The 71,337-nt window shown below is 46.8% G+C and overlaps 3 protein-coding genes across 5 annotated transcripts; 1 reads left to right on the forward strand and 2 right to left on the reverse strand.

Moving 5' to 3' along the window:
* Nucleotides 1-10,761: 10,761 nt before the first annotated feature.
* ighmbp2 (immunoglobulin mu DNA binding protein 2) lies at nucleotides 10,762-38,867 on the reverse strand. 2 transcript variants are annotated; one of them, XM_046342888.1, is made up of 19 exons: nucleotides 38,676-38,865; nucleotides 36,486-36,568; nucleotides 32,949-33,118; nucleotides 32,548-32,743; nucleotides 32,006-32,103; nucleotides 31,650-31,813; nucleotides 29,691-29,891; nucleotides 29,043-29,190; nucleotides 28,630-28,804; nucleotides 24,990-25,172; nucleotides 24,500-24,618; nucleotides 24,167-24,261; nucleotides 23,907-24,030; nucleotides 23,654-23,829; nucleotides 18,631-18,820; nucleotides 18,205-18,383; nucleotides 17,587-17,908; nucleotides 13,335-13,537; nucleotides 10,762-11,063 (listed from the first exon to the last, which is right to left on the reverse strand). In XM_046342888.1, exons 2-19 carry the CDS (start codon nucleotides 36,560-36,562, stop codon nucleotides 10,863-10,865), a joined length of 3,021 nt encoding a protein of 1,006 aa, XP_046198844.1. In that variant the 5' UTR covers nucleotides 36,563-36,568; nucleotides 38,676-38,865; the 3' UTR covers nucleotides 10,762-10,862. The 2 variants fall into 2 exon arrangements, with proteins under 2 accessions (XP_046198844.1, XP_046198855.1); XM_046342899.1 differs by lacking the exon at nucleotides 10,762-11,063 and adding an exon at nucleotides 12,427-13,249 and having other exon boundaries at nucleotides 13,313-13,537; nucleotides 38,676-38,867.
* Nucleotides 38,868-39,527: 660 nt separating this feature from the next.
* Nucleotides 39,528-50,923, forward strand: chid1 (chitinase domain containing 1). 2 transcript variants are annotated; one of them, XM_046342922.1, is made up of 13 exons: nucleotides 39,528-40,004; nucleotides 40,886-41,035; nucleotides 41,625-41,757; nucleotides 41,937-41,981; nucleotides 43,152-43,258; nucleotides 43,824-43,885; nucleotides 44,008-44,100; nucleotides 45,812-45,910; nucleotides 46,059-46,208; nucleotides 46,965-47,045; nucleotides 48,809-48,851; nucleotides 50,359-50,467; nucleotides 50,633-50,923. In XM_046342922.1, exons 1-12 carry the CDS (start codon nucleotides 39,876-39,878, stop codon nucleotides 50,455-50,457), a joined length of 1,191 nt encoding a protein of 396 aa, XP_046198878.1. In that variant the 5' UTR covers nucleotides 39,528-39,875; the 3' UTR covers nucleotides 50,458-50,467; nucleotides 50,633-50,923. The 2 variants fall into 2 exon arrangements, with proteins under 2 accessions (XP_046198878.1, XP_046198869.1); XM_046342913.1 differs by having other exon boundaries at nucleotides 50,359-50,923.
* Nucleotides 50,924-51,092: 169 nt separating this feature from the next.
* gatd1 (glutamine amidotransferase class 1 domain containing 1) lies at nucleotides 51,093-54,982 on the reverse strand. The gene is made up of 7 exons (XM_046342936.1): nucleotides 54,822-54,982; nucleotides 54,416-54,492; nucleotides 54,173-54,278; nucleotides 53,374-53,481; nucleotides 52,883-52,977; nucleotides 52,661-52,754; nucleotides 51,093-52,234 (listed from the first exon to the last, which is right to left on the reverse strand). Exons 1-7 carry the CDS (start codon nucleotides 54,868-54,870, stop codon nucleotides 52,119-52,121), a joined length of 645 nt encoding a protein of 214 aa, XP_046198892.1. The 5' UTR covers nucleotides 54,871-54,982; the 3' UTR covers nucleotides 51,093-52,118.
* Nucleotides 54,983-71,337: the final 16,355 nt, after the last annotated feature.

Below are 71,337 nucleotides of genomic sequence, written 5' to 3' on the forward strand. Positions count from 1 at the left end.
TCACTACCACTACTATAACCAGTCACTACCACTACTATAACCGGTCACTACCACTACTATAACCAGTCACTACCACTACTATAACCAGTCACTACCACTACTATAACCGGTCACTACCACTACTATAACCAGTCACTCCCACTACTATAACCAGTCACTCCCACTACTATAACCAGTCACTACCACTACTATAACCAGTCACTACCACTACTATAACCAGATACTACCACTACTATAACCAGATACTACCACTACTATAACCAGTCACTACCACTACTATAACCAGACACTACCACTACTATAACTATAACCAGTCACTACCACTACTATAACCAGTCACTACCACTACTATAACCAGTCACTCCCACTACTATAACCAGTCACTACCACTACCACTACTATAACCAGACACTATCATTACTATAACCAGTCACTACCATTACTGTAACCAGTCACTACCATTACTATAACCAGTCACTACCACTACTATAACCAGTCACTACCACTACTATAACCAGTCACTACCACTACTATAACCAGTCACTCCCACTACTATAACCAGTCACTACCATTACTATAACCAGACACTACCACTACTATAACCAGTCACTACCACTACTATAACCAGACACTACCACTACTATAACCAGTCACTACTATAACTATAACAAGTCACTACCATTACTATAACCAGTCACTACCACCTACTATAACCAGACACTACCACTACTATAACCAGTCACTACCACTACTATAACCAGTCACTACCACTACTATAACCAGTCACTACCACTACTATAACCAGTCACTACCACTACTATAACCAGTCACTACCACTACTATAACCAGACACTACCACTACTATAACCAGTCACTACCACTACTATAACAAGTCACTACCACTACTATAACCAGTCACTACCACTACTATAACCAGATACTACCACTACTATAACCAGTCACTACCACTACTATAACCAGTCACTACCACTACTATAACTATAACCAGTCACTACCATTACTATAACTATAACCAGTCACTACCACTACTATAACCAGTCACTACCACTACTATAACTATAACCAGTCACTACCATTACTATAACTATAACCAGTCACTACCACTACTATAACCAGTCACTACCACTACTATAACTATAACCAGTCACTACCTTTACTATAACTATAACCAGTCACTACCACTACTATAACAAGTCACTACCATTACTATAACAAGTCACTACCACTACTATAACCAGTCACTACTATAACTATAACCAGTCACTACCACTAGTATAACTATAACCAGTCACTACCACTACTATAACCAGTCACTACCACTACTATAACCAGACACTACCACTACTATAACCAGTCACTACCACTACTATAACCAGTCACTCCCACTACTATAACCAGTCACTACCACTACTATAACCAGTCACTACCACTACTATAACCAGACACTACCACTACTATAACCAGTCACTACCACTACTATAACCAGACACTACCACTACTATAACCAGACACTACCATTACTATAACCAGTCACTACCACTACTATAACCAGTCACTACCACTACTATAACCAGTCACTACCACTACTATAACAAGTCACTACCATTACTATAACAAGTCACTACCACTACTATAACCAGACACTACCACTACTATAACCAGTCACTACCACTACTATAACCAGTCACTACCACTACTATAAACAGTCACTACCACTACTATAACCAGTCACTACCACTACTATAACCAGTCACTACCACTACTATAACCAGTCACTACCACTACTATAAACAGTCACTACCACTACCACTACTATAAACAGTCACTACCATTACTACTAGAGACACTACCACCACTAAAAGTTCAACCAGGGGCGGCAGGGTAGCCTAGTGGTTAGAGCGTTGGACTAGTAACCGGAAGGTTGCAAGTTCAAACCCCCGAGATGACAAGGTACAAATCTGTCGTTCTGCCCCTGAACAGGCAGTTAACCCACTGTTCCCAGGCCGTCATTGAAAATAAGAATTTGTTCTTAACTGACTTGCCTGGTTAAATAAAAAAATAAAAAAAATATATATAAAAAAAACATACTTTAAAACAAGCTAGCAAGCACGCCACATTTTATTCAGGAAATGTACTTTTCTAGTTAAGTTTCTATTACTTTTTCTACCCAGCAACTATTTCTGGAAAACTAAAAATATATGTTTCTTTTGAGTCTATAACACTACAACAGTATTCAAAGCAAAACATTGTTGGGAATGAAACACAATTAGATCATGTATTATTGGGAAAACGATGTTGTCTGACCAATCACTTGCATGTAGAATAATAAGAAACTGTAAAGATATTTGCATTTATTTAGTTGTTGAAGCTCTGGTGTAAATCAGATTGGTTCTAATGGTGATTATTAGCAGTAACACAATGTGGATAGATGTTGCATGTTTACTTTGCCAAGTAGAACAAGTAATCAAACACTTTATTAATATACAAATTCGTTTTTTGATTATCGAAAGTCACACTTTATATAAACACAATGGCTTTTCTATTTTATTGATTGATAATATTCATATTTATATCATTGTTAATCACCATGTTTTTCTTACAGATTTCCAATCATTTTAAGTAGATTGTATGAACATACACACCAACAATATTGTGGAGTTTTTTCATTTGACAATCAATCCTAACTTATCTGGAATGCATTGTTTTAACTTAATTCACTTTGTTTAATGTGTAAGAAGTATATTTTACTGGAATGCCTTGTAACTTTCTAGATTTCATTGTTTTGCGTCATAACTTTGTTAAATGTGTAAGACATATATTTTACTGGAATGCCTTGTAACTTTCTAGAATTAATTGATTTGCGTCATAACTTTGTTAAATGTGTAAGACATATATATATTATGATGTAGCATTTTGTAATTTTATATTTAATCCATTTCGATATAATGATACATCTGGTCAAAATGTTTTGATTATAAAATGGAATATGAACTATTCTTAGAATGTATTTATTCTTGTCTTTTTAATAAACCACCAAATTTACATACATGAACATTGTAGATAATCGTTTGACTTTATCTAGTTGGTGTTAAAGTTAAGACAGACAAAATAAGGTATTATCTTTTCACACCTTCATGTAACATAATGTAGGCCTGTATGACGTGTAACATAATGTAGGCCTGTATGATGTGTAACATAATGTAGGCCTGTATGATGTGTAACATAATGTAGGCCTGTATGATGTGTAACATAATGTAGGCCTGTATGATGTGTAACATAATGTAGGCCTGTATGATGTGTAACATAATGTAGGCCTGTATGATGTGTAACATAATGTAGGCCTGTATGATGTGTAACATAATGTAGGCCTGTATGATGTGTAACATAATGTAGGCCTGTATGATGTGTAACATAATGTAGGCCTGTATGATGTGTAACATAATGTAGGCCTGTATGATGTGTAACATAATGTAGGCCTGTATGATGTGTAACATAATGTAGGCCTGTATGATGTGTAACATAATGTAGGCCTGTATGATGTGTAACATAATGTAGGCCTGTATGATGTGTAACATAATGTAGGCCTGTATGATGTGTAACATAATGTAGGCCTGTATGATGTGTAACATAATGTAGGCCTGTATGATGTGTAACATAATGTAGGCCTGTATGATGTGTAACATAATGTAGGCCTGTATGATGTGTAACATAATGTAGGCCTGTATGATGTGTAACATAATGTAGGCCTGTATGATGTGTAACATAATGTAGGCCTGTATGATGTGTAACATAATGTAGGCCTGTATGATGTGTAACATAATGTAGGCCTGTATGATGTGTAACATGATGTAGGCCTTATGATGTGTAACATAATGTAGGCCTGTATGATGTGTAACATAATGTAGGCCTGTATGAGTCATAATGTAGGCCTGTATGATGTGTAACATAATGTAGGCCTGTATGATGTGTAACATGTATGATGTGTAACATGTAGGCCTGTATGATGTGAACACATAATGTAGGCCTGTATGATGTGTAACATAATGTAGGCCTGTATGACCTTAACATAATGTAGGCCTGTATGATGTGTAACATGATGTAGGCCTGTATGATGTGTAAATAATGTAGGCCTGTATGATGTGTAACATAATGTAGGCCTGTATGATGTGTAACATAATGTAGGCCTGTATGATGTGTAACATAATGTAGGCCTGTATGATGTGTAACATGATGTAGGCCTGTATGATGTGTAACCCGTAATGTAGGCCTGTAGGATGTGTAACATGATGTAGGCCTGTATGATGTGTAACATGATGTAGGCCTGTATGATGTGTAACATAATGTAGGCCTGTATGATGTGTAACTAATGTAGGCCTGTATGATGTGTAACATAATGTAGGCCTGTAGGATGTGTAAAATAATGTAGGCCTGTATGATGTGTAACATAATGTAGGCCTGTATGATGTGTAACATAATGTAGGCCTGTATGATGTTCCATAATGTAGGCCTGTATGACGTGTAACATAATGTAGGCCTGTAGGATGTGTAACATAATGTAGGCCTGTATGATGTGTAACATAATGTAGGCCTGTATGATGTGTAACATAATGTAGGCCTGTATGACGTGTAACATAATGTAGGCCTGTATGATGTGTAACATAATGTAGGCCTGTATGATGTGTAACATAATGTAGGCCTGTATGATGTGTAACATAATGTAGGCCTGTATGACGTGTAACATAAGTATACCAAACAATAAGAACACCTTCCTAATATTGAGTCCATCCCACCCCACAGTTGTGTCAAGTTGGCTGGATGTCCTTTGGGTGTTGGACCATTCTTGATACAGATGGGAGCCTGTTGAGTGTGAAAAACCCAGCAGCATTGCAGTTGTTGACACACTCAATCCAGTGTACCTGGCACCTACTACCAGAACCCGTTCAAAGGCATCTTTTGATTTAACCAGGTTAACCTTCTTTAACCCGTTTCCTCCCTTTCATCTACACTGATTGAAGTGGATTTAACAAGTAACATCAATAAGGGATCCTACTGTATCTTCTGACAGTGACACAGCGCCCCCTGTGGACTGACGCTGAACTTTACTACAACCTTAAATTTAACCCGGTTTAAAATGAATGTTGAGGTGGTAGAACTAACTAAATGAAACATGCTCATGTCTGTTATTTCCATATAGGATATGTAAAGTAAAAAAAACTGCCCATTATTAAATTTGAGAAATTATTTCATTGATCTTTTATTGTTCTTATGTTGACTTGTTCTATTGTTGCTACGTTCACTTAGCTACTGACTTGTTCTATTGTTGCTACATTCACTTAGCTACTGACTTGTTCTATTGTTGCTACATTCACTTAGCTACTGACTTGTTCTATTGTTGCTACATTCACTTAGCTACTGACTTGTTCTATTGTTGCTACATTCACTTAGCTACTGACTTGTTCTATTGTTGCTACATTCACTTAGCTACTGACTTGTTCTATTGTTGCTACATTCACTTAGCTACTGACGTGTATCTATTGTTGCTACATTCACTTAGCTACTGACGTGTTCTATTGTTGCTACATTCACTTAGCTACTGACTTGTTCTATTGTTGCTACATTCACTTAGCTACTGACTTGTTCTATTGTTGCTACATTCACTTAGCTACTGACTTGTTCTATTGTTGCTACATTCACTTAGCTACTGACTTGTTCTATTGTTGCTACATTCACTTAGCTACTGACTTGTTCTGTTGTTGCTACATTCACTTAGCTACTGACTTGTTCTATTGTTGCTGCATTCACTTAGCTACTGACTTGTTCTATTGTTGCTACGTTCACTTAGCTACTGACTTGTTCTATTGTTGCTACATTCACTTAGCTACTGACTTGTTCTATTGTTGCTACATTCACTTAGCTACTGACTTGTTCTATTGTTAGCGACGCTCCCCATCTAACCTGACAGATCTTGAGAGGATCTGCAGAGAAGAATGTGAGAAACTCCCCAAATACAGGTGTGCCAAGTTTGTAGCGTCATACCAGAGAAGACTCAAGGCTGTAATCGCTGCCTAAGTACTGAGTAAAGGGTCTAAATACTTATGTAAATGTCAAATTTCAGTGTTTTATTTGTAATACATTTGAAAAAATGTCTAAAATCATGTTTTTGCTTTGTCATTATGGGGTATTCATTGTGTGTAGATTAATGAGGGAAAAAAACATTTAATATATTTAAGAATAAGGCGGTCACATAACAAAACGTGGAAAAAGTCAAGGGGTCTGAATACTTTCCGAATGCACTGTACATACATACAGTTGAAGTCGGAAGTTTACATACACTTAGGTTTGAGTCATTAAAACACATTTTTCAACCACTCCACAAATTTCTTGTTAACAAACTATAGTTTTGGCAAGTCGGTTAGGACACCTACTTTGTGCATGACAAATAATTTTTCCAACAATTGTTTACAGACAAGATTATTTCACTTATAATTCACTGTATCACAATTCCAGTGGGTCAGAAGTTCACATACACTAAGTTGACTGTGCCTTTAAACAGCTTGGAAAATTCCAGAAAATGATGTCATGGCTTTAGAAGCTTCTGATAGGCTAATTGACATCATTTGAGTCAATTGGAGGTGTACATGTGGATGTATTTCAAGGCTTACCTTCAAACTCAGTGCCTCTTTGCTTGACATCATGGGAAAATTAAAAGAAATCAGCAAAGACCTCAGGAAAAAAAATTGTAGACCTCCACAAGTCTGATTCATCCTTGGGAGAAATTTCCAAATGCCTGAAGGTACCACGTTCATCTGTTTGCTGCAGGAGGGACTGGTGCATTTCACAAAATAGATGACATCATGAGAATGGAAATTATGTGGATATATTGAAGCAACATCTGAAGACATCAGTCAGGAAGTTAAAGCTTGGTCGCAAATGGGTCTTCCAAATGGACAATGACCCCAAGCATACTTCCAAAGTTGGTTAAAAAAAATGATTAAAGGACAACAAAGTCAAGGTATTGGAGTGGCCATCACAAAGCCCTGACCTCAATCCTCTAGAAAATTTGTGAGCAGAACAGAAAAAGCGTGTGCGAGCAAGGAGGCCTACAAACCTGACTCAGTTACACCAGCTCTATCTGGAGGAAAGGGCCAGAATTCACCCAACTTATTGTGGGAAGCTTGTGGAAGGCTACCTGAAAAGTTTGACCCAAGTTAAACAATTTAAAGGCAATGCTACCAAATACTAATTGAGTGTATGTTAACTTAGAAATAAATCATTCTCTCTTATTATTCTGACATTTCACAGAATAAAAAAAGATTTAGATGCACTATTGTAAAGTGGCTGTTCCACTGGATGTCATAAGGTGAATGCACCAATTTGTAAGTCGCTCTGGATAAGAGCGTCTGCTAAATGACTTAAATGTAATGTAAATGTAATCCTAACTGACCTAAGACAGGGAATTGTTATGAGGATTAAATGTCAGGAATTGTGGAAAAACTGAGTTTAAATGTATTTGGCTAAGGTGTATGTAAACTTCCAACTTCAACTGTACCTATACCTACTGTAGGTCAAGGCCCTGTTGCATAAAACATATTTACTATCTTTACCTTTAGGAGTAGTTTTCCCTTACCGAAGGGAATTGTTTAAGGGTGTTGCATAGAGCCCCTCATATTTCCTCAGGTAAGGGCATAATTTAAAGACTTTATGGTAGTTTGAAGGCATGTGTAACAGTATTGCTTCCGTCCCCTCGCCCCGGGCCCTGCACACATCAACAACTGACACCCACGAAGCATCGTTACAACTACTTCAAGGTCTCAGAGCGAGTGACGTCACCGATCGAAACGCTATTAGCGCGCGCCACGCTAACTAGCTAGCCATTTCACATCGGTTACACATGTATGGCAGAAATAGTATCTGGTTACCATGGAGATGGCCTGATTCACTGACTAAATGTCTCAAATAATGTATTTATTTTGTGGTATAAAATGTTTACATGTACAATAAACCAAGGATAATCAAATTGCTTCAGAAGATAATAAACCATGTTTATTGTATATTCCTTTCTAGCAAGTCAAGCTAGCTTACAGAGAGTAGCCAGCTAGCTAGCTTACAGAGAGTAGCCAACTAGCTAGCTTTGTAGCCACGGATTGTGCACTTTCCATTGTTTCACTAAGAAGCTAACTAGCTGGTGGTTGTTTTTCTATTGAAACCAGGGCACCTCCACAAATGGTGTTTACATTGATATCCATACTGAATGAAGCGGTTAAGGGACATCATGGGCACCCATTACTTTTTCACTTCATTTATGAGGGAAATTCACATCAAAATGTTTTGTGCAACTGACTGGCCTTTCTAGGGAGTTTTTCCTAGCCACCGTGCTTCTACACCTGCATTGCTTGCTGTTTGGGGTTTTAGGCTGGGTTTCTGTACAGCACTTTGAGAGATCAGCTGATGTACGAAGGGCTATATAAATACATTTGATTTGATTTGACTTAAAGTGAAGGAAATTGTAAAGGAAACGATGAGGTGATGAATAATTTTGTGCAACCGGGCCCTGGTTTACTAAGTCAGTTGCACAAAATATTTTAAGGTGAATTTGTGCAGGCAAATGTTTTCCTCTGCCCTGGTTGCAAAAGGGAAAACATCAACCAGCTAGCTAGATATATAGCTAGCTAACAATAGCTACCTAGTGAAACAATGGAAGGAGCACAGTCCTATGAAGCTAGCTGGCTAGCTAAGCTACCTACTCTGTAAGTTAGCTTGATGTGCTAGAAAGTAATAGAAACCAATTGAGATTAAAAGTAGATCATTTAAAAAAGTATCTTATGAATTAATTTGTTTCTCCTGTCTTGAATGTAGAAGTTCAATTTTGTGATCGCCCAAAAACAAATGCTCTTTGATAAAATGTTCAGGTCATCTCCATGGTAACAAGAGGTTCTATCTGCTTTACATGACTTTAAACTAACATAAAACCCCTTAAGCCTTACCTAGGGGCTCTGTGCAACGCCATTGAACAATTCCCTTAGGTAAGGGGAAATGATTCCTACATTTTCCTCCTCTGTCTCTGCTGCTAAAAGGCTAAATTCCAAGCTCTTTGCCACCTCCTCCCTCCTGAATCCTCCGCCCCCCTCCCCCCTCCTCCCTCTCTGCAGGGAAACACTTCAGATGTTTTATGCAACCAGGCTCAGACTACGTTGCTGGCCTCCACTTTATTGTCCATTAATTTACAGCGAATGGAAATGTGTCTTTATGCTCACAACCCAATCCCCCGAGACACACCCTGATGGCCTGGAGGCAATGGGTCAATGCAGCGTCCCTGAACCGATATATTATTTCTGGGCAAGTTGAGTGATGATGAACAAGTACATTTAAATGGCACCGTGTGTTCTCTACTAGTATGTTGAGACCCCGACTGAATTCCATTTAAATGGCACCGTGTGTTCTCTACTAGTATGTTGAGACCCCGACTGAATTCCATTTAAATGGCACCGTGTGTTCTCTACTAGTATGTTGAGACCCCGACTGAATTCCATTTAAATGGCACCGTGTGTTCTCTACTAGTATGTTGAGACAAACCCCTCACGACTGAATTCCATTTAAATGGCACCGTGTGTTCTCTACTAGTATGTTGAGACCCCGACTGAATTCCATTTAAATGGCACCGTGTGTTCTCGACTAGTATGTTGAGACCCCGACTGAATTCCATTTAAATGGCACCGTGTGTTCTCGACTAGTATGTTGAGACCCCTACCTACTCTGACTGAATTCCATTTAAATGGCACCGTGTGTTCTCTACTAGTATGTTGAGACCCATGGTAACAAGACTGAATTCCATTTAAATGGCACCGTGTGTTCTCTACTAGTATGTTGAGACCCTACGACTGAATTCCATTTAAATGGCACCGTGTGTTCTCTACTAGTAGGTTGAGACCCCGACTGAATTCCATTTAAATGGCACCGTGTGTTCTCTACTAGTAGGTTGAGACCCCGACTGAATTCCATTTAAATGGCACCGTGTGTTCTCTACTAGTAGGTTGAGACCCCGACTGAATTCCATTTAAATGGCACCGTGTGTTCTCTACTAGTATGTTGAGACCCCGACTGAATTCCATTTAAATGGCACCGTGTGTTCTCGACTAGTAGGTTGAGACCCCGACTGAATTCCATTTAAATGGCACCGTGTGTTCTCTACTAGTAGGTTGAGACCCCGACTGAATTCCATTTTTTTTTTTTTTTACAATTTGGAAATTGAGTTGCCCATGCCTGAAGTACATGATCAGATAAAAAAATAAAAGGACACTTCAGTAGCACCTGACAAATGTCAACCATAATCAAATCACAACCATTGATAAAGTTCTAGAAAAATGTTATAATATTAAAGTAGCCTAGTGGTCACGACCCAGAGAGTTGTCGTACGAATCCCAGCTCAGATGGGAAAATCTGGTGCAGTGAGCTGGCAACTGGAGGGTTGCTGGCATCATCCTAGACACCGTCCCCTGCCGTTGTGCCAATGACCAAGGCACTATTTTTTTTTTTTAGGGACTGCGCCACTGCAGATGACTAATTGCCTCCAGTCCATCAGGGTGTGTCTTGGGGGATTGGGTTGTGAGCATAAAGACAATTCCATTCTCTGAGTTAATGGACAATAAAGTACTGGAAGTGATGTTCTGTATGTGTGAGTATAAGACGTATTTAGTTCTATACTATATTAAAACACAAAATATTGACAGACCGGTTGAAATTATTTCGCAGTAATCTGTTTAATAATGACATCTATTCAGTCCACAAAGGGTCATCCTCAGAGCTTACAGTCACTGACAAACTGGAATTAAAAGGGTCAAAGGTCAATTATTGTCACTCTCTTTGGGTTTGGTCTTCCGTTGCTTTTCCATGTCTTTGAGTTTGGAGTCCAGCTTCCTGTGTAGATAGGCCTTCTTGTTAGGATCTACAGACTTGTCCTTGTGTCCACTACCAGCATACAGAACCCCTTCTTTACTGATCCTCATCCTGGCATTGGCCCTGGCTTGATCTCCACACCCATGGACCTGGAGGAGTAACAACACAGTCACAGAGTCGGCGCAACACAGTCACAGAGTCGGCGCAACACAGTCACAGAGTCGGCGCAACACAGTCACAGAGTCGGCGCAACACAGTCAGAGTCGGCGCAACACAGTCACAGCAACACAGTCACAGAGTCGGCGCAACACAGTCGCAGAGTCGGCGCAACACAGTCGCGGCGCAACACAGTCGCAGAGTCGGCGCAACACAGTCACAGCAACACAGTCACAGAGTCGGCGCAACACAGTCACAGAGTCGGCGCAACACAGTCACAGCAACACAGTCACAGAGTCGGCGCAACACAGTCGCCGCAACACAGTCGCAGAGTCGGCGCAACACAGTCGCAGAGTCGGCAACACAGTCGCAGAGTCGGCGCAACACAGTCGCAGAGTCGCCGCAACACAGTCGCAGAGTCGCCGCAACACAGTCGCAGAGTCGCCGCAACACAGTCGCAGAGTCGCCGCAACACAGTCGCAGAGTCGCCGCAACACAGTCGCCGCAACACAGTCGCAGAGTCGCCGCAACAGTCGCAGAGTCGCCGCAACACAGTCGCAGAGTCGCCGCAACACAGTCGCAGAGTCGCCGCAACACAGTCGCAGAGTCGCCGCAACACAGTCGCAGAGTCGCCGCAACACAGTCGCAGAGTCGCCGCAACACAGTCGTAGCAACACAGTCGCAGAGTCGGCGCAACACAGTCGCAGAGTCGGCGCAACACAGTCGCAGAGTCGGCGCAACACAGTCGCAGAGTCGGCGCAACACAGTCGCAGAGTCGGCGCAACACAGTCGCAGAGTCGGCGCAACACAGTCGCAGAGTCGGCGCAACACAGTCACAGAGTCGGCGCAACACAGTCACAGAGTCGGCGCAACACAGTCAAAGAGTCGCCGCAACACAGTCAAAGAGTCTCCGCAACACAGTCAAAGTCGCCGCAACACAGTCAGAGTTGCCGCAACACAGTCAATGTCGCCGCAACACAGTCACAGAGTCGCCGCAACACAGTCACAGAGTCGCCGCAACAGTCAGAGTCGCCGCAACACAGTCAGAGTCGCCGCAACAGTCACAGAGTCGCCGCAACAGTCACAGAGTCGCCGCAACACAGTCACAGAGTCGCCGCAACACAGTCACAGAGTCGCTGCAACACAGTCACAGAGTCGCCGCAACACAGTCACAGAGTCGCCGCAACACAGTCACAGAGTCGCCGCAACACAGACGCCGCAACACAGTCGCCGCAACACAGTCACAGAGTCGCCGCAACACAGTCAGAGTCGCCGCAACAGTCACCGCAACAGTCACTGCAACACAGTCGCCGCAACACAGTCACAGAGTCGCCGCAACACAGTCAGAGTCGACGCAACACAGTCGCCGCAACACAGTCACAGAGTCGCCGCAACACAGTCACAGAGTCGCCGCAACACAGTCACAGAGTCGCCGCAACACAGAAACATCAAGAATAACCTTTTCCAAAAACGTGAAACTAAATTAAATCAGTCCACTAAATAGAAAATATACCTGAAAGTGACCACTGGTAGATAAGAGTTACAACAAATTAGGGATGTCAGACGGAAAACAAATGTAATTGAGTTAACTCGCAAATGCAGATTTAGTTTAGTGATCTGTCATTTAAAAGGGCCAGTGCGGTCCAAAACGTGTTTTATATATATATTTCCACGCTATAAAGTTGGAATAATATCGTGAAAGTTATGATAATGCACTTTTAGTGTAAGAGCCGTTTGAAGAGACTGCCTGAAATTTCAGTTTGATTGGCTGGAGTTTCTGGTGACATCACCAGGCGGTATCAGTTAACAGAACAACAAAGAGCTCGTTTTAGAGAGTTTGCCCTCTTCTCTGCCAATAAGAGCTCGTTTTAGAGTTTGCCCTCTTCTCTGCCAATAAGAGCTAGTTTTAGAGAGTTTGCCCTCTTCTCTCTGCCAATAAGAGCTCGTTTCCAGGTTACTTCTCCCTCCCAGTAGGCTCCTCCAATTAGGCCCCTCTCTCAGCCCACTTCCAGACTGTCCTAGCCAAATTCCTGCTTGAAAATGTGCATTTTGCTAACAAATCACAGTAAGTTACTTAAATTGTTAACCAGAAATGATTTGATAAAAATGGCTGCATTGGACAAGAAAATAGATGTCTTGATTAACTTGAGTTAACGGATGAACTCTGACAGCTAAACATGCAAATATTTACTATACAGTGTAACATAATACAGTGAGAGTAATACAGTCAGAAAATGATTTGATCTAGAAACAATGTGTCTTACCTCAGGTATGTGGTGACCGAGGCAGTATTGTCTGTTGCAGAACAGACAGAGTTGTCCCAGATGAATTACTAACGTTTTACACTTGACAAAACTACAGACGCGTTCTGCCTTCACCACAGCATCTATTAGGGTGTCAAAATCATCATCCGCCGTCGCAGCCGCAGCGATCTCACAGGCCCCCGCTTTGGTCTTTTTGGGCTTTCCTAGAGGAGAGAAATTATGCAGATACAGTACCAGTCAAAAGTTTGTTTTTCACTATTTGTAGAATAATAGTAAAGCCATCAAAACTATGAAATAACACATATGGAATCATGTAGTAACCCCCAATTTTTATATTTGAGATTCTTCAAAGTAAACACCCGTGCACACTCTTGGCATTCTCTCAACCAGCTTCACCTGGAATGCTTTTCCAACAGTCTTGAAGGAGTTCCCACATATGCTGAGCACTTGTTGGCTGCTTTTCCTTCACTCTGCGGTCAAACTGTAACGGTTTTGACTTGAGGTTATTGTTTATAGGGATGCCAGGTAGGTTGTGCCTACTAGAGAAAATATTGAAAATATTGGTTTCTCGGGAATGAGTCCCGTCTGATCTGTCAAGTCTACACCAACACAAAGGACACAAAGGACTCATGTAAAAGTCAGGAGGGAAAAACACTTTTCATAAACTCTTAAAACATTGGAAATAACGTCAAACAACTATTATTTTTCATGGATTGTATTACCAACATAAATGATCACAAACACATAATAATATAACACATAATGAGCTCTGGTTCCTCCAGAAAAGTCCAGTACCTCGGGCCTAAAAGTCCAGCCCGGAAAAGGAGTTCAGGGAACTCAAGTGACCTTAGTCACACAATGTTTGTCCGTTCATACAAGTGTAGCATAAATCCAGTCTCAATCATACAATCAAAATATATTATTTTACCACACAACCATAAAGCGTATCAAATCTTAATAAGTCCTCAACTACATAAATCATCACGGTTCACATCCCATCAAAACAAATGAAATACCAAACAGGTTGTAGTCAGTCAGTCAGACAATCCGCCAACAACGGCCACGAAGAACAACGGAGAGGTGCAGTCCAACGGACTAATGAATAGATCCGATCCTGGCTTTTAAATGCAACAAAACAAACGGAGTAAAGAGCTTCGTAACTGAGGGTTGAACACATTCGAGTCTCCATCACAATCCCACTTTTGCGCAGCTGAGGCTGGCTATTTACTTGGTAATTAAAGGGGAAGCGTCCTATTGGAGGGAGAAGCACTGAAACGGTTCAGACAAATTCAGGGCCATTACAGAACTCATCCCAAACCATCTGAATTTGGTTGAGGTCAGATGATTATGGAGGCCAGGTCATCTGATGCAGCACTCCATCACTCTCCTCCTTGGTCAAATAGCCCTTAAACAGCCTGGAGGCGTGTTGAAAAACAAATGATAGTTCCACTAAGCGCAAACCAGATGGGATGGCATATTGCTGCAGAATGCTGTGCTAGCCATGTTGGTTAAGTGTGCCTTGAATTCTAAATAAATGACAGACAGGACAGTGTCACCAGCAAAGCACCACCACACCATCCCCCCTCCTCCATGCTTCACAGTGGGAACCACACATGCAGAGATCATCTGTTCACCTACCCTGCGTCTCTCAAAGACACAGACCAAAGGACAGATTTCCACAGGTCTAATGTCCATTGCTCGTGTTTCTTGGCCCAAGCAAGTCTCTTCTTATTGGTGTCCTTTAGTAGTGGTTTCTTTGCAGAAATTCGACCATGAAGGCCTGATTCACACAGTCTCCTCTGTACAGTTGATGTTGAGATGTGTCTGTTACCTGAACTCTGTGAAGCATTTATTTGGGCTGCAATTTCTGAGGCTGGTAACTCCAATGAACTTATCCTCTGCAGCAGAGGTAACTCTAATGAACTTATCCTCTCAGCAGAGTTAACTCTGGGTCTTCCTGCCCTGTCGCAGTCCTTATGAGAGCCAGTTTCATCATAGCGCTTGATGGTTTTTGCGACTGCACTTGAAGAAACTTTAATTGACTGACCTTCATATCTTAAAGTAATGATGGACTGTCATTTCTCTTTGCTTATTTAAGCTGTTCTTGCCATAATATGGACTTGGTCTTTTGCCAAAGAGGGCTGTCTTCTGTATACCCCCCCCCCTACATTGTCACAACACAACTGATTGGCTTAAACACATTAAAACCTCTTAAGGTATAGGGGGCAGCATTTTCACTTTTGGATAAATAACGTGCCCAATTTCAACTTCCTGCAACTCATGCCAGGAATATAAGATATGCATATTATTAGTAGATGTGGATAGAAAACACTCTGAAGTTTCTAAAACGGTTTGAATCATGTCTGTGAATATAACAGAACTTATGTAGCAGGCAAAACCCAGAGGACTAACTGATCAGACTTTTTTGCCTCTGACTGTTCAGTTGTCATTTCTTAGGAACCTGTTTTTGCTTTGGCTATAAAGCATCATTTCAAAATCTGAGATGACAGGGTGATTAACAAAAGGCTAAGCTGTGTTTCACTATATTTCACTTGTGATTTCATGAATATGAATATTTTCTAGAAATACTTTTTGACCGTTGCGCTATGCTAATTAGTGTAGTTTGACAATTATCCCGGATCCGGGATGGGTAGTTCCAAGAGGTAAAAAGTACCTAAAGTTACAAAAGTAGTTAGAAATATTTTGGCAAAGTTTAATAGGCAACTTTTGAAATATTTTGCAGTGACGTTGCGTTTTTTGGAAGCTGTTTTTTTCTGGATCAAAAGCGTCAAATAAATTGACATTTTGGATATATATGGACGGAATCGAACAAAAGGACCATTTGTGATGTTTATGGGACATATTGGAGTGCCAACGGAAGAAGCTCGTCAAAGGTAAGGCATGTTTTATATTTTATTTTTGTGTTTTGTGTAGCGTCTGCAGGGTTTAAATATGCTACTCTCTTTGTTTACATTGTGCTATCATCAGATAATAGCTTCTTATGCTTTCGCGGAAAAGCTTTTTAAAATCTGACATGTTGGCTGGATTCACAACGAGTGTAGCTTTAATTGAGTATCTTACATGTGTGATTTAATGAAAGTTTGATTTTTATATCATTTTTGAAATTTGCCTCGCTGCATTTTCCCAGTTTTTTCCCCAAGTGGGACGCAAGCGTCCCCTATACCATAAGAAGTTAAGGAAAGAAATTCTACAAATTAACTTTTAACAAGGCACACCTGTTAACTGAAATGCATTCCAGGTGACTACCTCATGAAGCTGGTTGAGAGAATGCCAAGAGTGTGTAGAAATTGGGGGGTGGGGTCGTCCAAATGTCGTCCAGGCAAAGGGTGGCCCCTTTAAGAATCTCAAATATATTTTTGTTTAATAGTTTTCACTATTATTCTACAATTTAAATAAATAGTCACAATAAAGAAAAACCCTTGGATGAGTAGGTGTGTCCAAACTTTTGTCTGGTCCTGTATATTGGCGGATCCAAAATAAAAAAACAGGCAATTAGAGTGAGCCTTGTGGTTAGACTGTAGAGGCGGCAGGGTAGCCTAGTGGTTAGACTGTAGAGGCGGCAGGGTAGCCTAGTGGTTAGAGTGTAGAGGCGGCAGGGTAGCCTAGTGGTTAGAGAGTAGAGGAGGCAGGGTAGCCTAGTGGTTAGAGTGTAGAGGCGGCAGGGTAGCCTAGTGGTTAGAGTGTAGAGGCGGCAGGGTAGACTAGTGGTTAGAGTGTAGAGGCGGCAGGGTAGACTAGTGGTTAGAGTGTAGAGGCGGCAGGGTAGTCTAGTGGTTAGAGTGTAGAGGCGGCAGGGTAGTCTAGTGGTTAGAGTGTAGAGGCGGCAGGGTAGCCTAGTGGTTAGAGTGTAGAGGGGGCAGGGTAGCCTAGTGGTTAGAGTGTAGTGGCGGCAGGGTAGCCTAGTGGTTAGAGTGTAGAGGCGGCAGGGTAGCCTAGTGGTTAGAGTGTAGAGGCGGCAGGGTAGCCTAGTGGTTAGAGCGTTGGACTAGTAACCGGAAGGTTGCGAGTTCAAACCCCCGAGCTGACAAGGTACAAATCTGTCGTTCTGCCCCTGAACAGGCAGTTAACCCACTGTTCCCAGGCCGTCATTGAAAATAAGAATATGTTCTTAACTGACTTGCCTGGTGAAATAAAGGTTAAATAAATAAATAAAAATAAAGGAATACGGTTTGATCAGAACTCATTTTAATCATCATTTTTGACTACTAATTCGATCATTTTTTACACTAACCTTTTGCCTTGGTCTTCTTAGCAGTCTGAGTCTGTCCTGATGTACGGATGGTATCTAGATGCTTCTCCTGTTCAATCTTCTGCTCTCTCTTCTTCTGCTCCCTTCTCATTCGTTCCAGATGTAAAGTCTTGAGATCTGCTGCCGGTTGCCCTACAGGAGGCGCTGTAACACTCTCTTCCTCCCGGACGGCTGCTGGTTCTTGGGCTTGTTGCTCCTCTTCTTCCCCAGCCTCGTTAGACCCTGTTGGGGGTCTGGAGACAGTGATGCATCTATCCTTTCCCTCTCCCTGACTCTCATGGTTCAGGCCCAGCTCCTCTGCAACCTGTTTTACAAATGTAGTTTTTAGTTTTATTTGATTTGCAACAGGAAAAACAAAGCACAACATCAAAGTGCAACACAGGGTGCAGGTGAGGAAGAGAAACACAAGATAGGCTTATGCAAACACCTCACCATAAGTTGTACATTGACATTGATAATGTACAACTACAAAAAGTAACTTTACTGAAGAAAAGAAAGTGTGTGCTTGTTTGAGCTGTCCAGAATAATTTGTAAATGGTAGCGGTAGAAGTTAGCGTGCTTGCATCAACAACTTAATAAAAAACACAAAGTACTATGTACCTGGTGTACGAGCAGGCGGTCGTGGGAGTTGAGGGTCGAGGGAAACCGTAGCTCCGTCTGGTCTGGGTCCTGGAGAAACCACTCCACCTGGTTCTTGATCTCCAGGTATTTTATCTGCGTCAGTCTCCGCTCCTCCTCTGTGGGGGTGGAACGTCTGGCTTGGCTGTGTGTGCCGGGATCTGTGTCATTTCAATCAACGTGAACATGTAAACTTTTGTTTAAATTTCAGTTGTGTGTATATTTCTGTAACACTACCACAGCATGGGGTTTAGATTAAACCTAGAATAAAACAACTATTTTCAATTGAGATTTTCCATTGAACTTGATTTTTAGTCTAGGACTAAGCTTAATCTGATTCTGGCAAAACCAGCCTCCCCAAACCGTTAAACTTGTCCTTATTGTTACAGTCTGTGAATAACGGCATACCTGAACCTGTCCGGGGCTCTCCTCCCTGGGTCTTGTTCCCCCCAGAGGTCCTCTTGTGTCCTGGCTCCACCTTGCTCCCAGCCTGGCCTCTGCCCTTCTGCTTGTTGGAGGTGGAGCAGCTAGCGGTAGCGTTAGTGTTGTTAGACTTGGTATCTCGGTGGTCTCTGGTGTAGTTCTGGGGCACAATGTCCTGCAGGGATGGATGAGACTTTCAGTTTCCATTTATACCAATTTATTTCTCAGGCTAATATTGCCCATATGGATAACAATAGTTTTTAGGCTAGCATTGCCTAAATCGATAGATATATTTTAGGCTAATATTGCCCATATGGATAACAATAGTTTTTAGGCTAGCATTGCCTATATCGATTGCGATATTTCATAGTTTAATATCGTAACATTATGACTATAACTACTGTTCCCTCAAGGAGGCAAACAGGTACAACATGCTATGGGGAGTTGTGCCTGACAAGGCCAATGAAATCTGCGCCTCACTAGAAGCCCTGCCTTCCACAGGTGATCAGTTTGAGGCTCGGATTCATTCCTTGCATTTCAAACCGCTCTTCACCGAGCTCAGGAATGGGTGGTACGGGACTATACAGGTGTTGTACCACGTTTCCCTCCTTCAGAGAACAGTAGTTATAGTCATAACGTTACGTTCCCTTTCATTCAGTCAGTCAGCCTACGTACAGCATATACTATGGAGAAATATAATCCCATCTTTAAAGGAAAAATTCCTTTACCTTGGCTCAACATTTACATTTACATTTAAGTCATTTAGCAGACGCTCTTATCCAGAGCGTCTTACACATTGGCACTTCTCATGGAGGCCGCCCCCTTGCAGACTGAACATTCAGAGATCTCTAGCTTTCAGATTGGCCCTCTTAGGGGCCCGTAAGAACCAACCCTCTGGCCTCGCTTGCCAAACCTGCCCGTGCGCCTGGGACAATAGAGGTCCCTGCACAACGGGAGTCTACACGGGTCTACACGTAGGCACTGTGACACAGCCCAAACGTGTCTAAGCAGAGCCGGAACCCGGACACACTCCGTGAGGATAGAAAAGCTCCAGAACCAGAACGCGCTGAGATGGGAGTCAGACAACTCTTTAAACTGGTTCCTTATGAAGCCTAGTGACTGAATACGGGACAGTAACATGGATGTGTATAATACTGCCAATTGGCTGTAATAGCCAGAGGCTCTTGATTATTCTGAGGTGTTTGCTGAAGGGTCTAGAACGACACACGATGTTTCCACCAGCCATTCTGGATGTTCGACATGGGAACCACTCAGACTGCCTGCTTCGGGTGACGGGAGGATCTCTCCTCCCTCAAAACAGGCACCGAGGCCTGGAGAACAGTCAACGTGATGACGCTGCAGGAACTCGGGAAAGAGCACCACAAATTGTAGCCTGCACCCTGACGTCACTGATCGCATGATCCATGGAGACACCGCGCATGCATGTAATTGGTCGGAGCAGACAGCGAGATTCCAGAGAAGTGCCATCTGGTCCTTCTTCCATTTCCACCACTCTTCACAACCGTGTATCTGAACATGGAGAAGGACCACACAGGAGACTACACTCGTGAACACTGTGGAACTCTGTTGAAACCCCCCCCCCCCCAGTGTTTATCTGCCTGGGTTTGCCTAAAGCCCGGCCCACTCTGGGTACCCAGGGAAAGAAAGTTATCATGGAGGTTACCCTACCGACCAAGCTGGGAATGGGACAGACAGCTCTGAAAAACAGACCCTCGTTGTTGTAACACACAGGGATGATTCGTAATCGAATGAAAAGTGTTGAGCTGGAGACCGCTCATTTGGGGGCTCACATGAACCACAGAGACTGCGTGTGGGCACACTGGTCACTCAGACCTGTGCCAAAGTCCCTCGCCCCGAGGGTTGTCACAGCCAAGTGCTCATGGGGCTGCACACTAAACCATTTCCTTCTGATGAGTTCTGAACTTGAAATATCTTTATTCATGTCACTGAGGGAGAGAGGGGGAATGCAGAACGTTTTACATTCTGTCATAACAGGTTATTGTTAGACATCAGGGATCCTGTGGAAAGGGGCCACTGTCTGGTTCAAGTCAACGGGACAGACGTGAGTTGGGGGAGGAGTCAGGAATTTGGGCCGAGGTCAGATGAAGAGAGAAAGATCAGGCATCACTAAAATCCTGCCTAGCAACAGATATCTATTGGCTGTCCAGATGTGGAAGGAGGAGACTGAATAGGAGGAAGGTATAAATACCAGTGCTTGTGTAAATATGTCTTTGTCTTATGCAGCTGTGTGACCCAGTGGGTGAATAAACTTGGTTTGAGCTTTACTAATCCGTGAGTTTTTTTTACTCTGGTTATTTAGAACCTAACACTTCACTCCCTCCAACTCCAGGATCTGAAAATTGGAATGGTCCATATTACTGCCATAATGCAGGGGGGAAGCAAGTAAGTAAGAATGGTAGTCAACGTTAGCCAGGAGGCTTTTTAAGCATAGGCTTTAGAGGCCTTCACCCGTCCAAAGAGTTGGACCGTTCTGAAATAGAACTGGGGCTTTCCCAACATGACCCGATATACATAAATAAAATTGTTAAAATAGAGACCAGTTCTGAACAGACCTGAGTACAACTAGACCCGTTCCGAATAGGTCTGGTCGGATCCAGACCCGGTCTGATCCAAGTGAGGGAAGCAGCAGAAAAGGACATTTTTAAGCAACCGGAGCTGATCAAGCGTGAGGGAGAAGATGATGTAGTACCTGTCTTGACTGCATCAAACCTGCAGAAGCTAATTGAGCTAGCTAGCTAGGCTAATTATCATCCAATATGATGACGTAGTACCTGTCTTGACTGCATCAAACCTGCAGAAGCTAATTGAGCTAGCTAGCTAGGCTAATTATCATCCAATATGATGACGTAGTACCTGTCTTGACTGCATCAAACCTGGAGAAGCTAATTAAGCTAGCTAGCTAGGCTAATTGAGGCTGTATGCGCTTCCTCGTCCCAGGACCTCCACATCCGGCTTCTTCATCTGCGGGATCGTCTGAGACCAGCCACCCGGACATCTGATGAAACTCTCCGTAAATAATTATAATTTTCTGGGCCTGGCTCTGCGGTGGGTGGGGCCTGGCTCCCCAGTGGGTGGGGCCTGGCTCCCCAGTGGGTGGGGCCTGGCTCCCCAGTGGGTGGGCCTATGCTATCCCAGTCCCACCCATGGCTGTGCCCCTGCCCAGTCATGTGAAATCTATAGATTAGAGCCTAATTTATTTATTTAAATTGACTGATTTCCTTATATGAAATGTAAACTCAGTAAAATCTTCATAATTGTTGCATGTTGAATTTATATATTTTTGTTCAGTATATAAACACAGTCCCTTGACTTTTTCAAAATGTTATTGTGCTACAGCCGGAAATTTAAATTAAGTTGAGATGTTTTGTCACTGGCCTACATACAATACCCATAATGTCAAAGTGGAATTACGTTTTATTCATTAAAAGTGAAAAGCTTAAATGTCTTGAGTCAATATGTAGTCAACCCCTTTGTTATGCCAAGCCTAAATAAAATGTGCTTAACAAGTTACATAGTAAAGTTTCATGGACTCTGTGTGAAATTGTGTTTAAGATAACTACCTCATCTCTGTACCCAACTACCTCATCTCTGTACCCCACACATACAATTATCTGTAAGGTCCCTCATCTCTGTACCCCACACATACAGTTATCTGTAAGGTCCCTCATCTCTGTACCCCACACATACAATTATCTGTAAGGTCCCTCATCTCTGTACCCCAAACATACAATTATCTGTAAGGTCCCTCATCTCTGTACCCCAAACATACAATTATCAGTAAGGTCCCTCATCTCTGTACCCCACACATACAATTATCTGTTAGGTCCCTCAGTCGAGCAGTGAATTTCAAACAGATTCAACCACAAAGACCAGGGAGGTTTTCCAACGCCTTGTAAAGAAGGGCACCTATTGGTAGATGGGTCAAAAAAAATAAAAGCAGACATTGAATATCCCTTTGAGCATAGTGACGTTATTAATTACACTTTGGATGGTGTATCAATACACCCAGTCACTACAGGCGTCCTTCCTAACTCAGTTGCCAGGGAAGAAGGAAACCACTTGGGGATTTACCCGAGAGCGATGAATAGAAAACTACTTCCATAATCTGGTATTAGCGGACGGAGCGTAACATGTACAGCCCTAGTCTACAGCCCTAGTCTACAGCCCTAGACTACAGCCCTAGACTACAGCCCTAGACTACAGCCCTAGACTACAGCCCTAGACTACAGCCCTAGTCTACAGCCCTAGACTACAGCCCTAGACTACAGCCCTAGACTACAGCCCTAAACTACAGCCCTAGACTACAGTAGCCCACAACACAAACATAACTGTTCTATGAAGAGCCTTGGATCGGACAGCAGGATGTTTTCACTTTGTCATCATGGGTGTAGATGTATCAGAAAAAAATATAATAATATTTCATCCATTTTGAATTTAGGCTGTAACACAACACAATGTGGAATAATTCAAGGGGTATGAATACTTTATGAAGGCACCGTATTTGTGGCTATTATGCCGATATGGGATACAATAGGCTAGTATTGCCGATATGGGATACAATAGGCTAGTATTGCCGATATGGGATACAATAGGCTAGTATTGCCGATATGGGATACAATAGGCTAGTATTGCCGATATGGGATACAATAGGCTAGTATTGCCGATATGGGATACAATAGGCTATTATTGCCGATATGGGATACAATAGGCTAGTATTGCCGATATGGGATACAATAGGCTATTATGCCGATATGGGATACAATAGGCTATTATGCCGATATGGGATACAATAGGCTATTATGCCGATATGGGATACAATAGGCTATTATTGCCGATATGGGATACAATATTTTTTAGGCTATTGCCGATATCGATAGCAAAACAAGTACGTTTAAATGGCGAGGACTACAAACACATTCCATTGATTAACTGATACGTTAGTGATCCCGAAAGGATATTAACCTACCTGCAGGTACTCAAAGGCGGTGCGTACGTCGCCGTGCTGGGTCATGTGATCGATGAGGGTCTTGAGGAAGCCGTGGGTCTGGACGGTCTGCGTGTCACACACCAGGGCCAGGTGACGTCTGGCTCGAGTCACCGCCACGTTGATCCTCCGGTCTTCAGCCAAGAACCCTATCTCACCTGAAGGAGAGATGGAACTTAGTACATCAGCACATTGGTAGAAATTTGGCGACACACAAAAACAAACACTAGTTTACCTTTCCTGTTAGATCTGACCAAGGTCAGCACCACAGCCTCCTTCTCTCTACCCTGGAAGCCGTCTACAGACTTGATCTCCAGATCGGGATGTCGCGCTGAGAGACGCTGACGCAGGAGATCCACCTAAACACAGACAAGAACATAAACAGCCTCTGCACCTTCTGTCACAAACGTGTCAGATCAAGGCTTACAAGACACTGGGCTCTGCAAAAAAAATGTAGCTAAAAGTTTAATAGTGCAGAAAGCAGCCCTGACTCACCTGCAGATTGTAAGGGGCAATAACGGCGATGTCTTTTGGTTTCACCCCAGCTTCGGTCAACGCTTTGATGTGCAGTTCCACAATGTCCACCTCACCTGTTTATCAGAAGACGAGTTCATCACAATTAGTTTATTAGATGTCAGCACCTCACATGAGTCCTAAGAAGACAACATACCCGAGTGAGTTTCCTCTTAGTTTAGACTAGGTCATATTGTGTTGAGCTAGGGGACATTTTGATTTGGTAGTAGTAAAAATTAAATTAAATTTAAAAAACATGATCACAACATAAAAACAACAACCAACAGGAAACAGGATATCATTTAGAAAGCCGACCTTGGTTTCCTTTGGACTGGTCGTCTGTCACCTCCATCTCACTAAGTCCACAGCCTGCTGTGTCTATGAGGAGGAGAGGGGTGCTGGTCTCTTCAACACTGGCTACTCCTGGGAGATCTCTGTTCAGGGGAAAGAGCCATGTTAGAACTGGGTTCCTTACAGGGTTTGGGGTCAATTCCATTTCAATTTAGGAAGTCAAGTGAAAGTCAACTTCATTCCGTCAATCCAGGAATTAACTGAAAGTCTAGAATGAAAGTCCAAATTGGACTTCCAGTTTAATTATTCAAATGGAATTGAACCCTACCCTGATCCTAAACCTTCATTAAAATGTCTACTAATTTGATGTGAGATAAATGGGCTGTGTTTACACAGGCAGCCGAATTCTGATCCTAATTATTGATCTTTTGACCAAATCAGACCAGATGCCAATACAAAAATAACCTGAATTGGGCTGCCGGTGTAAACGTAGCCAAAAGGAGTCCGTTGTTACCTGAGCAGGTGTTTCTCCACTGAGCTGTGTGCGACGAGTTGACCCTGGTACATCTGTTCTGAGGCCCAGGTCATGATGTTACTGTTCATACGGTACTGCACTGTCAGCATCCTGACTACGGAGTCGCCATACTTCAGGATCAACCTCTCCATCAGGCTGACAGACAGGCCTTTAGATGCAGCCCTGGATGAGAAAAAAATTGTATTGATTGAAATCCAAGTATCCATTTTAAATATGGCAAAAAGTAAAAAAGACACAAGCAAGGAATGACACATGGATCTATGGAACTATTTACATGGCAGGTATGACTGGGGACAGTCAGAACCCACTACCATCACCTGTGGAGCCCCCCAAGCAGGGCTTGAGAATAACCCCCCCCCCCCCATCACATTTCCAGAATCGTCCTGAAGTGCAATTTTAACCGTCCCAAACGCGAAGACCAACCGTCCCAAACGCGAAGACCAACCGTCCCAAACGCGAAGACCAACCGTCCCAAACGCAGAGACCAACCGTCCCAAACGCAGAGACCAACCGTCCCAAACGCAGAGACCAACCGTCCCAAACGCAGAGACCAACCGTCCCAAACGCAGAGACCAACCGTCCCAAACGCAGAGACCAACCGTCCCAAACGCAGAGACCAACCGTCCCAAACGCAGAGACCAACCGTCCCAAACGCAGAGACCAACCGTCCCAAACGCAGAGACCAACCGTCCCAAACGCGAAGCCCAACCGTCCCAAACGCAGAGACCACCCGTCCAACACGCGAAGACCAACCGTCCCAAACGCGAAGACCAACCGTCCCAAACGCAGAGACCACCCGTCCCAAACGCAGAGACCACCCGTCCCAAACGCGAAGACCACCCGTCCCAAACGCAAGACCACCCGTCCCAAACGCAGAAGACCACCCGTCCCAAACGCAGAGACCACCCGTCCCAAACGCGAAGACCACCCGTCCCAAAAAGACCACCCGTCCCAAACGAGACCACCCGTCCCAAACGCAAGACCACCCGTCCCAAACGCGAAGACCACCCGTCCCAAACGCGAAGACCACCCGTCCCAAACGCGAAGACCACCCGTCCCAAACGCGAAGACCACCCGTCCCAAACGCGAAGACCACCCGTCCCAAACGCGAAGACCACCCGTCCCAAACGCGAAGACCACCCGTCCCAAACGCAGAGACCAACCGTCCCAAACGCAGAGACCAACCGTCCCAAACGCAGAGACCAACCGTCCCAAACGCAGAGACCAACCGTCCCAAACGCAGAGACCAACCGTCCCAAACGCAGAGACCAACCGTCCCAAACGCAGAGACCAACCGTCCCAAACGCAGAGACCAACCGTCCCAAACGCAGAGACCAACCGTCCCAAACGCAGAGACCATCCCAAATATGTGACCAACCGTCCCAAACGCAGAGACCAACCGTCCCAAACGCAGAGACCAACTTGTTCTATTGTTGAGACCATTCCCAAAGCTAGACCAACCGTCCCAAACGCAAACCAACCGTCCCAGCTACTGACCAACCGTCCCAAACGTTGCTACCATTCCCAAAGCTAGACCAACTTGTTCCATTGTCCCTAACATTCACCAACCGTCCCAAACTGAGACCAACCGTTCCATTGTTGAGACCAACCGTCCCAAACGCTGAGACCAACCGTCCCAAACGCAGAGACCAACCGTCCCAAACGCAGAGACTTAGATTTAATCCCTAATATGTGTACTGCTCAGATAGTTGAGTCAGCTACTGACTTGTTCTATTGTTGCTACATTCACTTAGCTACTGACTTGTTCTATTGTTGCTACGTTCACTTAGCTACTGACGTGTTCTATTGTTGCTACATTCACTTAGCTACTGACTTGTTCTATTGTTGCTACATTCACTTAGCTACTGACGTGTTCTATTGTTGCTACGTTCACAACTTTCCCCAGACCTTTATCGGCATATAGTATAATTACGTAATAACTCAGCTATATACACAGGGTACAAGGTAATAACTTGGCTATATACACAGGGTACCAGTACTGAGTGAATGTGCAGGGGTACGAGGTAATTTACGTAAATATGTACATATTGATAGCGATAAAGTGACTAGGCAACAGGATAAACAGTAACAGCAGCAAATGTGATAATCTAACATATTTGCAAAAAAGGGTCAATGCAGATAGTTAAATAGTTAGTCTGGGTAGCTATTGGTTAACCACTTATCAGTCTTATGGCTTGGGATAGCTATTGGTTAACCACTTATCAGTCTTATGGCTTGGGATAGCTATTGGTTAACCACTTATCAGTCTTATGGCTTGGATGTTTTATGTTTTATGCCATTTTATGAGGCATGTCTTACCTTGTTTCAAAGTAGCCTAGCCAAAATCCTTGTTTCAAAGTAACCTAGCCAAAATCCTGGTTTCAAAGTAGCCTAGCCTATATCCTGGTTTCAAAGTAGCCTAGCCTATATCCTGGTTTCAAAGTAGCCTAGCCTATATCCTGGTTTCAAAGTAACCTAGCCAAAATCCTGGTTTCAAAGTAGCCTAGCCTATATCCTGGTTTCAAAGTAGCCTAGCCTATATCCTGGTTTCAAAGTAGCCTAGCCTATATCCTGGTTTCAAAGTAACCTAGCCAAAATCCTGGTTTCAAAGTAGCCTAGCCTATATCCTGGTTTCAAAGTAACCTAGCCAAAATCCAACCATATAAATGCTGAGGGAATGACTGTATTAACATTTCCTGCGATTAAAAACAGTTTTTCTCTCATGTTCTATTGGTTTACAAATCAAAGTTCTTTCAATATCCAGCAGCCAAAGGCAACCCATGCTAGTTGTTGCATCTTCAGATATTTCCTCTACATTTCTAACAAATGTCATCTCGGTCTCATTAAACTGCTATTTTGTGCGGTACTCTTTGAGAACTGTGTTTTTCCGCAAGTTGCATTTTGGAACATTTGCGCAAAGCATTGTGGGCATTGCTGCGCTTTAATACGAAGCAATAATAGTTTATCAACACTTTAAGCTAAACGTTCTGATCTGTTGCATCATCATTGTTGCTTTAAAAAAAAATGGAGTTGATTGTCCCTGAACCGTCCCAGAGTCTGTTTGGAACCGTCCCAGAGTCTGTTTGGAACCGTCCCAGAGTCTGTTTGGAACCGTCCCAGAGTCTGTTTGGAACCGTCCCAGAGTCTGTTTGGAACCGTCCCAGAGTCTGTTTGGAACCGTCCCAGAGTCTGTTTGGAACCGTCCCAGAGTCTGTTTGGAACCGTCCCAGAGTCTGTTTGGAACCGTCCCAGAGTCTGTTTGGAACCGTCCCAGAGTCTGTTTGGAACCGTCCCAGAGTCTGTTTGGAACCGTCCCAGAGTCTGTTTGGAACTGTCCCAGAGTCTGTTTGGAACCGTCCCAGATATACACTGCTCAAAAAATAACACTTAAACAACACAATGTAACTCCAAGTCATCCCGGATATATTTTTTATCATCCCAGGAACATGAGACACCTTTCATTTTAAGCCCTCAAGGTTCCGTTTTAGGCCCAATCTTATTCCTTATCTACATGCACCCCAATGGTCTCCAAAAAAATCTAAATGTGTCCAATTCCACTGACTATACACAGAGCAGCATATCTTTGTTGGTGGGACCAATAAGAAGAGCTGATATTTACGTGTGAGACTTGATGGTGGGTGGCAGCTGCTTGTAATCTCCAGCCAGAATACACTTCCTGCCTCGGAGCAGCGCGATCCAGCAGGAGCTCTCCAACGCCTGGGCACACTCATCGATCACCACCCAGTCAAAATGGTCTACAGGTAGGTTCTTCAGAGGGCCACCATCATTAGCACCTGGAGACAACACAGACAGGTAATATTAACTGTTCACTAGGACACCATCCAGTCAAAACGGAGACATAGGGGTGTGTTCATTAGGCACCAAAAGGAAGAAAACAGACTGAAATAGGAAGGGGCTACCAGGACTTGTTCAATCAGAAATGCACATTTTCCTTTTATGTTGCAAAACAATTTTGAAACGTTTTATAGTGTGTGCCCTAATGAACAACTGTTGATATCCACCATCACTCACCTGTGTTAGTGGCTAGAACAACATCAGCACGTTTGAGGACCTCAGCAATGGCTGTAGCTTCCCTGGTCCTCAGCTCTTTCCTCAGCTCTCCTACCTCCCTCTTCAGGTGGATCCGATCTCGTTTGTCATTCATCTTCTTCATCCCCATCTTCACCATACATTGAGAAAACACAACAAAATCAAACCTAGAAGTCTTCCAATACATTATGAAAAATACACAGAGAAAATTACCTTATTGTCTAAGTCTAAAAGTCTTTCACAAATTTGAAAAAAAAAAGTGTGTAAAGCTGTCATCGAGGAAAAGGGTGGCTACTTTGAAGAATCTCAAATATTAAGTATATTTTGGTTAACACTTTTTTGGTTACTACATGATTCCATATGTGTTATTTCATAGTTTTGGTCTCTTCACTACTATTCTACAGTGTAGAAAATATTTAAAAATAAAGAAAAACCATTGAATGAGTAGGTGTGTCCAAACTTTTGACTGCTGATGTATTACAGTAACTTCTGATACCAAAATATTAAAAAATATATAATCATCATTTACCTGTCAAATAATTAGAGACCATGCTGGTGAAGCTCTACTGGAAATACATCATACTCACATAAAGATGTGATTATCATTGACGCCACATTAGCAATACTTACAAAAGCTTTGTCGATGTCTTTGCGTATGTCAGCGATGATGTTGGTGTTGTCACTGTGAGCGAGGACGGCGTCTAGCGAGTGTTTCTGAATGGACTCTAGCAGGCGGGCAGGGTGGCCCAGTCTCAGGACCTTAGCTTTGGCCTTAGCCAGGCGCTCAACCAGGTTATCCACGGCCACGTTAGAACCGGCACAGCACAGGACCTACAGGACAAACAGAGAAACAGAGAAAGACATTCAAATAAGATTACTGTAAAATGCTTACTTATACAAGCCCTTAAAATGCAGTTCAAGAAATAGAGTTTAGAAAATATTTAATAAATAAAGTAAAAAAGTAACAACAAAATAACAATAACGAGGCTATATATGTACAGGGGGTGCCGAAATCGAGTCAATGTGCGGGGTTGTGTGACAATTTTTAGGGCCTTCCTCTGACACCGCCTGATAGAGGTCCTGGCAGGAAGCTTGGCCCCAGTGATGTACTGGGCCGTACGCACGACCATCTGTAGCGCCTTACGCTCAGATGCCAAGCAGTTGCCATACCAGGCGGTGATGCAACTGCTCAGGATGCCCTCGATGGTGCTGTAGAACCTTTTGAGGATCTGGGGACCCATGACAAATCGTCTGCTGAGGGGGAAAGGTGTTGCAGTGACCTCTTCATGACTGTCTTGGTGCGTTTGGACCATAATAGTTGGTTTGTGATGTAAACACCAAGGAACTTGAAGCTCTCGACCTGCGTCACTACAGCCCCGTTGATAAGAATGGGGGCGTGATCAGCCCTCCTTCTCCTGTAGTCAAAGATCAGTTCCTTTGTCTTGATCACGTTGAGGGACAGGTGTTAATGATGGTGTTAGAGTCGTGCCTGGCCATGCAATCGTGGGTGAACAGAGAGTACAGGAGGGGACTGGGCACGCACCCCTGAAGGGCCCCTGTGTTGAGGATCGTGCATGCATGTTTCAGTGTTACTTGCTTCGAAGCGAGCATAAAATAGATTTAGCTCGCCTGGCTCGCATCACTGGGCAGCTCGCGTTTGGGTTTCCCTTTGTGGACTTAAAGCCCTGCCACATCTGCCGAGCGTTATTGCCGGTGTAGTTGGATCTTAGTCCTGTATAGACGCTTGGCCTGTTTGATGGTTCGTCTGAGGACGTAGGGGGATTTCTTATAAGCGTCCGGATTAGTGTCCCGCTCTTTGAAAGCGGCAGCTCTACCCTTTAGGTCAGCGTAGATCTTGCCTGTGATCCATGGTTTCTGGTTGGGTTATGTAGCTCAGTTACCAATTAGAGTCAAAATCTGGTGTGACTAACAAAACAATCAAGCCATTATTATGATTACAAAGGATTACCTAAACCATATATATTTAAAGGGATTACCTAAACCTTATATATTTAAAGGGATTACCTAAACCATATATATTTAAAGGTATTACCTAAACCATATATATTTAAAGGTATTACCTAAACCATATATATTTAAAGGTATTACCTAAACCATATATATTTAAAGGTATTACCTAAACCATATATATTTAAAGGTATTACCTAAACCATATATATTTAAAGGTATTACCTAAACCATATATATTTAAAGGTATTACCTAAACCATATATATTTAAAGGTATTACCTAAACCATATATATTTAAAGGTATTACCTAAACCATATATATTTAAAGGGATTACCTAAACCATATATATTTAAAGGGATTACCTAAACCATATATATTTAAAGGGATTACCTAAACCATATATATTTAAAGGTATTACCTAAACCATATATATTTAAAGGTATTACCTAAACCATATATATTTAAAGGTATTACCTAAACCATATATATTTAAAGGATTACCTCAACCATATTTAAAGCCAGATTCTGCAATTTTTTCAATATAACATATTGACTTGTTTGCTATAAGATTGCCAGTAGTTGATAATGGTCTTGATAAGAATGGACCAATGACACTACCTTCTGTCCCCGTTTGACCACTTGTAGGATGATTTCCACCACAGTGGTTGTCTTGCCGGTGCCTGGTGGCCCGTGTATTACAGCTACCTCTCTCTGAGACAGAGCAAACGACACCGCCTGTCTCTGAGACTCATCCAGACCACTGTTCAGGAAAGACAGATCATCTGAACAAAGAAGAGCGATAATTGTCAATCTTATATTTGCATCTGAGAGTTTTATTTTTTTATTGAATATTTTTTCTGATGTCCAAAATCACAAAGGCAAATCATTTTCACATTCTTCTATTTCAGAGAGTATAATTCCAGCTCTGGTGTGATACAGTAAGCTCATAACATATTCCTGAGAGGAAGCCTTACTTGGTTGTGATATCGAGCCAGGTTCTGAATAGCCAAAGAGAACGCTGATCAAATCCGAGGCTGGTCCACTGCTGTACCCATTCAGAGTGTTCAAGGCCCTGCGGACAATGGAATAGGTAAGGATTAGAGTCAGAGTTAGGTTAGTGTTGAGATCAGGGTAACGGTTAAACTCTAGGTAAGGATTAGAGTCAGAGTTAGGTTAGTGTTGAGATCAGGGTAACGGTTAAGCTCTAGGTAAGGATTAGAGTCAGAGTTAGGTTAGTGTTGAGATCAGGGTAACGGTTAAACTCTAGGTAAGGATTAGAGTCAGAGTTAGGTTAGTGTTGAGATCAGGGTAACGGTTAAACTCTAGGTAAGGATTAGAGTCAGAGTTAGGTTAGTGTTGAGATCAGGGTAACGGTTAAACTCTAGGTAAGGATTAGAGTCAGAGTTAGGTTAGTGTTGAGATCAGGGTAACGGTTAAACTCTAGGTAAGGATTAGAGTCAGAGTTAGGTTAGTGTTGAGATCAGGGTAACGGTTAAACTCAGGTTCTCTTACTAACTTTTTCATGCGTTTGTACGTGACATCGTTAGCCAGCTTCATGAGGTTGTACAAGGCGTCTGTGTCCAGGTTGAGTCCGTCCGGCGAGTCCTCACAGGCCACGGTGACAGCTGACTGACTGATGCGTGTCACGACACCAGTACACAGCTGGGAGGACGGCTTACAGCCATCCAGGTCATACAGACCCACTATGTCTCCTGCAACCACAGACAAAAACAATCAGAGAGTTAGTGATTTAGGTCAGTCTATGTAAATAGCCTTTTCATAGACCTGTATGTGCTTTTTGCCAATTCCTATGGCCATATGAGTTGGCCAGACACCAAATACATGGAACCAGGCTACTACTGTGTGTAAAGTCTTACATACAGACAGACCATAAGCTATGCTATTCAGCGTTCTTACCAGGTCCAAAGTTGTTGCTAGGCAGCACAGAGACGCCCATGTGTTTTCTGGGTTCCAGAAGGAGGAGTGATCGTCCATAAAGGCCAGTTGACTGGCTTCCTATCTGCAGCTTCAGGAGACAAACGCCTTTACTCTGGAGATCTTTCAGAGAGACATTCTCCTGCCATAGCCTGCAGGTACACAACAAGAGGAAACATTCAGAACACTGTCCTCAATGAGGCAATTCATTTAGCAACCAACACAATGCATTCTGAACAAAACATCTTTACAAACAACAGAAAGGAAACATGGTTAGTTTTGCATGGTTCCGTTGGATGGGGTCTTCAATAGAAAACGACACTGGTTATGGAAGGGGCCAGGGGCCACATTCTGGCTCCCGGGGGGCCCACATTCTGGCTCCCGGGGGGCCCACATTCTGGCTCCCGGGGGGCCCACATTCTGGCTCCTGGGGGCCATATGTATGACGCAAAACTGATGTTGAGTTAACACTGAGACACTTGTATTGTACACTTGTCGGTGTCTGACGTAAATCCTTCAAGTCTGACTACAAGGCCCAAACCCCCATCATTCGCATGTTGAAGAGACAGAGATATAGGGGTCGTAACCTGGATGGCTGTAAATAGGACAAATTAGCTAGCATGTGCAAGCTAGCTAGCTAAATTGCCATACATGTTTAATGCTTTTCAACCTGTCGCCAAATTAATGTAATTGGTTCAGAGTTTGTTTTGATAATTTAACCTGCGTGTCGTGATCGCATTTAGTGTGGGGGACAAAATACATTTATTATGACCGGCGCATGCGCAGCCGGTTTGGGTTCCGCGTAATCCGGACACTTATAAGAAATCCCACTATGCCCTCCGAAGAACCATCAAACAGGCAAAGCATCAATACAGAACTAAGACTGAATCCTACTACACCGGCTCTAACGCTCGTCAGATGTGGCAGGGCCTCTCGAGGCAAGCAACACAGAAGCATGCATGAGAGCACCAGCTGTTCCGGATGAGTGTGTGATCATGCTCTCCATAGCCGATGCGAACAAGACCTTTAAACAGGGCAACATTCACAAGGCCGCAGGGCCAGACGGATTTCCAAGATGTGTGCTTCAAGCATGCACAGACCAACCGGCATGTGTCTTCACTGACATTTTCAATCTGTCCCGAACCGAGTCTATAATACCAACATGTTTCAAGTAGACCACCATAGTGCCGAAGAACACAAAGGTAACCTGCTTAAATAACTACCAACCTGTAGCACTCACGTTTGTAGTCATAAAGTGGCTTGAAAGGCTGGTCATGGCTCACACCATTATCCCAGAAACCCTAGACCCACTCCAAATTGCATACCGCCCCCCAAAAAATCCATGGATAATGCAATCGTCATTGCACTCCACCCTGCCCTTTCCCACCTGCACAAAAGGAACACCGACGTGAGAATGCTATTCATTGACCAGTTCAGAGTTCAACACCACAGTGCCCTCTAAGCTAATCAATAAGCTAAGGACCCTGGGACTAAACACCTGCCATGCTGATCCTCAACACCGGGGCCCCTCAGGGGTGCGTGCTTAATCCCCTACTGTACTCCCTGTTCACCCACGACTGCGTGGCCGCGCAGGACTCCAACACCATCATTAAATTTGCTGACGACACAACAGTGGTTGGCCTGATCACCGACAACAATGAGACAGCCTATAGGGAGGAGGTCAGAGACTTGGTAGTGTGGTGCCAAGACAACAACCTCTCCCTCAACGTGATCAAGACAAAGGAGATGATCATGGACTACAGGAAAAGGAGGGCTGATCACACCCCAATGCTCATCAACGGGTCTGTAGTGGAACAGGTTGAGAGCTTCAAGTTCCTTGATGTCCACATCACCAACGAACTGTCAAAACACACCAAGACAGTTGTGAAGAGGGCACGACATTGCCTATAGACTGAAAAGATTTGTCATGGTTCCTCATATCCTCAAAAAGTTCTACATCTGCACCATCGAGAGCATCCTGAATGGTTTCATCACCGCCTGGTATGGCAACTGCTCGGCTTCCGCCTGCAAGGAACTACAGAGGGTAGTGGGTACGGTCCAGTACCAGAGAGCGGACCAAAAGGCTTCTTAACAGCTTCTATCCCCAAGCTATAACACTTCTGAACAGCTTACCAAATGGCTACCTGGACTATTTGCATTGCCCCCCCCCCCACACACTTTTACACTGCTGCTACTCTCTGTTTATTATCTATGCAGTCACTTCACCTCTACCTACATATTACCTCGACTAACTGGTGCCCCTGCACACTGACTCTGTACCCCCTGTATATAGTCTCCACATTGACTCTGTACCGGTACCCCCTGTATATAGCCTCCACATTGACTCTGTACCGTAATACCCTGTATATAGCCTCCACACTGTCTCTGTACCGTAACACCCTATATATAGCCTCCACATTGACTCTGTACCGGTACCCCCTGTATATAGTCTCCACATTGACTCTGTACCGGTACCCCCTGTATATAGTCTCCACATTGACTCTGTACCGGTACCCCCTGTATATAGCCTCCACATTGACTCTGTACCGGTACCCCCTGTATATAGTCTCCACATTGACTTTGTACCGGTACCCCCTGTATATAGTCTCCACATTGACTCTGTACCGTAACCCCCTGTATATAGCCTCCACATTGACTCTGTACCGGTACCCCCTGTATATAGTCTCCACATTGACTCTGTACCGGTACCCCCTGTATATAGCCTCCACATTGACTCTGTACCGGTACCCCCTGTATATAGCCTCCACATTGACTCTGTACTGGTACCCCTGTATATAGCCTCCACATTGACTCTGTACCAGTACCCCCTGTATATAGCCTCCACATTGACTCTGTACCGTAATACCCTGTATATAGCCTCCACATTGACTCTGTACCGTAATACCCTGTATATAGCCTCCACACTGTCTCTGTACCGTAACACCCTGTATATAGCCTCCACATTGACTCTGTACCGGTACCCCCTGTATATAGCCTCCACATTGACTCTGTACCAGTACCCCCTGTATATAGCCTCCACATTGACTCTGTACCAGTACCCCCTGTATATAGCCTCCACATTGACTCTGTACCGTAACACCCTGTATATAGCCTCCACATTATGACTCTGTACCGTAATACCCTGTATATAGCCTCCACATTGACTCTGTACCGTAATACCCTGTATATAGCCTCCACATTATGACTCTGTACCGTAATACCCTGTATATAGCCTCCACATTGACTCTGTACCGTAATACCCTGTATATAGCCTCCACATTGACTCTGTAACGTAATACCCTGTATATAGCCTCCACATTGACTCTGTACCGTAATACCCTGTATATAGCCTTGTTACTGCTCTTTAATTATGTTATTTTTCCTTCATTTTTATTAATTTATCGTTTATTTAGTAAATACTTAACACTTCTTTTTTCTTAACTGCATTGTTGGTTAAGGGCTTGTCAGTCAGCATTTGACAAACACGATATGATTCTAATATAAGATTTAAATACATACTTTGTCTCCTCGATCTCTGCTTCTCTCTCCTCCTGAAGGAGCTCTAGGGTCTTGGACACAAAGCATTCCACCTCCATTTCTCACTGAAATGACACAAACATAATGAACAGTTGAAGTAAAAAAAAGGGCTTTATAAATACATTTGATAGACTGATCCTACTGAGGAACACGATGAATGGTCGCTCCTGTCAAACTGTAATGGGTAGGTAGCTCACACTTACATTTAGATTTGAAGCTCGGGGATTTGAAGTTGTCATGCATTAGGGCGGCAGCGTAGCCTAGTGGTTAGAGCGTTGTTCTAGTAACCGAAAGGTTGCAAGTTCAAATCCCCGAGCTGACAAGGTACAAATCTGTCGTTCTGCCCCTGAACAGGCAGTTAACCCACTGTTCCAAGGCCGTCATTGAAAATAAGAATTTGTTCTTAACTGACTTGCCTAGTAAAATAAAGGTTAAATTAAATTAAAAATTAGAAGCAGAAGGTTGCAAATAAAACAAGCCATGCAATGAATGAACAGCTTGATTTACAACATTAAAACCCATTCAGTCGGTCTACAACAGGCTCTCAAGAGTGCTGGATAGACATCACTGTAACATCCTCACACAGTATGAGCTCCTGAGTTGGGAAATCTTGTATCCCCCAATTCCATTCAGCCACAAGAGCATTAATGAGGTCGAGCACTGATGTTGGGCAATTAGGCCTGGCTCGCACTCTGCATTCCAATTCATACCAAAGATGTTCGTTTGGGTTGAGGTCAGGGCTCTGTGCAAGCCAGTCAAGTTCTTCCACACCGATCTCGACAAACTATTTCTCCATGGGCCTTGCTTTGTGCACGGGGGCATTGTCATGCTTTAACATGAAAGGGCCTTCCTCAAACTGTTGCCACAAAGCTGGAAGCACAGAATTGTCTAGAATGTCACTGTATACTGTAGCGTTAAGATTTCCCGTCACTGGAACTAAGGGGCCTAGCACAAACCCCCCCAAAACAGCCACAGACCATTATAACTCCACCAAACTTTACAGTCGGCACTATGCATTGGGACAGGTTGCGTTCTCCTGACATCCGCCCAACCCAGATTCTTCCATCAGACTGCCAGATAGTGAAGCGTGATTCATCACTCCAGAGAACGTGTTTCCACTGATCCAGAGTCCAATGGCGGTGAGCTTTACACCACTCCAGCCGATGCTTGGCGCATGGTGATCTTAGGCTTGTGTGCGGCTGCTCAGCCATGGAAACCCATTTCATGAAGCTCCAGACAAACAGTTATTGTGCTTAAGTTTCTTCCAGAGGCAGTTTGGAACTCGGTAGTGAGTGTTATAACCAAGGACAGAAAAGTTGTACGTGCTTCAAAACTCTGTTTTGTGTGGCCTACCATTTCATGGCTGAGCCGTTGTTGCTCCTAGATGTTTCCACTTCACAACAACACTTACAGTTGACCGGGGCAGCTCTAGCAGGTCAGACATTTGTTGAACTGACTTGTTGACAAGCTGGCATCCTATGACTATGCCACGTTGAAAGTCACTGAGCTCTTCAGTAAGACCATTCTTCTGCGAATGTTTGTCTATGGAGATTGCATGGCTGTGTTCTCTACTTTATACACCTGTCAGCAACGGGTGTGGCTGAAATAGCCGAATCCACCAATTTGAACGGGTGTCCACATACTTTTGTATATACAGTGCACCAACTACAATACCTTCACAAACAAAACATTAAAGACACGGCTAAAGGACGATCGGACTTGTGCACATAATTACTAGCTGTGTATTGCCGCTTTTCATGTAGCTTGTGAGGTGTTATAAACACTTTTTGGTTGATTTATTGTACTATGTTTTATTGTTTGTTGTGCTATTTCTCTGTCTGCATGTTACTTGTCCTATGTTGTTCTGGGTGCTCTCTCACGGTCTGTCTGCACTGCTATTGGAATTGTTTTTAATAACCTGCCCAGGGACTGAAAATTAACTGGCTCTTTTACTGAAATGCTGATTATTTTTTACAGGGACAGATGCCCGTTAAAAGAGCCAGCTAACTAGCTAGCCTACCATAGATATATAGCTGCTACTGTCATTTCATTTAAGACAATAACACAAGGAACGGCAGATTAACAGTGTCAACTACAATTCCCAACTGCTTATTAACTATCCGTTCTACAACGAAAGCAAACTAGTGTAGGTAAAACCATTTAAAAAACTACCTGCTTGTTGAATCAGTTCGAGTTGAGCAAATTCATTATTTTTCCTCTTCGGTGGATTAATGCGTCATTTCTTTGCAAACACCTCTCAGGTATATCGCCACCTGCTGAGCTGGAGCGTTTCTGAATTCATTTGACAGTTTATTTCATTTGCTACCAACAAAAAAAGAGATTATTCTCTGTTCTTCGATTTTTTTTCCCGTGTAAATGTTGTGTGCTCTAATATGTGCTTATTTCATTGTGCGACTTCCATGAGCAAAAGTTCGAAATACAAAACTCTTATTTTGTAAACTAGAATTGGAGGACCAGGAAGTGTCTCTTCTTCTTCTTTTTCTGCCAGTTTGCTGTCAAACAGCTCGTACACACCATAGAGAAGGATAGAGAAAGCATTCCTATATAGTTCCCATTATGTCGTCTGCAGACAGGCAGCGCAATAAAGAACAATAGTAATGGCGCTAACTCTGCCATGGTTCATTGGACAAAGTCTACGGGAAAATTAATGTAGTTTTTGTAGTTTTTTGGGAGATAAATGCCAAAAATAAGGTCTTTGGTAAACACAGGCTGAGGAGATCTTATACATTTTGGTCTAACATCTTCATTAGCTAACGTCACTGTTTGTGAATATTGAAGCATTTATGTAATTAAAAAACAAACATCTTGATTGGCTTATTCTTCCTGATGACCCTGTTGGACATGACTCCAACAGGGTCACCAGGAGGGTTCAGCCAATAGCGTTGAAAGTCTCACCCAGTTGACCACATTAAAATGGTGGAAGCCCCTTAATGTCGCTGCCCAAACTAATACATGTTAACATGGCCTTTTGGCTACTAGAGGCCTCTATCATTCTCTATGGTATACACAGACACAAGGACCTGCAACTTCATGAGTAGGGTTGAGTGAGATTACTAGTATATTCGTGATTTCTCACGGGTTATAATTCATATCAAAACGTCGAATTGGCTGTGCATCATTGGGTGTTCAGCTGACTTGACAACATTAACACCGTAACTCTAGCCAGGCAGGGTGCTTCTTACCGGAACTCGCAAATGCTTCCGACACAGTTTCCTGTATCACACTTGCTAGAACTTGTAATTATCTGAGTGGGTAGCTAGAAAAAAAAATTCAGTTCGTGTTGATGCAGCCAACTGCAGTAGCAGCAATTGGTCCCATTCCTGTCTATGTGTAGCTTGACTCAGAGGAGAGATGAGAGTAGAAGCGACGTTAATCATTGTGCTACACACCATACTGTCTACCCTGTTGGTCAGCTATGTTAGTGCTACGCTGTCCAGGACTGATGCCAAGAAGAAGGACTCCAAAACACAGGAGCCCGAGGTGAGGAAGAGGAGGATAGTGGTGATTTTATGATGAGGACGAGTGGTGGCATCAGTATTGTGCATCCTGGAACCAGTGTATGTAACGGGCTCAATGAGCTATGCCTATGGACACTGAAGTTAAGTGTCCTCGCTTGGGCTCAGCCCATGTATTCTCCCTGTACCCAGTTCTGATTTCAGTAAATTACCAGTATTGTAGAATGGACATAGACCACAATGAAGTCATTATATATATTGTCAGTGTTTATTTAGTTCGTCTCATCCCAGTACCCACAGATGCTGTATCTTCCTCACAGCTCCACAAGTCTGGCAACAAGAGGTGGGGTCACCAGGAGGGTTCAGCCAATAACATTGGAAGTCCCACCCAGTTGACCACAACCAGGGTTGGGGTCAATTGTAATTGAAGGCAGACAATTCAGGAAGTGATTTGAAGTTAAAATCCAAGAAACTGAACATCTTTAGAAATAAATGTACTGTTTTTTTTCCAGGTTATTGAGAAAATCATTGAAAATAGATGCCCTTTTTTCCAGGTTATTGAGAAAATCATTGAAAATAGATGCCCTTTTTTCCAGGTTATTGAGAAAATCATTGAAAAAAAATGCCCGTTTTTCCAGGTTATTGAAAAAATAATTGAAAATAGATGCCTTTTTTTCCAGGTTATTTAGAAAATCATTGAAAATATATGCCCTTTTTTCAGGTTATTGTGGAAATCACTGAAAATAGATGCCCATTTTTCAATGATTGAGTTGGAATTTCAGTTTACTTCCTGAATTGACAGCCTTCAAATTCAAATGGACCTCAACTTTGGAGACTACAGTTTGTCTGGTTTTACAACTACACCTGCAAATAGTTGTTTCTTGTGTTGGTTTATTATTATATCAGACGTCCCAGGCAGAGCGGTCGGTGCTGGAGCGAGGTCTGGTTGTTACTGACCCTCAGTGGAAGGACATCGTAAAGGAGGAGAGGAGATACTGCCAACAGGCTGCGACTCAACACACGTTCCAAGGGCCCGTACTGGGGTATATAACTCCTGTAAGTGCAGTGCTTGATTTGGGATGGAGCTCAACCGGAGCTGAGTTCCTGCACATCTTATAAAAATGATTATCTTATAAGTATTGCAGAGTTCCTGCACCTAAATATAAACAGTACCGGCACCTATTTCAGTCTAAGTCAGGCGCTGTGTAAGTCTCTAAAAGCAGGTTGGTGTGTTGGTTTAGAGTCTGGTTAAAGCAGACTGAATGCTGCAGTCACCTTTTGAACAACAGTGTCACATGGTCCTTTACAGAAATGTTGCCCATCGTCTGCCTGCAGGTTAGCCTGGAATCCAGAACCGGATTCACTAATATTCCACTCCTTGTACTCCATGTTTAGCATGGTAAGGAGTGGCATGATAACTCAATACAGACTGGTACCCAGGCTACCTGCAGGTACCCACGTGTTTATCTGGGTGATTCTGATCACCCTTCTATTACTATTTAATGTCTGTGTATTTAATAGTGTCACTATCTTCTTACTACTGTTGTGTACGAGCTATATCTCATCAACAGGCTCCTTGAATACATTTTGAATCAATTCTTCATGTAACCTCTCACTTCCTTCTGCTTTATTTCCCACCCTCCAGTGGAACTCTCATGGTTACGATGTTACCAAGGTGTTCGGTTCCAAGCTGACCTCCGTGTCTCCAGTGTGGCTTCAGCTGAGACGGAGAGGACCTGAGAGCTTTCATATCACTGGTCTACACGATCATGACCCAGGTAATCTGTCATAGACTAACCAGATTAAAGCCAGACAAAGTTGTGATGTTGTCAGACAAAGTTGTGATGCCTAAGAAATGTGTACTAAGGACTTGTCAGAGTTGTGATAGACATGTGTACTAAGGGAGTATATGGCAAATATAGAAAGTTGTCTTTCAAAGACTCTCCTTCTTTTCTAGGTTGGGTAAAAGCTGTGCGGAAGGCAAACAAACAAATCAAAATACGTAAGTCTGTTAAACTCAGCTTCCATTTAAATAAGAAGTATACTTCCAGATGACCTCACTATGGTATTGATCAGTCACATTCAGTTCCAATGATCTCACTCTCTCCTCCTGATCACTCTCTCCTCCTGGTCACTCTCTCCTCCTGATCACTCTCTCCTCCTGGTCACTCTCTCCTCCTGGTCACTCTCTGCTCCTGGTCACTCTCTCCTCCTGGTCAAACTCTCCTCCTGGTCAAACTCTCCTCCTGGTCACTCTCTCCTCCTGGTCACTCTCTCCTCCTGGTCACTCTCTCCCCCTGGTCACTCTCTCCCCCTGATCACTCTCTCCTCCTGGTCACTCTCTCCTCCTGGTCACTCTCTCCTCCTGGTCACACTCTCCTCCTGATCACTCTCTCCTCCTGATCAAACTCTCCTCCTGGTCACTCTCTCCTCCTGGTCACTCTCTCCTCCTGGTCACTCTCTCCTCCTGGTCACTCTCTCCTCCTGGTCACTCTCTCCTCCTGGTCACTCTCTCCTCCTGATCACTCTCTCCTCCTGGTCACTCTCTCCTCCTGATCAAACTCTCCTCCTGGTCACTCTCTCCTCCTGGTCAATCTCTCCTCCTGGTCACTCTCTCCTCCTGGTCACTCTCTCCTCCTGATCAAACTCTCCTCCTGATCAAACTCTCCTCCTGGTCATTCTCTCCTCCTGGTCATTCTCTCCTCCTGGTCACTCTCTCCTCCTGATCACTCTCTCCTCCTGATCACTCTCTCCTCCTGGTCAAACTCTCCTCCTGATCAATCTCCTCCTGGTCAAACTCTCCTCCTGGTCAAACTCTCCTCCTGGTCAAACTCTCCTCCTGGTCAAACTCTCCTCCTGGTCAAACTCTCCTCCTGGTCACTCTCTCCTCCTGGTCAAACTCTCCTCCTGATCAAACTCTCCTGGTCTCTTGTCCTAAAAAGGGTCCCTGTGTTTGGTAATCATGTGACATGCCTGAATTTTTCATCAAACTGCCCCGTTTAGTTTTTCTATCAGATGTTCCAGCACCATCCTCAGACAAATGCTTTCATTTTTTTTGTGTAATTCTTATTTCTGGATTAAAGGCTTAAAATACAGGATAGAATCTTTCTCTGTCACATGATAACCAAACACAGGGCCTTCGTCATCTGATGCTTCTCTTCTTTTCGCTCAGTTCCTCGTCTGTTATTTGACGCCTGGTCGTACCAGGACTATATGAGTGTTCTGGGCAGTGAGGATGAGATCGAGGAGCTGGGGACTGAGATGGTGGACGTAGCTAAGGTAAGGAGGAGCATTTATGCTTTATTCAGATATTAGAAACAGCTAGGAGGGAGACAAAATGGGAAAGGATGAGATGGGGCTCAAACCCTGGTCTCTGGGGTACTAGACCATGGGGCCTGCATATAAGGAGTTAAATTCACAATATAATACTAATGCATTATAGTACCTTTATATCACATATCAGTTGGCAAGTGAGACTGAAAACAGTTTATCAACTGCCCAAAAAAGTTGAATGTGTTGTGTGTTTTTTAACGGTAAATATTCTCATATAGTAGTATACCCCAAAGTGAATGTTTGTTGCAGATGTTGACTTCCACTGTTTATATCATAGGAGTGTATACTGAATGACTAACACGGGACTGGACGACTAACACGGGACTGGACGACTAACACGGGACTGGACGACTAACACGGGACTGGACGACTAACACGGGACTGGACGACTAACACGGGACTGGACGACTAACACGGGACTGGACGACTAACACGGGACTGGACGACTAACACGGGACTGGACGACTAACGTGTCAAATGTAAATGCCTAATTGTGTTCTGCCTTGTGCAGACAGAAGGCTTTGATGGCTATACGCTGGAGCTGTGGAGTCAGCTGGGAGGGAACAAGAGAGTGTGAGTAACACAGCACTACATGACACCGTGACCTGTCGTATCCATGGTAATGACCCCTCTGAAGAGTATAAAATCAACTTTTACAACCTTGGTTTGTATTGACTGTAAACACTTCCATCCAGGGAGCTGGTCCACATGATTACACACATCTGTGAGGCTCTTAAGGAGAAGAAGCTGGACTGTGTACTGGTAATTCCGCCAGCCGTCACACCAAGGTAGGCGATACACACGTCATAAAAATATCACAACATGATTGATTATTTTATCAGATCATTAAAACACAAAAGCCTGTCTGAATTTGAGAACATTTTAGAGACCAGGGCTGTGTAATTTGAATCCAATTTTCTTCAATTCTACAGATGTCTCTACGGCACAGAGAGAAAATGTTGCATATTTAAAGCACATTTCCTGCTTTTCTGTCTTGACTAAAGCTGTGTTATTTTGCTCAAACATAATACAATCAATACTGTTACATTCATTGTTTTAGTCATTTTCAATTCTTCTTGAATGTCTAGCTTTTATTTGGGTAATTGTTAGTACTCAAAGATTAGATTATATTTAAAATAAAATCTCTAGGTAAAAAGGAGAGTAGTTGTGGATGAAGTCGATGAGAAATCACTCTGTTGCAGCAGGGAGACAACCTCCAGTATGGGAACATAGACAACGGTAGAACTAGAGGAGGACTTGAAAACCACTACCAGGAACCACTGTTCTGTCAACAATGTCACTAAATCCTGTAGGAACTCTAAACAACGCCTAGTGACCCTGGCTATTGGCACCATATAGACAATATCAGCTGCTCTAGAATCACACCAGTATCACACCAGTAAGAGGGTTGTAGGAAGACATCTGTTGCTCTAGAATCACCCCAGTGAGAGAGGCTTGTAGGAAGACAACAGCTGCTCTAGAATCACACCAGTGAGAGAGGCTTGTAGGAAGACAACAGCTGCTCTAGAATCACCCCAGTGAGAGAGGCTTATAGGAAGACAACAGCTGCTCTAGAATCACACCAGTGAGAGAGGCTTGTAAAGACAACAGCTGCTCTAGAATCACACCAGTGAGAGAGGCTTGTAGGAAGACATCTGCTCTAGAATCACACCAGTAAGAGAGGCTTATAGGAAGACAACAGCTGCTCTAGAATCACACCAGTGAGAGAGGCTTGTAAAGACAACAGCTGCTCTAGAATCACACCAGTGAGAGAGGCTTGTAGGAAGACAACAGCTGCTCTAGAATCACACCAGTGAGAGAGGCTTGTAAAGACAACAGCTGCTCTAGAATCACACCAGTGAGAGAGGCTTGTAGGAAGACAACAGCTGCTCTAGAATCACACAGGGTCACAGATCATTAACAGTGTCTTTGAATCATCAAACTTTAACCATAACATTCAATACTGCCAGACATTTGATAGGGGCAGTTTAACAGGTCCTCAACAGGTGTGAGTTTTAATTTCTTACATTCCCCATGATCTTTTCTACCTTATCTGCTTTTAGTACTTTTTAATTTACACTGAAAGTGTTTTTCTATCCTGAAAATACACTACACTGTTTTAACTTAGGCATCCTGTAAATACACTACACTGTTTTAACTTAGGCATCCTGTAAATACACTACACTGTTTTAACTTAGGCATCCTGTAAATACACTACACTGTTTTAACTTAGGCATCCTGTAAATACACTACACTGTTTTAACTTAGGCATCCTGTAAATACACTACACTGTTTTAACTTAGGCATCCTGTAAATACACTACACTGTTTTAACTTAGGCATCCTGTAAATACACTACACTGTTTTAACTTAGGCATCCTGTAAAAAATACTAAGGCTGCCCGCTCAAGGATTTCAATCGCAGAAAAATCCCTGCAATACAATTACTACCATGTTTGATCCTGAGAGAGAGAGGAGTTGAATCTTTCTGTTGTGATCAGTTCAGGCCAGCCGGGGATGTTTGGGAGGGAGCAGTTTGAGCAGTTAGCTCCTGTAGTGGACGGATTCAGTCTAATGACCTACGACTTCTCCTCTGGACGGTAAGATTCCTTCTCACTGAAACAATCATATCCTTTATAAAAAAATATATATTGGTAAAATGACCATCACTGAACATTTTGACTGATGTTATAGGCAACGCCCATGTTCTTAGTATATCAATAAATCAGGTTCTCTCTTCCCTCCTAGACCGGGCCCCAGCTCCCCCCTACCCTGGCTGAGAGAATGTGTTCTAGAGTTGTCCCCCAACAACCAATGGAGACACAAGATACTGCTGGGACTCAACCTATATGGACTGGACTTCTCCACCTACGGAGCTGAACCACTGCTGGGGGGCAGGTAGGATACTCCTAATAATACTCTATACAGGAAGCGGCGCAGGTCCTAATCCAGGCACTTGTCATCTCCCGTCTGGATTACTGCAACTCGCTGTTGGCTGGGCTCCCTGCCTGTGCCATTAAACCCCTTCAACTCATCCAGAACGCCGCAGCCCGTCTGGTGTTCAACCTTCCCAAGTTCTCTCACGTCACCCCGCTCCTCCGTTCTCTCCACTGGCTTCCAGTTGAAGCTCGCATCCGCTACAAGACCATGGTGCTTGCCTACGGAGCTGTGAGGGGAACGGCACCTCAGTACCTCCAGGCTCTGATCAGGCCCTACACCCAAACAAGGGCACTGCGTTCATCCACCTCTGGCCTGCTCGCATCCCTACCACTGAGGAAGTACAGCTCCCGCTCAGCCCAGTCAAAACTGTTCGCTGCTCTGGCCCCCCAATGGTGGAACAAACTCCCTCACGACGCCAGGACAGCGGAGTCAATCACCACCTTCCGGAGACACCTGAAACCCCACCTCTTTAAGGAATACCTAGGATAGGATAAGTAATCCCTCTCACCCCCCCCCTTTAAGATTTAGATGCACTATTGTAAAGTGACTGTTCCACTGGATGTCATAAGGTGAATGCACCAATTTGTAAGTCGCTCTGGATAAGAGCGTCTGCTAAATGACTTAAATGTAAATGTACTAGTAGTAATCTATACAGAAGATTCTGTCACTTCCAGTCCCCCTTCAACCCTCTCTTTGTCTTTGTTTCCTGTAAAGGTTCATAGAGCTGTTGAAGGAGCTGAAGCCTAGACTACTATGGGATGAACAGGCTGAGGAACACTACTTCAGCTACAAGAGGTACAGTCTCCTAGATTATGGTATTAGAGGGACAGTCCTAGATTATGGTATTAGAGGGACAGTCCTAGATTATGGTATTAGAGGGACAGTCTACCAGATTATGGTATTAGAGGGACAGTCTACCAGATTATGGTATTAGAGGGACAGTCTACCAGATTATGGTATTAGAGGGACAGTCTACCAGATTATGGTATTAGAGGGACAGTCTACCAGATTATGGTATTAGAGGGACAGTCTACCAGATTATGGTATTAGAGGGACAGTTAGTCTCCTAGATTATGGTATTAGAGGGACAGTCTACCAGATTATGGTATTAGAGGGACAGTTAGTCTACCAGAGTATGGTATTAGAGGGACAGTCCTAGATTATGGTATTAGAGGGACAGTCTCCTAGATTATGGTATTAGAGGGACAGTCTCCTAGATTATGGTATTAGAGGGACAGTCTACCAGATTATGGTAATACAGAGACAGTTAGTCTACCAGAGTATGGTATTAGAGGGACAGTCTACCAGATTATGGTAATAGAGAGACAGTTAGTCTACCAGAGTATGGTATTAGAGGGACAGTCTACCAGATTATGGTAATAGAGGGACAGTTAGTCTACCAGAGTATGGTATTAGAGGGACAGTCCTAGATTATGGTATTAGAGGGACAGTTAGTCTCCTAGATTATGGTATTAGAGGGACAGTTAGTCTACCAGAGTATGGTATTAGAGGGACAGTTAGTCTCCTAGATTATGGTATTAGAGGGACAGTCTACCAGATTATGGTATTAGAGGGACAGTCCTAGATTATGGTTAGAGGGACAGTTAGTCTACCAGATTATGGTATTAGAGGGACAGTCCTAGATTATGGTATTAGAGGGACAGTCCTAGATTATGGTATTAGAGGGACAGTTAGTCTACCAGAGTATGGTATTAGAGGGACAGTTAGTCTACCAGATTATGGTATTAGAGGGACAGTTAGTCTACCAGAGTATGGTATTAGAGGGACAGTCGTAGATTATGGTATTAGAGGGACAGTCTACCAGATTATGGTATTAGAAGGACAGATAGTCTACCAGATTATGGTATTAGAGGGACAGATAGTCTACCAGATTATGGTATTAGAGGGACAGTTAGTCTACCAGATTATGGTATTAGAGGGACAGTTAGTCTACCAGATTATGGTATTAGAGGGACAGTTAGTCTACCAGATTATGGTATTAGAGGGACAGTTAGTCTACCAGATTATGGTATTAGAGGGACAGTTAGTCTACCAGATTATGGTATTAGAGGGACAGTATCCTAGATTATGGTATTAGAGGGACAGTCTCCTAGATTATGGTATTAGAGGGACAGTCTACCAGATTATGGTATTAGAGGGACAGTCCTAGATTATGGTATTAGAGGGACAGTTAGTCTACCAGATTATGGTATTAGAGGGACAGTCCTAGATTATGGTATTAGAGGGACAGTTAGTCTACCAGATTATGGTATTAAAGGGACAGTCCTAGATTATGGTATTAGAGGGACAGTCCTAGATTATGGTATTAGAGGGACAGTCCTAGATTATGGTATTAGAGGGACAGTTAGTCTACCAGATTATGGTATTCTTTAACTTCATATTTGGTCAATTAAAAGATCATTTCTAGATTATGTGAAATGTAGTTTCCATTCAGCACTCCTTTATTTACTGTTTTTGTGAAGAGATGGATCTCGTCTGACATCTTGCCAGTATCATCACACCACAATAACTCACTTGATTTGTGTTCCACATTCTAGGAGCAATGGAGTCAAGCATGTGGTCTATTACCCAACTCTGAAGGTACGACCTTTTGATGTACAGAATACATCAGACACCTTCACTTTTTGTTACATTTACAACCTTCTCCTAAAATGGATTTCCCCTCAATCTACACACACTACCCCATAATGACAAATAAAAAACAGGTTTTTAATAATAATAATAATAATAATAATAATATATGCCATTTAGCAGACGCTTTTATCCAAAGGTCAGTCACAAATAAAAACAGGTTTTTACATAAGTATTCAGACCCTTTACTCAGTACTTGCACACCTGTATTTGGGGAGTTTCTCCCATTCTTCTCTGCAGATCCTCTCAAGCTCTGTCAGGTGGGGAGCGTCACTGCACAGCTATTTTCAGGTCTCTCCAGAGATGTTCGATTGGGTTCAAGTCTGGGCTCTGGCTGGGCAACTCAAGGACATTGAGACTTGTCCCGAAGCCACTTCGGCATTGTCTTGGCTGTGTGCTTAGGGTCATTGTCCTGTTGGAAGGTGAACCTTCGCCCCAGTCTGAGGTCCTGAGAGCTCTGGAGCAGGTTTTCATCAAGGATCTCTGTACGTCAAGCCTGACTAGTCTCCCAGTCCCTGCTGCTGAAAAACATGTTGCCACCGCCATGCTTCACCGTAGGGATGATATTGGCCAGGTGATGAGCGGTGCCTGGTTTCTTCCAGACGTGACACTTGGCATTCAGGCCAAAGAGTTCAATCTTGGTTTCTTCAGAACAGAGAATCTTGTTTCTCATGGTCTGAGAGTCCTTTGTTGCCTGGACACTACCGTAAAGGCGTGATTGGTGGAGTGCTGCAGAGATGGGAGAACCTTCCAGAAGGACAATCATCTCCACAGAGGAACTCTGGAGCTCTGTCAGAGTGGCCATCGGGTTCTTGGTCACCTCCCTGACCAAGGCCCTTCCCCCCCAGATTGCTCAGTTTGGCCGGGCGTCCAGCTCTAGGAAAAGTCTTGGTGGTTCCAAACTTCTTCCATTTAAGAATGATGGAGGCCACTGTGTTCTTGGGGACCTTCAATGCTGCAGAATGATGGAGGCCACTGTGTTCTTGGGGACCTTCAATGCTCCACAGATAATTCCTTTGACCTCATGGCTTGGTTTTATAGACTGGTGTTTGCCTTTCCAAATCATGTCCAATCAATTGAATTTACCACAGGTGGACTCCAATCAAGTTGAAATGTCTCAAGGATGATCAATGGAAACAGGATGCACCTGAGCTCAATTTCAGGTCTCATAGCAAAGGGTCTGAATACTTATGTAAATAAGGTATTTCTGTTTTATGTTTTTAATAAATTTGCTTAATTTTAGATGTAACAAACTGTGGATAAAGTCCAGGGGTCTGGATGCTGTTCAAATGCACTGCAGATGATTCTCAAAACAGCCAGATAAATACACAAAGAGTATCACCAGAGTTACGTTGATTTGATTCATGATCAAACAACATTTTCCAGAAACACAGATCCTTATAAATGTATTGCCCTCTCTCTCTCTCTCCCTTTCTTTCTCTCTCTCTCCCTCTAGTCTCTCCATCAGCGTATCTCTTTAGCCACTGAGTTAGGTACAGGAATCTCCATGTGGGAACTGGGCCAAGGGCTGGACTATTTCTATGACCTGTTATGAGCCAATCAGAGTAAGAGACTTCGAGGTCCTTTCTTTGTTAGCGCATCGATAAACCAGTACCACATGTGCAAATGGTATATAGTTCATGGTAATATTTGCTGAGCCACTGAGCACCAACCAAACATGAGGATTCTACTACTTTTAAAAAATGAATGAGTGACGTGTCTTATCTCAGGAAGATCATTGGAGACGGAGGCCAAGTTGTATGTGGAGTGACACTCAAACTGAACTAAGGAACATGATGCTGCCAACGTGGCAGGAGCAGAGTAAAACCATCCACCAGAGCAGTTCTTCAGCTGGGGGTTGGTGACAGGGTTATTATGGGATATGTCACACACACACACAAGGTGTTCATGTTTTTAAAATGGAAATATCCAGATGAAAAACGGTAAGATAGGAAGTATTCTTCTGTTTAAGAACTGCAGGAATGTTACTTTGACATGAAATAAAAAAGGTACGTTGTTCAGTGTTGTTTTTAATATACAAATGTAAATCGACAATAGAAATGTACATACATACAGTGATACTTTTTCTAATACCTCACCGGTGGCTGCTGAATTAGGCTTGACACGTGTGTGTGTGTGTGTGTGTGTGTGTGTGTGTGTGTGTGTGTGTGTGTGTGTGTGTGTGTGTGTGTGTGTGTGTGTGTGTGTGTGTGTGTGTGTGTGTGTGTGTGTGTGTGTGTGTGGTAGCTAAGCTAGTTGTACTACAAACCTCTGCTGTAGTAGAATGCAGGGTTGGCCTCAATTCCATCTAAAATCCAGTCCATTCAGGAAGAGCACTGAAATTCCAATTCTCTTCAATAAAAGGTAGAATTGTAATTTGTTTTACTTTCTGAAATGGAATTGCACCAACTCTGGTGTACAGTACATAAGACAGGAGTTGTACAACATGTCCTCATATCTTACTAAGTGACTTTGCACCCAGAACCTTTATTTGTCCTTCACAGCACTAAATGTAAAGGAGCTCTACTTTGAGATGTTGCCTGTGTTTGAAAGGTTCAGTTTTTTTGTTACTGTATGTATGTGTGTGTGTATGTATGTATACTCTGTTGAGCCCTGTCTGCTAAATCATATCCTGTTCATGTCAAAATAAGGCTGGGGTTAAATCCGATCGCGCTTTGTGGGCAACGCACCTTTTAATAGAGCCACGGAAGCAGCCGATTGGCACGTGTTTTTCTGTTGCTTATTAGAGAAATAGATTTCAGTTTTGGAGGTGTTTCCTGACCGATTCCGAGGTTTAGTTAATGCTGTATGTCTCCCCCCACGAAGCCTATTTCACTTCCTGAAAATCCCCAGAATGAATCTAAGATAACTCAATAAATCTGTAATAAATGTTGAGGATGTTATAGTTGTGTAATTTTACATCTAAAAAGGTTTTTGGTGCAGTATTTCTCAGGTAAAAAAAAAATGTGACAGAACAACTGTTTCTAACTCATAATCGACGCCAAATTGGCCATTTTCCAAATGGATTCGTTGCTTTTCAAAGGCAGTAGCTACTTAAAAGGCAATATTCCCATCGCATTCATGATCAACGCTGCATTTTGTCAATTCAATGGCTGATTACCTTTTATAAAAATGGCGCATAGCCATCAAAGCATGATCGGATTGAATCCCCGGCCCAAGGCTTTTTAGTCCCCACATAGCAGAACAGGAAACATGTTACTTTCCATTACAGAGCATGATGAGGTTATTGACAGCGACTGACGTAGACAGGATGTTCTGTCCGGTCACCAGGTGTCTGTCGATCACTACATGCACGGCATCCTCCTGACTCGCTGGGAAAACAACAGCCATGGAAATATGTCAGGTTACATCGTTTTGCTGTCGTTGTTTGAGACACAAAACTAAACATCCACGTCAGTCACATTGATTGGCTTCCTGGCGTGTTAAACATCACTTCCTCGTGTGGAGACATGAGACCAAATCAGATCTCTGCAGTATTCTGAAGTCGTGTTGAACATGGCAGGAAGCCAATCAATATGATCTACTGATAGGGTGGCAATTCTACTCATTCACAACAACAAAAACAGGTTTCCCAGAAATTCTGGGTTGTAGTATTCTGGATGTATTGCTTCCTGATTCTGGGACTGTTTCAACTTGGATTTTGGGGGGGAAGTTACCAGAATTTTGCAACCCTACTTATTGATCATTTGCCCAAATCGTCTGCCACAAAAATACCAGTTATCTCCCTCCACACTCACCGGTGTACGATCCTCCGCTGTCCTTGACAAAGTCCTCCACGATCAGAGGCAGGTTGGCAAAGTCTGGGCTCCTCACCAACTCAAACACAGACGGCTGGAACACAACCGGGAGAATGGAAGTTGTATGAAACGAGTAACCAGATCTTTTCTAGCAAATCAGGTATATTATTGAATTTCATGAATTTGGAATGTGGTGTTACCCCCCCTCCCTTAGAGACTAACCCCAGTGAGACTGTAGCCTGTGAAGATCCATTTCTGGCCCTCTACTATGGCGCAGCACAGACCAGATACCCCTTGTCCTATAGCGCACACCGCCTCTGGTAGGGTCAGAAATGGTCGTGTCATGTAAAACAACATCCCACAAACCATGCAACAATGTTTCACAAATATTAGTTTCTTCAACTTTGAGTCCCAAGATTTAGCTGAGGCCTCTGTCAGATCTGGATCGCTGTGCGATAGAAATGTAAAAAGGTCATTTCTGATTGAGCCGACATATACTTAATGTTACCCATGAATGCAGTCTCCACCCAATGCAGGAGCACTACTCGCTGGTCCAGCTGGGTCTGCTGACCTATGACCTGTGTGTCAACTCTACAGGACCTTTACATTTGTATTGGGCTTTAGCGGATTGAATAGAGACCTAATCTGTGTCGGGGGATCTGTCCTGTAGAGACCGACACTAGAGACTAGGGCACACAGGGTAGGGTACTGACTCTGCTGTGAGGTGAAGTGTGTGAGGATGCGTGCCAGAGAGCCACTGTGTGCCAGGTCAGTGAGCGCCCCAGGACAGTCTGGAATCAGCAGAGCTTGGTACCGAGCACCTGGAATACAGGGGACATTATCATGACATCATCACGTGACCTTCAGCAAAGGATTACGCCAATTATTTCCATTTGTATCTTAACAGTCAAATAACTGACCTCTCAATTACTGTGTAACAATTGATAAGATTTTGGATATGAATGTGGCAGAGAAATACACAAAGGTGACATACTTATGCATATAACCTTACCGTCTGCTCATACTATAATCTTACCGTCTGCTCATACTATAATCTTACCGTCTGCTCATACTATAATCTTACCGTCTGCTCATTTATAACCTTAACAGTCAACTATAACCTTACCGTCTGCTCATACTATAATCTTAACGTCTGCTCATACTATAATCTTACCGTCTGCTCATACTATAATACTTAAAGGTCTGCTCATACTATAATCTTACCGTCTGCTCATACTATAATCTTACCGTCTGCTCATACTATAACCTTACCGTCTGCTCATACTATAACCTTACCGTCTGCTCATACTATAACCTTACCGTCTGCTCATACTATAACCTTACCGTCTGCTCATACTATAACCTTACCGTCTGCTCATACTATAATCTTACCGTCTGCTCATACTATAATCTTACCGTCTGCTCATACTATAACCTTACCGTCTGCTCATACTATAACCTTACCGTCTGCTCATACTATAACCTTACCGTCTGCTCATACTATAATCTTACCGTCTATTGACTCCAGCTTGGCTGGGGTTGCAAAAGACTTCTGGCTGAAGTCTTGGATCCATCTGGCCGTGGTTTCATCCACCCCGACAAAATCTATGGGCTTTCCCTGGAAATGACAAGGCACCAACATCGTGTGTGTGTTTTTTTTGGTGTGTGTGTGTGTGTGTTTTTTTTTGGTGTGTGTGTGTTTTTCTGTGTGCATCTCCGTGTGTATCTCCGTGTGTATCTCCGTGTGTATCTTACCCCTGGTGTAGCAGTCTGCAGGTTGAACACTGAACTACAGAGACAGAAGGCTTGATGGAACGACTGAGCAGACACTCCTAATGAGAGGAGAGAGAACTTAAAACAGCAGACTAGCCACTAAAGCAGCAGTATGAGCCATTCATGCCGATTATTGTACAATATGATAATGATTGTGTCAAACCAACAATCCGGAATAAGATAACAGTAGAGCCCCCGAATTAGTCATTTTTCACTTTTTTGACACAGAAAATATACTGTCAAACATGACTAATATGGGTGCAATAGCTATCTAGTTCATTGAAAATATTAAGCCTCATTGTGTCCGTCACATGACATGAGGTTACATCCAGCAGCGCTAGATTGACGCGCTCATATCGACAGAAGTGTTCATGTGTTAACGCCCTACCTTGTGCAGCTGCACTGGCCACAATTAGACAAGTGGGTTTAGAAGACATTTCGGTGGTTTACCAAGATCAAATCCGTTGACTGCTACTTCAGACCATTGCTTAAAAAAAATGAAAACAGGACGTGATCACAGTTCAACATTGACTTCCTCTAGCCAATGACAGTTCAACTTCCTCTAGCCAATGACAGTTCAACTTCCTCTAGCCAATGACAGTTCAACTTCCTCTAGCCAATGACAGTTCAACACCCATTTTCACTCTGAACGAATTTCAAAATAAAAGTCTAACGTACAGCAAGTGAAGAGAGCATAAAACGATGTGAATATCCTTTACAAAACCTTTGTATGTATATACAGTACCAGTCAAAAGTTTGGACACACCTACTCATTCGAGGGTTTAATTTAAAAAAATGTTTTTTAAACATTGTAAAATAATAGTTAAGACATCAAAACTATGAAATACCACATATGGAATCATGTAGTAACCAAAAAAGTGTTTAACAAATTAAACAATGCACCTTCCCTAAGGGGGGAGGATGACAGGGTAGATGCACCTTCCCTAAGGGGGGAGGATGACAGGGTAGATGCACCTTCCCTAAGGGGGGAGGATGACAGGAGAGATGCACCTTCCCTAAGGGAGGAGGATGACAGGAGAGACAAACTGATGCACCTTCCCTAAGGGGGGAGGATGACAGGAGAGATGCACCTTCCCTAAGGGGGGAGGATGACAGGGTGCTAGAGGTGTCACTACAGACCCTGGTTCGATCCCGGACTGCATCACAACCGGCCATGATAGGAAGTCCCATAGTGCGGCGCACACAATTTGCCCAGCGTTGTCCGGGTTATGCAAAATAAAAATCTGTTCTTAACCTTGCCTAAGCCGAAGGTTAATTTTTTAAATTATTTTTTAAAAATATATTCGATACATCCAAGGTATGCACCACACAGAACGCACTGCCTCTGCTATGTAGAGTTCTATTGGAAATGAAGGTACTTCTGGTGTACCAGAATAACACTGTCTGTGTGATCGAGGCGTAAGACTGAGGTTAAGGTTAGAGAAAATGCCCTCATAACCTGCTACGAAAATCACTTCGTATCGAAGTGGCGTTGAAAGTGTGTCCTGCTTGTTAGTAAGAACTTGGAGGATGTTGGCTACATTTACATTTAAGTCATTTAGCAGACTAGCCAGCTAAGTGTTTGTTTGGATCCCAAGTCACTCTCGCTTGGCTCGATTCGATTTCCTAGATGATGTAAAGAACAAGACTTGTTGCCAGCCAAATAAAATCAGTTTGGCGTACCAAGAAACTACTACAGCCGGTCGGGGACAAAAGGGATGCATCCCAAATGTCTCCCGGTGTAGGGCACTACATTTGTAGCCCTGTGGGCCGTGGTCTAAAGTAGTGCCCTACATGAGCAATAGGGTGGCATTTGGGACCTGTATTCCCTAACATTACGCTGACCTCCCCATGGCTGTCTGTCTGTGGAACAGATTTATTTAGCTCACTACTCACAAAGTTACACACTGCTTTGGCTCTTGACCAGATTCATGGGAGGACAGCAGGGAGCATGGTAGGTTTATATATGTTTAGCTCTGAAATACTACCGTAGCACGATCCTCGTCATCTCCACAAAGACAGGCTCATTTTCCAGAACATAATGAAGTTGACAGCGACTTGGGGCTGAAGCATCCTAATGTTGTCCTACTGCTATTTAACGACTCTGTACTTCTGTTTCATGGAGGACTAGCAAGAGAAGAAGACTAGAGAAACTCAACGTGACCTTTAACAGGAGTCCATTATGAAGCAGAGAACCTTGTTCAATCTGGTCAGTAGGGCTGCCAGCAGACATGGTAATAACACTTCCTGTGTTCCTGAACACTGATATTAGGCGTAGGATTAAATGTTTTCATCTGAATTGAAGATCTAAAAACTCGTGGAGGTGTTGACACTACAGGTCAAATACCTGTGGCTGGCAAGGTAGCGAAGACAGAGAGGAACCAAAGAGTAAAAGCCAGAGGACCAGAGACGTTCATCCCAGCCAGAGGACCAGAGACGTTCATCCCAGCCAGAGGACCAGAGACGTTCATCCCAGCCAGGACCAGACCAGCCAGAAGGACCAGTTCATCCCAGCCAGAGGACCAGAGACGTTCATCCCAGCCAGAGGACCAGAGACGTTCATCCCAGCCAGAGGACCAGAGACGTTCATCCCAGCCAGAGGACCAGAGACGTTCATCCCAGCCAGAGGACCAGAGACGTTCATCCCAGCCAGAGGACCAGAGACGTCATCCCAGCCAGAGGACCAGAGACGTTCATCCCAAGAGGACCAGAGGGTTCCAGAGGACCAGAGGCGTTCATCCCAGCCAGAGGACCAGAGACGTTCATCCCAGCCGAGGGCCAGAGACGTTCATCCCAGCCAGAGGACCAGAGACGTTCATCCCAGCCAGAGGACCAGAGACGTTCATCCCAGCCAGAGGACCAGAGACGTTCATCCCAGCCAGAGGACCAGAGACGTTCATCCCAGCCAGAGGACCAGAGACGTTCATCCCAGCCAGAGGACCAGAGACGTTCATCCCAGCCAGAGGACCAGAGACGTTCATCCCAGCCAGAGGACCAGAGAGACGTTCATCCCAGCCAGAGGACCAGAGACGTTCATCCCAGCCAGAGGGACCCAGAGAGGACCAGAGACGTTCATCCCAGCCGAGGGCCAGAGACGTTCATCCCAGCCAGAGCCGTTCAGGGGACCAGAGACGTTCATCCCAGCCAGAGGACCAGAGACGTTCATCCCAGCCAGAGGACCAGAGATGTTCATCCCAGCCGAGGGCCAGAGACGTTCATCCCAGCCAGAGGACCAGAGACGTTCATCCCAGCCAGAGGACCAGAGACGTTCATCCCAGCCAGAGGACCAGAGACGTTCATCCCAGCCAGGAGGACCATCCCAGCCGAGACGTTCATCCCAGCCAGAGGGCCAGAGACGTTCATCCCAGCCAGAGAGCCAGAGACGTTCATCCCAGCCAGAGGACCATCCCAGCCAGAGGACCAGAGACGTTCATCCCAGCCAGAGGACCAGAGACGTTCATCCCAGCCGAGGGCCAGAGACGTTCATCCCAGCCGAGGGCCAGAGACGTTCATCCCAGCCAGAGGGCCAGAGACGTTCATCCCAGCCGAGGGCCAGAGGTTCATCCCAGCCGAGGGCCTTTTGAAGTTCATCCCAACCGAGGGCCAGAGACGTTCATCCCAGCCAGAGGGCCAGAGACGTTCATCCCAGCCGAGGGCCAGAGACGTTCATCCCAGCCAGAGGGCCAGAGACGTTCATCCCAGCCGAGGGCCAGAGACGTTCATCCCAGCCAGAGGGACCAGAGACGTTCATCCCAGCCAGAGGACCAGAGACGTTCATCCCAGCCAGAGGACCAGAGACGTTCATCCCAGCCAGAGGACCAGAGACGTTCATCCCAGCCAGAGGACCAGAGACGTTCATCCCAGCCAGAGGACCAGAGACGTTCATCCCAGCCAGAGGCCACCAGAGACGTTCATCCCAGCCAGAGGACCAGAGACGTTCATCCCAGCCAGAGGACCAGAGACGTTCATCCCAGCCGAGGGCCAGAGACGTTCATCCCAGCCAGAGGACCAGAGACGTTCATCCCAGCCAGAGGGCCAGAGACGTTCATCCCAGCCAGAGGACCAGAGACGTTCATCCCAGCCGAGGGCCAGAGACGTTCATCCCAGCCAGAGGACCAGAGACGTTCATCCCAGCCATCCCAGAGGGACCATCCCAGCCAGAGGACCAGTTCATCCCAGCCAGAGGGCCAGAGACGTTCATCCCAGCCAGAGGACCAGAGACGTTCATCCCAGCCGAGGGCCAGAGACGTTCATCCCAGCCAGAGGACCAGAGATGTTCATCCCAGCCGAGGGCCAGAGACGTTCATCCCAGCCGAGGGCCAGAGACGTTCATCCCAGCCAGAGGGCCAGAGACGTTCATCCCAGCCAGAGGGCCAGAGACGTTCATCCCAGCCGAGGGCCAGAGACGTTCATCCCAGCCGAGGGCCAGAGACGTTCATCCCAGCCAGAGGACCAGAGACGTTCATCCCAGCCAGAGGACCAGAGACGTTCATCCCAGCCGAGGGCCAGAGACGTTCATCCCAGCCGAGGGCCAGAGACGTTCATCCCAGCCAGAGGGCCAGAGACGTTCATCCCAGCCGAGGGCCAGAGACGTTCATCCCAGCCGAGGGCCTTTTGAAGTTCATCCCAACCGAGGGCCAGAGACGTTCATCCCAGCCGAGGGCCAGAGACGTTCATCCCAGCCAGAGGGACAGAGACGTTCATCCCAGCCAGAGGGCCAGAGACGTTCATCCCAGCCAGAGGGCCAGAGACGTTCATCCCAGCCAGAGGGCCAGAGACGTTCATCCCAGCCGAGGGCCAGAGACGTTCATCCCAGCCAGAGAGCCAGAGACGTTCATCCCAGCCAGAGGACCAGAGACGTTCATCCCAGCCGGGGGCCAGAGACGTTCATCCCAGCCAGAGGGCCAGAGACGTTCATCCCAGCCGAGGGCCTTTTGAAGTTCATCCCAACCGAGGGCCAGAGACGTTCATCCCAGCCAGAGGGCCAGAGACGTTCATCCCAGCCGAGGGCCAGAGACGTTCATCCCAGCCGAGGGCCAGAGACGTTCATCCCAACCGAGGGCCAGAGACGTTCATCCCAACCAGAGGACCAGAGATGTTCATCCCAACCAGAGGACCAGAGATGTTCATCCCAACCAGAGGACCAGAGATGTTCATCCCAACCAGAGGATCCAGAGAGAGACGTTCATCCCAGCCGAGGGCCAGAGACGTTCATCCCAGCCGAGGGCCAGAGACGTTCATCCCAACCGAGGGCCAGAGACGTTCATCCCAGCCAGAGGACCAGAGACGTTCATCCCAGCCGAGGGCCAGAGACGTTCATCCCAGCCGAGGGCCAGAGACGTTCATCCCAGCCAGAGGACCAGAGACGTTCATCCCAGCCGAGGACCAGAGACGTTCATCCCAGCCAGAGGGACAGAGACGTTCATCCCAGCCAGAGGGACAGAGACGTTCATCCCAGCCAGAGGACCAGAGACGTTCATCCCAGCCAGAGGACCAGAGACGTTCCCAGCCAGAGGACCCGTTCATCCCAGCCAGAGGACCAGAGATCGTTCATCCCAGCCAGAGGGACAGAGACGTTCATCCCAGCCAGAGGACCAGAGACGTTCATCCCAGCCAGAGGACCAGAGACGTTCATCCCAGCCAGAGGACCAGAGACGTTCATCCCAGCCAGAGGACCAGAGACGTTCATCCCAGCCAGAGGACCAGAGACGTTCATCCCAGCCAGAGGACCAGAGACGTTCATCCCAGCCAGAGGGACCAGAGACGTTCATCCCAGCCAGAGGACCAGAGACGTTCATCCCAGCCAAAGGACCAGAGACGTTCATCCCAGCCAGAGGACCAGAGACGTTCATCCCAGCCAGAGGACCAGAGACGTTCATCCCAGCCAGAGGACCAGAGACGTTCATCCCAGCCAGAGGACCAGAGACGTTCATCCCAGCCGAGGGCCAGAGACGTTCATCCCAGCCAGAGGACCAGAGACGTTCATCCCAGCCGAGGGCCAGAGACGTTCATCCCAGCCAGAGGACCAGAGACGTTCATCCCAGCCAGAGGACCAGAGACGTTCATCCCAGCCAGAGGACCAGAGACGTTCATCCCAGCCAGAGGACCAGAGACGTTCATCCCAGCCAGAGGACCAGAGACGTTCATCCCAGCCAGAGGACCAGAGACGTTCATCCCAGCCAGAGGACCATCCCAGCCAGAGGACCAGTTCATCCCAGCCAGAGGACCAGAGGCCCAGCCGAGGACCAGAGACGTTCATCCCAGCCAGAGGGACAGAGACGTTCATCCCAGCCGAGGGCCAGAGACGTTCATCCCAGCCGAGGGCCAGAGACGTTCATCCCAGCCAGAGGACCAGAGACGTTCATCCCAGCCAGAGGACCAGAGACGTTCATCCCAGCCGAGGGCCAGACGTTCATCCCAGCCTAGGGCCAGAGACGTTCATCCCAGCCAGAGGACCAGAGACGTTCATCCCAGCCAGAGGACCAGAGACGTTCATCCCAGCCGAGGGCCAGAGACGTTCATCCCAGCCGAGGGCCAGAGACGTTCATCCCAGCCAGAGGGCCAGAGACGTTCATCCCAGCCGAGGGCCAGAGACGTTCATCCCAGCCGAGGGCCTTTTGAAGTTCATCCCAACCGAGGGCCAGAGACGTTCATCCCAGCCGAGGGCCAGAGACGTTCATCCCAGCCAGAGGGACAGAGACGTTCATCCCAGCCAGAGGGCCAGAGACGTTCATCCCAGCCAGAGGACCAGAGACGTTCATCCCAGCCAGAGGACCAGAGACGTTCATCCCAGCCAGAGGACCAGAGACGTTCATCCCAGCCAGAGGACCAGAGACGTTCATCCCAGCCAGAGGACCAGAGACATTCATCCCAGCCAGAGGACCAGAGACGTTCATCCCAACCGAGGGCCAGAGACGTTCATCCCAGCCAGAGGACCAGAGACGTTCATCCCATCCGAGGGCCAGAGACGTTAATCCCAGCCAGAGGACCAGAGACGTTCATCCCAACTGAGGGCCAGAGACGTTCATCCCAGCCAGAGGACCAGAGACGTTCATCCCAGCCAGAGGACCAGAGACGTTCATCCCAGCCAGAGGACCAGAGACGTTCATCCCAACCGAGGGCCAGAGACGTTCATCCCAGCCAGAGGACCAGAGATGTTCATCCCAGCCAGAGGACCAGAGACGTTCATCCCAGCCAGAGGACCAGAGACGTTCATCCCAGCCGAGGACCAGAGACGTTCATCCCAGCCAGAGGGACAGAGACGTTCATCCCAGCCGAGGGCCAGAGACGTTCATCCCAGCCGAGGGCCAGAGACGTTCATCCCAGCCAGAGGACCAGAGACGTTCATCCCAGCCAGAGGACCAGAGACGTTCATCCCAGCCGAGGGCCAGAGACGTTCATCCCAGCCTAGGGCCAGAGACGTTCATCCCAGCCAGAGGACCAGAGACGTTCATCCCAGCCAGAGGACCAGAGACGTTCATCCCAGCTGAGGGCCAGAGACGTTCATCCCAGCCGAGGGCCAGAGACGTTCATCCCAGCCAGAGGGCCAGAGACGTTCATCCCAGCCGAGGGCCAGAGACGTTCATCCCAGCCGAGGGCCTTTTGAAGTTCATCCCAACCGAGGGCCAGAGACGTTCATCCCAGCCGAGGGCCAGAGACGTTCATCCCAGCCAGAGGGACAGAGACGGTCATCCCAGCCAGAGGGCCAGAGACGTTCATCCCAGCCAGATGGCCAGAGACGTTCATCCCAGCCAGAGGGCCAGAGACGTTCATCCCAGCCGAGGGCCAGAGACGTTCATCCCAGCCAGAGGGCCAGAGACGTTAATCCCAGCCAGAGGACCAGAGACATTCATCCCAGCCAGAGGACCAGAGACGTTCATCCCAGCCGAGGGCCAGAGACGTTCATCCCAGCCGGGGGCCAGAGACGTTCATCCCAGCCAGAGGGCCAGAGACGTTCATCCCAGCCGAGGGCCTTTTGAAGTTCATCCCAACCGAGGGCCAGAGACGTTCATCCCAGCCAGAGGGCCAGAGACGTTCATCCCAGCCGAGGGCCAGAGACGTTCATCCCAGCCGAGGGCCAGAGACGTTCATCCCAACCGAGGGCCAGAGACGTTCATCCCAACCAGAGGACCAGAGATGTTCATCCCAACCAGAGGACCAGAGACGTTCATCCCAACCAGAGGACCAGAGATGTTCATCCCAACCAGAGGACCAGAGATGTTCATCCCAGCCGAGGGCCAGAGACGTTCATCCCAGCCGAGGGCCAGAGACGTTCATCCCAGCCGAGGGCCAGAGACGTTCATCCCAACCGAGGGCCAGAGACGTTCATCCCAGCCAGAGGACCAGAGACGTTCATCCCAGCCGAGAGCCAGAGACGTTCCTCCCAGCCAAGGGCCAGAGACGTTCATCCCAGCCAGAGGACCAGAGACGTTCATCCCAGCCGAGGACCAGAGACGTTCATTCCAGCCAGAGGACCAGAGACGTTCATTCCAGCCAGAGGACCAGAGACGTTCATCCCAGCCAGAGGACCAGAGACGTTCATCCCAGCCAGAGGACCAGAGACGTTCATCCCAGCCAGAGGGACAGAGACGTTCATCCCAGCCGAGGGCCAGAGACGTTCATCCCAGCCGAGGGCCAGAGACGTTCATCCCAGCCGAGGGCCAGAGACGTTCATCCCAGCCGAGGGCCAGAGACGTTCATCCCAACCGAGGACCAGAGACGTTCATCCCAGCCGAGGGCCAGAGACGTTCATCCCAGCCAGAGGACCAGAGACGTTCATCCCAGCCAGAGGACCAGAGACGTTCATCCCAGCCAGAGGACCAGAGACGTTCATCCCAGCCAGAGACGTTCATCCCAGCCAGAGGACCAGAGACGTTCATCCCAACCGAGGACCAGAGACGTTCATCCCAGCCGAGGGCCTTTTGAAGTTCATCCCAGCCAGAGGGCCAGAGACGTTCATCCCAGCCAGAGGACCAGAGACGTTCATCCCAGCCGAGGGCCAGAGACGTTCATCCCAGCCAGAGGGCCAGAGACGTTCATCCCAGCCGAGGGCCAGAGACGTTCATCCCAGCCAGAGGGCCAGAGACGTTCATCCCAGCCGAGGGCCAGAGACGTTCATCCCAGCCGAGGGCCTTTTGAAGTTCATCCCAACCGAGGGCCAGAGACGTTCATCCCAGCCGAGGGCCAGAGACGTTCATCCCAGCCAGAGGGACAGAGACGTTCATCCCAGCCAGAGGGCCAGAGACGTTCATCCCAGCCAGAGGACCAGAGACGTTCATCCCAGCCAGAGGACCAGAGACGTTCATCCCAGCCAGAGGACCAGAGACGTTCATCCCAGCCAGAGGACCAGAGACGTTCATCCCAGCCAGAGGACCAGAGACGTTCATCCCAGCCAGAGGACCAGAGACGTTCATCCCAGCCAGAGGACCAGAGACGATCATCCCAGCCAGAGGACCAGAGACGTTCATCCCAACCGAGGGCCAGAGACGTTCATCCCAGCCAGAGGACCAGAGACGTTCATCCCAACCGAGGGCCAGAGACGTTCATCCCAGCCAGAGGACCAGAGACGTTCATCCCAGCCAGAGGACCAGAGACGTTCATCCCAGCCAGAGGACCAGAGACGTTCATCCCAACCGAGGGCCAGAGACGTTCATCCCAGCCAGAGGACCAGAGACGTTCATCCCAGCCAGAGGACCAGAGACGTTCATCCCAGCCAGAGGACCAGAGACGTTCATCCCAGCCGAGGGCCAGAGACGTTCATCCCAGCCGAGGGCCAGAGACGTTCATCCCAGCCAGAGGACCAGAGACGTTCATCCCAGCCAGAGGACCAGAGACGTTCATCCCAGCCGAGGGCCAGAGACGTTCATCCCAGCCGAGGGCCAGAGACGTTCATCCCAGCCAGAGGACCAGAGACGTTCATCCCAGCCAGAGGACCAGAGACGTTCATCCCAGCCGAGGGCCAGAGACGTTCATCCCAGCCGAGGGCCAGAGACGTTCATCCCAGCCAGAGGGCCAGAGACGTTCATCCCAGCCGAGGGCCAGAGACGTTCATCCCAGCCGAGGGCCTTTTGAAGTTCATCCCAACCGAGGGCCAGAGACGTTCATCCCAGCCGAGGGCCAGAGACGTTCATCCCAGCCAGAGGGACAGAGACGTTCATCCCAGCCAGAGGGCCAGAGACGTTCATCCCAGCCAGAGGGCCAGAGACGTTCATCCCAGCCAGAGGGCCAGAGACGTTCATCCCAGCCGAGGGCCAGAGACGTTCATCCCAGCCAGAGAGCCAGAGACGTTCATCCCAGCCAGAGGACCAGAGACGTTCATCCCAGCCGGGGGCCAGAGACGTTCATCCCAGCCAGAGGGCCAGAGACGTTCATCCCAGCCGAGGGCCTTTTGAAGTTCATCCCAACCGAGGGCCAGAGACGTTCATCCCAGCCAGAGGGCCAGAGACGTTCATCCCAGCCGAGGGCCAGAGACGTTCATCCCAGCCGAGGGCCAGAGACGTTCATCCCAACCGAGGGCCAGAGACGTTCATCCCAACCAGAGGACCAGAGATGTTCATCCCAACCAGAGGACCAGAGATGTTCATCCCAACCAGAGGACCAGAGATGTTCATCCCAGCCGAGGGCCAGAGACGTTCATCCCAGCCGAGGGCCAGAGACGTTCATCCCAGCCGAGGGCCAGAGACGTTCATCCCAACCGAGGGCCAGAGACGTTCATCCCAGCCAGAGGACCAGAGACGTTCATCCCAGCCGAGGGCCAGAGACGTTCATCCCAGCCGAGGGCCAGAGACGTTCATCCCAGCCAGAGGACCAGAGACGTTCATCCCAGCCGAGGACCAGAGACGTTCATCCCAGCCAGAGGGACAGAGACGTTCATCCCAGCCAGAGGGACAGAGACGTTCATCCCAGCCAGAGGACCAGAGACGTTCATCCCAGCCAGAGGACCAGAGACGTTCATCCCAGCCAGAGGACCAGAGACGTTCATCCCAGCCAGAGGACCAGAGACGTTCATCCCAGCCAGAGGGACAGAGACGTTCATCCCAGCCAGAGGGACAGAGACGTTCATCCCAGCCAGAGGACCAGAGACGTTCATCCCAGCCAGAGGACCAGAGACGTTCATCCCAGCCAGAGGACCAGAGACGTTCATCCCAGCCGAGGACCAGAGACGTTCATCCCAGCCAGAGGGACAGAGACGTTCATCCCAGCCGAGGGCCAGAGACGTTCATCCCAGCCGAGGGCCAGAGACGTTCATCCCAGCCAGAGGACCAGAGACGTTCATCCCATCCGAGGGCCAGAGACGTTCATCCCAGCCAGAGGACCAGAGACGTTCATCCCAACTGAGGGCCAGAGACGTTCATCCCAGCCAGAGGACCAGAGACGTTCATCCCAGCCAGAGGACCAGAGACGTTCATCCCAGCCAGAGGACCAGAGACGTTCATCCCAACCGAGGGCCAGAGACGTTCATCCCAGCCAGAGGACCAGAGACGTTCATCCCAGCCAGAGGACCAGAGACGTTCATCCCAGCCAGAGGACCAGAGACGTTCATCCCAGCCGAGGACCAGAGACGTTCATCCCAGCCAGAGGGACAGAGACGTTCATCCCAGCCGAGGGCCAGAGACGTTCATCCCAGCCGAGGGCCAGAGACGTTCATCCCAGCCAGAGGACCAGAGACGTTCATCCCAGCCAGAGGACCAGAGACGTTCATCCCAGCCGAGGGCCAGAGACGTTCATCCCAGCCTAGGGCCAGAGACGTTCATCCCAGCCAGAGGACCAGAGACGTTCATCCCAGCCAGAGGACCAGAGACGTTCATCCCAGCCGAGGGCCAGAGACGTTCATCCCAGCCGAGGGCCAGAGACGTTCATCCCAGCCAGAGGGCCAGAGACGTTCATCCCAGCCGAGGGCCAGAGACGTTCATCCCAGCCGAGGGCCTTTTGAAGTTCATCCCAACCGAGGGCCAGAGACGTTCATCCCAGCCGAGGGCCAGAGACGTTCATCCCAGCCAGAGGGACAGAGACGTTCATCCCAGCCAGAGGGCCAGAGACGTTCATCCCAGCCAGAGGACCAGAGACGTTCATCCCAGCCAGAGGACCAGAGACGTTCATCCCAGCCAGAGGACCAGAGACGTTCATCCCAGCCAGAGGACCAGAGACGTTCATCCCAGCCAGAGGACCAGAGACATTCATCCCAGCCAGAGGACCAGAGACGTTCATGCCAACCGAGGGCCAGAGACGTTCATCCCAGCCAGAGGACCAGAGACGTTCATCCCATCCGAGGGCCAGAGACGTTCATCCCAGCCAGAGGACCAGAGACGTTCATCCCAACTGAGGGCCAGAGACGTTCATCCCAGCCAGAGGACCAGAGACGTTCATCCCAGCCAGAGGACCAGAGACGTTCATCCCAGCCAGAGGACCAGAGACGTTCATCCCAACCGAGGGCCAGAGACGTTCATCCCAGCCAGAGGACCAGAGATGTTCATCCCAGCCAGAGGACCAGAGACGTTCATCCCAGCCAGAGGACCAGAGACGTTCATCCCAGCCGAGGACCAGAGACGTTCATCCCAGCCAGAGGGACAGAGACGTTCATCCCAGCCGAGGGCCAGAGACGTTCATCCCAGCCGAGGGCCAGAGACGTTCATCCCAGCCAGAGGACCAGAGACGTTCATCCCAGCCGAGGGCCAGAGACGTTCATCCCAGCCTAGGGCCAGAGACGTTCATCCCAGCCAGAGGATCAGAGACGTTCATCCCAGCCAGAGGACCAGAGACGTTCATCCCAGCCGAGGGCCAGAGACGTTCATCCCAGCCGAGGGCCAGAGACGTTCATCCCAGCCGAGGGCCTTTTGAAGTTCATCCCAACCGAGGGCCAGAGACGTTCATCCCAGCCGAGGGCCTTTTGAAGTTCATCCCAACCGAGGGCCAGAGACGTTCATCCCAGCCAGAGGGCCAGAGACGTTCATCCCAGCCGAGGGCCAGAGATGTTCATCCCAGCCAGAGGACCAGAGATGTTCATCCCAACCAGAGGACCAGAGATGTTCATCCCAACCAGAGGACCAGAGATGTTCATCCCAGCCGAGGGCCAGAGACGTTCATCCCAGCCGAGGGCCAGAGACGTTCATCCCAGCCGAGGGCCAGAGACGTTCATCCCAACCGAGGGCCAGAGACGTTCATCCCAGCCAGAGGACCAGAGACGTTCATCCCAGCCGAGAGCCAGAGACGTTCATCCCAGCCAAGGGCCAGAGACGTTCATCCCAGCCAGAGGACCAGAGACGTTCATCCCAGCCGAGGACCAGAGACGTTCATTCCAGCCAGAGGACCAGAGACGTTCATTCCAGCCAGAGGACCAGAGACGTTCATCCCAGCCAGAGGCCCAGAGACGTTCATCCCAGCCAGAGGACCAGAGACGTTCATCCCAGCCAGAGGGACAGAGACGTTCATCCCAGCCGAGGGCCAGAGACGTTCATCCCAGCCAGAGGACCAGAGACGTTCATCCCAGCCGAGGGCCAGAGACGTTCATCCCAGCCGAGGGCCAGAGACGTTCATCCCAACCGAGGACCAGAGACGTTCATCCCAGCCGAGGGCCAGAGACGTTCATCCCAGCCAGAGGACCAGAGACGTTCATCCCAGCCAGAGGACCAGAGACGTTCATCCCAGCCAGAGGGACAGAGACGTTCATCCCAGCCAGAGGGCCAGAGACGTTCATCCCAGCCAGAGGACCAGAGACGTTCATCCCAGCCAGAGGACCAGAGACGTTCATCCCAGCCAGAGGACCAGAGACGTTCATCCCAGCCAGAGGACCAGAGACGTTCATCCCAGCCAGAGGACCAGAGACGTTCATCCCAGCCAGAGGACCAGAGACGTTCATCCCAGCCAGAGGACCAGAGACGATCATCCCAGCCAGAGGACCAGAGACGTTCATCCCAACCGAGGGCCAGAGACGTTCATCCCAGCCAGAGGACCAGAGACGTTCATCCCAACCGAGGGCCAGAGACGTTCATCCCAGCCAGAGGACCAGAGACGTTCATCCCAGCCAGAGGACCAGAGACGTTCATCCCAGCCAGAGGACCAGAGACGTTCATCCCAACCGAGGGCCAGAGACGTTCATCCCAGCCAGAGGACCAGAGACGTTCATCCCAGCCAGAGGACCAGAGACGTTCATCCCAGCCAGAGGACCAGAGACGTTCATCCCAGCCGAGGGCCAGAGACGTTCATCCCAGCCGAGGGCCAGAGACGTTCATCCCAGCCAGAGGACCAGAGACGTTCATCCCAGCCAGAGGACCAGAGACGTTCATCCCAGCCGAGGGCCAGAGACGTTCATCCCAGCCGAGGGCCAGAGACGTTCATCCCAGCCAGAGGACCAGAGACGTTCATCCCAGCCAGAGGACCAGAGACGTTCATCCCAGCCGAGGGCCAGAGACGTTCATCCCAGCCGAGGGCCAGAGACGTTCATCCCAGCCAGAGGGCCAGAGACGTTCATCCCAGCCGAGGGCCAGAGACGTTCATCCCAGCCGAGGGCCTTTTGAAGTTCATCCCAACCGAGGGCCAGAGACGTTCATCCCAGCCGAGGGCCAGAGACGTTCATCCCAGCCAGAGGGACAGAGACGTTCATCCCAGCCAGAGGGCCAGAGACGTTCATCCCAGCCAGAGGGCCAGAGACGTTCATCCCAGCCAGAGGGCCAGAGACGTTCATCCCAGCCGAGGGCCAGAGACGTTCATCCCAGCCAGAGAGCCAGAGACGTTCATCCCAGCCAGAGGACCAGAGACGTTCATCCCAGCCGGGGCCAGAGACGTTCATCCCAGCCAGAGGGCCAGAGACGTTCATCCCAGCCGAGGGCCTTTTCATCCCAACCGAGGGCCAGTTCATCCCAGCCAGAGGGACAGAGACGATCCCAGCCGGCCAGAGACGTTCATCCCAGCCAGAGGACAGAGGGCCACGTTCATCCCAGCCGAGGGCCAGAGACGTTCATCCCAGCCAGAGGACCAGAGACGTTCATCCCAGCCGAGGGCCAGAGACGTTCATCCCAGCCGAGGGACCAGAGACGTTCATCCCAGCCAGAGGACCAGAGACGTTCATCCCAGCCAGAGGGCCAGAGACGTTCATCCCAGCCAGAGGACCAGAGACGTTCATCCCAGCCAGAGGACCAGAGACGTTCATCCCAGCCAGAGGACCAGAGACGTTCATCCCAGCCAGAGGAGGACCAGAGGGCCCAGCCAGAGGACCAGAGACGTTCATCCCAGCCAGAGGACCAGAGACGTTCATCCCAGCCAGAGGACCAGAGACGTTCATCCCAGCCAGAGGACCAGAGACGTTCATCCCAGCCAGAGGACCAGAGACGTTCATCCCAGAGGGCCAGCCAGAGGATCCCAGCCAGAGGACCAGAGGACCAATCATCCCAGCCAGAGGACCAGCCAGAGGACCAGAGACGTTCATCCCAGCCAGAGGACCAGAGACGTTCATCCCAGCCAGAGGACCAGAGACGTTCATCCCAACCGAGGGCCAGAGACGTTCATCCCAGCCAGAGGACCAGAGACGTTCATCCCAGCCAGAGGACCAGAGACGTTCATCCCAGCCAGAGGACCAGAGACGTTCATCCCAGCCGAGGGCCAGAGACGTTCATCCCAGCCAGAGGCCAGAGACGTTCATCCCAGCCAGAGGACCAGAGACGTTCATCCCAGCCAGAGGACCAGAGACGTTCATCCCAGCCGAGGGCCAGAGACGTCATCCCAGCCGAGGGCCAGAGACGTTCATCCCAGCCAGAGGACCAGAGACGTTCATCCCAGCCAGAGGACCAGAGACGTTCATCCCAGCCGAGGGCCAGAGACGTTCATCCCAGCCGAGGGCCAGAGACGTTCATCCCAGCCAGAGGGCCAGAGACCAGAGACGTTCATCCCAGCCGAGGGCCAGAGACGTTCATCCCAGCCGAGGGCCTTTGAAGTTCATCCCAACCGAGGGCCAGAGACGTTCATCCCAGCCGAGGGCCAGAGACGTTCATCCCAGCCAGAGGGACAGAGACGTTCATCCCAGCCAGAGGGCCAGAGACGTTCATCCCAGCCAGAGGGCCAGAGACGTTCATCCCAGCCAGAGGGCCAGAGACGTTCATCCCAGCCGAGGGCCAGAGACGTTCATCCCAGCCAGAGAGCCAGAGACGTTCATCCCAGCCAGAGACCAGAGACGTTCATCCCAGCCGGGGACCAGAGACGTTCATCCCAGCCAGAGGGCCAGAGACGTTCATCCCAGCCGAGGGCCTTTGAAGTTCATCCCAACCGAGGGCCAGAGACGTTCATCCCAGCCAGAGGGCCAGAGACGTTCATCCCAGCCGAGGGCCAGAGACGTTCATCCCAGCCGAGGGCCAGAGACGTTCATCCCAACCGAGGGCCAGAGACGTTCATCCCAACCAGAGGACCAGAGATGTTCATCCCAACCAGAGGACCAGAGATGTTCATCCCAACCAGAGGACCAGAGATGTTCATCCCAGCCGAGGGCCAGAGACGTTCATCCCAGCCGAGGGCCAGAGACGTTCATCCCAGCCGAGGGCCAGAGACGTTCATCCCAACCGAGGGCCAGAGACGTTCATTCCAGCCAGAGGACCAGAGACGTTCATCCCAGCCGAGGGCCAGAGACGTTCATCCCAGCCGAGGGCCAGAGACGTTCATCCCAGCCAGAGGACCAGAGACGTTCATCCCAGCCGAGGACCAGAGACGTTCATCCCAGCCAGAGGGACAGAGACGTTCATCCCAGCCAGAGGGACAGAGACGTTCATCCCAGCCAGAGGACCAGAGACGTTCATCCCAGCCAGAGGACCAGAGACGTTCATCCCAGCCAGAGGACCAGAGACGTTCATCCCAGCCAGAGGACCAGAGACGTTCATCCCAGCCAGAGGGACAGAGACGTTCATCCCAGCCAGAGGGACCAT

The sequence above is a fragment of the Oncorhynchus gorbuscha genome, linkage group LG01 (genome assembly GCF_021184085.1).
Source record: "Oncorhynchus gorbuscha isolate QuinsamMale2020 ecotype Even-year linkage group LG01, OgorEven_v1.0, whole genome shotgun sequence".
In the NCBI taxonomy this organism is placed as follows: domain Eukaryota; kingdom Metazoa; phylum Chordata; class Actinopteri; order Salmoniformes; family Salmonidae; genus Oncorhynchus; species Oncorhynchus gorbuscha.

What these genes read in the sequence shown, in the direction of transcription:
- ighmbp2 (XM_046342888.1), bottom strand. Translation starts at nt 36,562, where the DNA reads ATGGAGGTGGAATGCTTTGTGTCCAAGACCCTAGAGCTCCTTCAGGAG. An exon ending in CCAGTCCAAAGGAAACCAAG is followed by an intron (nt 24,262 to 24,499) that starts GTCGGCTTTCTA and finishes TCTGATAAACAG; the next exon opens with GTGAGGTGGACATTGTGGAA. An exon ending in TTGCCCCTTACAATCTGCAG is followed by an intron (nt 24,031 to 24,166) that starts GTGAGTCAGGGC and finishes GTCTGTGTTTAG; the next exon opens with GTGGATCTCCTGCGTCAGCG.
- chid1 (XM_046342913.1), top strand. Translation starts at nt 39,876, where the DNA reads ATGAGAGTAGAAGCGACGTTAATCATTGTGCTACACACCATACTGTCT. An exon ending in AGATGGTGGACGTAGCTAAG is followed by an intron (nt 43,259 to 43,823) that starts GTAAGGAGGAGC and finishes TGCCTTGTGCAG; the next exon opens with ACAGAAGGCTTTGATGGCTA. An exon ending in CACTACTTCAGCTACAAGAG is followed by an intron (nt 47,046 to 48,808) that starts GTACAGTCTCCT and finishes TCCACATTCTAG; the next exon opens with GAGCAATGGAGTCAAGCATG.
- gatd1 (XM_046342936.1), bottom strand. Translation starts at nt 54,870, where the DNA reads ATGTCTTCTAAACCCACTTGTCTAATTGTGGCCAGTGCAGCTGCACAA. An exon ending in GGCCAGTGCAGCTGCACAAG is followed by an intron (nt 54,493 to 54,821) that starts GTAGGGCGTTAA and finishes TCCTCTCATTAG; the next exon opens with GAGTGTCTGCTCAGTCGTTC. An exon ending in CAGGCTACAGTCTCACTGGG is followed by an intron (nt 52,755 to 52,882) that starts GTTAGTCTCTAA and finishes GTTGTGTTCCAG; the next exon opens with CCGTCTGTGTTTGAGTTGGT.